General features: G+C 42.4%; 2 protein-coding genes and 2 long non-coding RNA genes across 5 annotated transcripts in view; 3 read left to right on the forward strand and 1 right to left on the reverse strand.

The window, feature by feature from the left end:
* Window positions 1-7,765: 7,765 nt before the first annotated feature.
* LOC106562250 (ammonium transporter Rh type C) lies at window positions 7,766-13,898 on the forward strand. The gene is made up of 11 exons (XM_014127014.2): window positions 7,766-8,079; window positions 8,881-9,073; window positions 9,993-10,143; window positions 10,336-10,483; window positions 10,670-10,836; window positions 11,000-11,137; window positions 11,401-11,537; window positions 11,851-11,975; window positions 12,123-12,196; window positions 12,446-12,531; window positions 12,771-13,898. Exons 1-11 carry the CDS (start codon window positions 7,854-7,856, stop codon window positions 12,808-12,810), a joined length of 1,485 nt encoding a protein of 494 aa, XP_013982489.1. The 5' UTR covers window positions 7,766-7,853; the 3' UTR covers window positions 12,811-13,898.
* Window positions 13,899-23,468: 9,570 nt separating this feature from the next.
* On the forward strand, window positions 23,469-39,524 carry LOC123725240 (leucine-rich repeat extensin-like protein 5). The gene is made up of 5 exons (XM_045690371.1): window positions 23,469-23,559; window positions 25,855-26,002; window positions 26,388-26,625; window positions 34,866-35,936; window positions 38,544-39,524. The coding sequence occupies exons 1-5, from the start codon at window positions 23,469-23,471 to the stop codon at window positions 39,522-39,524; spliced, it is 2,529 nt and encodes an 842-aa protein (XP_045546327.1).
* An 18,580-nt stretch (window positions 39,525-58,104) lies between these two features.
* Window positions 58,105-72,089, reverse strand: part of LOC106562251 (uncharacterized) — a 16,362-nt gene continuing 2,377 nt past the window's right edge. The window contains exons 2-5 of one of the 2 annotated variants that reach the window (XR_006757525.1): window positions 71,956-72,089; window positions 69,885-69,973; window positions 68,198-68,540; window positions 58,105-59,279 (exon numbers count right to left, since the gene is read on the reverse strand). The exon at window positions 71,956-72,089 is cut by the window's right edge and continues 89 nt beyond it. This is a non-coding gene — a long non-coding RNA (uncharacterized lncRNA). Of the gene's footprint in view, window positions 59,280-68,197; window positions 68,541-69,884; window positions 70,175-71,955 lie in introns of those variants that run through there. The other variant, XR_006757524.1, reaches the window with a different exon arrangement.
* LOC123725139 (uncharacterized) lies at window positions 66,082-70,076 on the forward strand. Its single transcript, XR_006757526.1, has 2 exons — window positions 66,082-66,301; window positions 69,553-70,076. It is a non-coding gene; the product is annotated as an uncharacterized lncRNA (long non-coding RNA).

A 72,089-nucleotide genomic window follows, 5' to 3' on the forward strand; every position in this document is an offset into this window, starting at 1 on the left:
ACTGACTAGGTATCCCCTTTCCCTTCCCTTCACATCTCCGATGTTGTGTCATTCATATTCACTCTCTCTCCTTCACATCTATAGCCTGGTCCCAGATCGGTGCTATCATTCCAACTCCTTGTCACGGAAAACAATGAAAGACATGATAATTCAATAAGTATTTGGTAAGAGAGCAAAAATAGACTGGCTAAGTTTAAGAAGAGAGGGCCCTGTTGCTTTACACTGTACATTTTCTCATATCCTCAGACCTCATGTGGTTTTACACCCTTCAGTGGTGTCAGAGATGGTTAATAGTCGCTCTGGATAGGAGCGTCTGCTAAATGATGTAAATGTAATGTAAATGTATTGCAGCATTGGCAGGCAAACCACATTCACTGTTTTGGGCAGAGAGGTCTAACAAAGAAAAACTCAGAAATTGCCTGAAGTATCTGTGGTGCGCTGTTCTGTGGCTCACCTGCCTATTGATTGGCAGTTCTTCATGAGATCTTATGGTACATCACTGGTGGAATGTATCAGCGCTGCGACAATGACAGTTGAGGACACCACACCATGTAATAGATAGCCTTGTAGGAATGTAGCTTTGAAGATAACGATCTGAGTGCCTCCATAATATCCCTCGGTCACATTCTTTCACTGATTAGTTTTGTTTGTGAAACGTTTGTATAACTCACCTTGGCCCAACTGAATGGTTGGTCTTCTGGAGCTACTGGAGGCTATGTCTGACATTCACTCAAACCTTTAATTAAAACAATCACTGAAAAAACCTGAACTGTCTGAAAGGCATTGCCCTGGTTTAGTCTGTCTCTAATGGTTCATTCTTTGAAGGCTGTTCAGGCTCATAACAACGAGGAGGTGAGACCCAGTCATACATTTCTTTTTGAATAAGGTTGTTGTATTATTCCGAACCATCAGAAAACTCCTTATTAGACAACCTATTAGATATGCAAGGCACTTTTGTCCTCGTACAATTCATTTATTTTGTTTACAGACAACTTAGGCCTACTCATCCAACATATCTTGTTGAAGTTATATCCCGTAGTTGAAGCCTCAGTGCCAGTCGGGTTGTGCTATCATGCCAATGCCAATGTTGGCTTGATAATGACAGCAGTGAAGTTTGCATTGGCAAGAGCACAAACAGAGATGGGACCAGGCTACCATAGTTGAACACTGAAGATACCATTGTAAAGAGACACCTCAAACCTAATCTGAAATGCAATAAGCAAAATAAAAAATGTATACCACTCTTATTGTTGCTACTACAGTACAATTGACAATCATTATAGCATTCTTATCATTGCATTTCCTGTTGATTACAGTACAACATCAATTTATGCTTACCCAGCAGTTTTTTATGCTTATGTCACTAAGATCTTGTACAGTACAAATACCATGAGTTTGTCCATAAATTCCCTCTGATTATCAACTGTCAAAAACTACAGTAGATGTTAGAATAGCAAAAGAAACGCTCCAGGGCCTTGATCATAGTTAAGATAAGAGTCATCAGCGAGACACCAACTAAGACAGCAACCAACATCATGCTGTGTGTGTCCGTCACGCGTGTTCTTATCAGGCCCCATGTGCACGCGTCGCCTGCATACCTAGAAAACACATGCAATTAGGAGGATCTTCTCTTCTAGTATAGGTGCACAGGTCCTTATTGATACAGAGTTCACTAAGGGTTCAATAATACTGTGTTTCATCATATATTCAGTAGTTGGCCTATGTGGTTAGCTACTGGTGACTTTAGAAGTAGAGTTTGGTAGGGGCTCAATCAAGGCAAATTTTAAATCAAAATCATACCTAAAGTTTGGGCTCTACTGAAAACCACATCAGGGGTCTCCAAGGTAAGCGAAACAACATTGATCCATGTCAAGGTCCAGGTGAGAGTAATTTTGTTTACTGAACATTTGTTTCAGGATTAGATTACTTGAATTTCTAATTCTCACACTCCTCTCTTCTCTCCCTACCCTGAACAAAACTTTCAGATTCCAGATTCCATTTAATTGAAAAGCCATTTCATTCAATATACTTTGTTCAAAATATATATTTAGTAGTAAGATTATGTTACCCCACATTATACTGCCAGTTTCCTCTTAGTGCTCTGACTATGTACATATAATCCAGACTGATACAGGCCTGCTGTTCAAGGAAGTCAGTGTGGCACATGGAGTTACCGGATGCCCTTATAGCCTCAGATACACCTCATTACCACTTTGGGCAGATGACTGGACAGATATTACTCTATGTGTGTCTATTTAAATTGATACAGACATAAACAAAACATTTGGTATGTTATCCTGCAGGCCTGTGTTGTATGCCAGAAATGCCCCTGTTGCATGCAGTGTTTATTTAAGATCAATCCACACATCACCATCAAAACTAGTAGCACACTATCAACCCAAACATCACCATCACCAGGACAAACAAGCCTCTATGTAGGCTGTAAATGATTATATTTTCTATTGCACTGACCTTAAATTCTATCAATAATGCACCAACTAAGTTGCAAGCTATGGGTAGAAGATTTGGTACTGCAATTTGCATAGCCTTGGTACTCATCTCAACATTATTAGGCTACATGAATTATGTCTGCTCAAATAGATTAAGGAAGACAGACATTGTTAAATAGGTACACACATGTTAAACAAAAATGATCATTTGTTTGTCCAAACATAAATATTTAAATACATGTTAATTAATTCATTACAGACAGCGGATAGGGTAATATCCCCCAAAGATGCAAATACAGTTCATGGTCACTCAAAGCAGCCAAAGCTGAGGTTGCTGATCCATCAGCTGCTTTCTTAAATAAACACTGCAGGTAGAAGGGGAATTTATTGCATACAACACAGTGCTGTGGGATAACATACCAAATGTGTGGTTTATGTCTGGTGTTCAACCTTCCTAAGTTCTCCCATGTCACCCTGCTCCTCCGCACAGTCCACTGGCTTCCAGTCGAAGCTTGTATCATCATCAAGACCCCGGTGCTTGCTTACGGAGCTGCAAGGGGAACTGCCCCTCCTTACCTTCAGGCTATGCTCAAACCCTACGTCCCAACCCAAGCACTTCGTTCAGCCACCCCTGGTCTCTTAGCCCTCCCACCTCTAAGGGAGGGCAGCTCCCGCAGCCCACTCAAAGCTCTTCTCTGTCCTGACACCCCAATGGTGGAACAAGCTTCCCCCTAAAGATAGGACAGCGTTCCCTGCCCCTCTTCCGAAAACCTCTGAAACCCTACCTCTTTGAAGAATATCTTAAATAACTCTCATGTACCATCTAAACCGCTGTAAAATATATTTTTCATCACCAAAAATATTGTATTTTCAGCTGTTTGAAGCTGGTGTACAAAACCGCAAGTAAAAGATGCAAAATCGAAACTTATGCACGGGAAGCATATAAATAGTGCACATGGAACAGATCTATCACTTCTTAGACTTGCTTTCAATGCGATTTACAGATCTATAACTCACATTTCTATGAGAATTTGGTCGGATCGCCCAAAAAGTTACATATTGCAACTTTAAATGTTGTATATATCTGTCTTTTGACTACAAAAAATGTCAACCATGACCTACAGTATTTGTAGTTTCCCTGACCTTCTCTAATGCAGAATGTTGTTTGTGATGAATACTGTTATATAATAGTGGTCATACAATATCATATGAATTATAGGAAGTACAGTACCAGTCAAAAGTTTGGACACACCTACTCATTTCAGGGTTTTTCTTTATTTGTACTATTTTCTAAATTATAGAATAATAGTGGAGACATGAAAACTATGAAATAACACATATGGAATCATGTAGTAACAAAAAGTGTTAAACAAATAAAAATCTATTTTATATTTGAGATTCTTCAAAGTAGCCACCCTTTGCCTTGCTGACAGCTTTGCACACTCTTGGCATTCTCTTGACCATCTCCACCTGGAATGCTTTTCCAACAGTCTTGAAGGAGTTCCCACATATGCTTAGCACTTGTTGGCTGCTTTTCCTTCACTCTGCGGTCCAACTCATCCCAAACCATCTCAATTTGGTTGATGTCGGGTGATTGTGGAGGCCAGGTCATCTGATGCAGTACTCCATCACTCTCTTTCTTGGTCAAATAGCCCTTACACAGCCTGGAGGCATGTTGGGTCATTGTCCTGTTGAAAAACAAACAATAGTTCCACTGAGCACAAAACTGATGGGATGGCGAATCGCTGCAGAATGCTGTGGTAGCCATGCTGGTTAAGTGCGCCTTGAATTCTAAATAAATCACAGACAGTGTCACCAGCAAAGCACCCCCACACCATCACACCTCCTCCTCCTCCATGCTTCGCCGTGGGAACCACACATGCGGAGATCCTCCGTTCACCTACTCTGCATCTCACAAAGACATGGCGGTTGGAACTTTGGACTCATCAGACCAAAGGACAGATTTCCACTGGTTGAATGTCCATTGCTCGTGTTTCTTAGTCCAAGCAAGTCTCTTCTTCTTATTGATATCCTTTAGTAGTGGTTTCTTTGCAGCAATTCGACCATGAAGGCCTGATTCACGCAGTCTCCTCTGAACAGTTGATGTTGAGATGTGTCTGTTACTTGAACTCAATTTCTGAGGCTGGTAACTTTATACCCCAGAAGTTAATGGGTATCTGTAGGACGAATGTACAGTTGAAGTCGGAAGTTAGGATGGAGTCATTCAAACTCGTTTTTCAACCACTCCACAAATTTCTTGTTAACAAACTAAAGTTTTGGCAAGTCGGTTAGGACATCTACTTTGTGCATGACGGAAGTCATTTTTCCAACAATTGTTTACAGACAGATTATTTCACTTATAATTCACTGTATCACAATTCCAGTGGGTCAGAAGTTTATATACACTAGGTTGACTGTGCCTTTAAAGAGCTTGGAAAATTCCAGAAAATTATGTTATGGCTTTAGAAGGTTCTGATAGGCTAATTGACAACATTTGAGTCAATTGGAGGTGTACCTGTGGATGTATTTCAAGGCCTACCTTCAAACTCAGTGCCTCTTTGCTTGACATCATGGGAAAATCTAAAGAAATCAGTCAAGACCTCAGAAAAGAATTGCAGGTCTGGTTCATCCTTGGGAGCAATTTCCAAATGCCTGAAGGTACCACGTTCATCTGTACAAACAATAGTATGCAAGTATAAACACCATGAGACCACGCAGCCGTCATACCACTCAGGAAGGAGATGCGTTCTGTCTCCTAGAGATGAACGTACTTTGGTGCGAAAAGTGCAAATCAATCCCAGAACAACAGCAAAGGACCTTGTGAAGATGCTGGAGGAAACAGGTACAAAAGTATCTATATCCACAGTTAAACGAGTCCTATGTCGACATAACCTGAAAGGCCACTCAGCAAGGAAGAAGCCACTGCTCCAAAACCGCCATAAAAAAGCCAGACTACGGTTTGCAACTGCACATGGGGACAAAGATCGTACTTTTTGGAGATATGTCCTCTGGTCTGATGAAACAAATATAGAACTGTTTGGCTATAATGACCATCGTTATGTTTGGAGGAAAAAGGGGGAGGCTTGCAAGCCGAAGAACACCATCCCAACCGTGAAGACAAGTTGGGTGACATACAGACATACACCACGGAGTGATTGACCAAACATGAGTAAACACAGTCACAAAGCCCAATTATCTTATGTTAACAATCACTCAAGCCCCTTGAAAGAAATGCTAAGTAACATGACCTGGCAAGAGATGAACAATGGCTGCACCATTAGATATTTAAAGCACTGTCCGTCTGTCACCTCAAACACTGAAGGAGGGACTGGTGCACTTCACAAAATAGATGGCATCATGAGGAAAGTAAATTATGTGGACATATTGAAGCAACATCTCAAGACATCAGTCAGGAAGTTAAAACTTGGTCGCAAATGGTCTTCCAAATAAACAATGACATCAAGCATACTTCCAAAGTTGTGGCAAAATGGCTTAAGGTCAACAAAGTCAAGGTATTGGAGTGGCCATCACAAAGCCTTGACTTCAATCCTATAGAAAATGTGTGGGCAGAACTCTAAAAGCGTGTGTGAGCAAGGAGGCCTTCAAACCTGACTCAGTTACACCAGTTCTGTCAGGAGGAATGGGCCAAAATTCACCCAACTTATTGTGGGAAGCTTGTGGAAGGCTACCTGAAACGTTTGACCCAAGTTAAACAATTTAAAGGCAATGCTACCAAATACTAATTGAGTGTATGTAAACTTCTGACCCACTGAGAATGTGATGAAAGAAATAAATGCTGAAATAAATCATCTCTCTCTCTACTATTATTCTGACATTTCACATTCTTAAAATAAAGTGGTGATTCTAACTGACCTAAGACAGGGAATGTTCACTAGGATTAAATGTCAGGAATTGTGAAAACTGAGTTTAAATGTATTTGGCTAAGGTGTATGTAAACTTCTGACTTCAGCTGTATATGGTTGGTTCAGGAGGAGCCAGGGGGCTTTGGGAGGTGCTGAGTAGAGGAGAGTCAATCACATGATTGCGGTCACTGATAATGGTGGACAGCTGTGGATTAGTGAGGAAGGGGGTCGAGGTCAGGTCAGGTCACATTAAGGGAGAAGGAACAGTTTATTGCCCACATCACTTAACGTCCTGCCTAGTAATAAAGAGGGAAGGAGACTCCTCCCAAATTGGGGTATATATACTACCACTGGTGGAAATATGTTTTTGTCTTATGCAGCTGTATGACCCAACGGGTGAATAAACTTGGTTTACACAAACTTGGCCTTCCCTGTAGCTCAGTTGGTAGAGCATGGTGTTTGCAACGCATGGTGTTTGCAATGCCAGGGTTGTGGGTTCGACTCCCACGGGGGGCCAGTACAAAAAAAAAATGTTTAAAAAAATGTATGAAATGAAAATGAAATGTATGCATTCACTACTGTAAGTCGCTCTGGATAAGAGTGTCTGCTAAATGACTAAAATGTAAGCTTTACTAATCGTCCTTGAGTTTTACTCGGTTCATTTAGAACCTAACACCATAATATGGACTTGGTCTTTTACCAAATAGGGCTATCTTCTGTATACCACCCCTACCTTGTCACAACACAACTGATTGGCTCAAACACATTAAGATGGAAAGAAATTCCACAAATTACATTTTAACAAGGCACACCTGTTAATTGAAATGCATTCCAGGGGAGTGTGCAGAGCTGTCAAAGGCAAAGGATGGCTACTTTGAAGAATCTCAAATATAAAATATATTTTGATTTGTTTAACACTTTTTTGGCTACTAGAATTTACATATGTTCCATATGTGTTATTTCATAGTTTTGATGTCTTCGCTATTATACTACAATGGAGAAATAGTAAAAATAAAGAAAAACCCTGGAATGAGTATCTGTGTCCAAACTTTTGACTGGTACTGTGTATCATCATATGTCTTACCCGGTTGTACAGTACAATAGCATACAAATTGGATGACTTAACTTATCATACATCTTGGAGGATGTATAGTATTATACTTCTTTCTCTGAGACCAGGTTGCTCGTTGCCCAGTAACAACAAAGGAGATCTCCTCTAAAAACATAAAATGGCAACCAAATTTCTTTTTTCGGGTTTTCCTCTAACCCCTCCAATGAAACATGTTGTTTGGGACAAACAATCAAATGCACGGGACTCTCTGCTGCCTCGTGCCAGATGTCGTCTATCAAGGTGCCAGAGGGCAGGAGGGGGGAGGGAGGGTTTGGCGCTGGGTAGGGCAACAGCTGGCTCACACTGAGGACACACCTCTGTTTTGTCCTATATATACCTGTAGTGATACAGCCTGTAGTTTCAGGGTCACAGACACACTCAGAGCAGGTTAAAGAGCATCACTGTCTCAGTTCTTACTCAGCCACCACCATGGGGAATTGCAGCCAGGGATGCAAAGACTGTTTCTGTCGGCCAAAGAACACCAACATCCGTCTTACACTGCCGGTAGTCTGCTTCGTCTGGCAGATCGCCATGATCATCCTCTTCGGAGTCTTCATCCGCTACGACGAGGAGTCGGACACACACTGGGTAGAGACCAAGGCCCATGACAACATCACCAGCGACATAGAGAATGACTTCTACTTCAGATACCCCAGTAAGTAGATTCCTAATCACTGGACTGCCTGGTGCATCCTTTAGGTTGACAATATACAGTAAATATATGATTCATGGTTTCATCTTAATTGAAATGATAAAGAATCAGGTTATTAATAAGATGCATGCTTGCTGTTTGATCAGATGACAACCTTTGATCTCTAGGATGTTTGACAATTTCCCCTGTGAAATCCCCTGGACAACGATCTCAGTCTCAGTTATTTTTAAAGCATCTATTCATTAATGGACTAATGCAGTAGCAGTCCAAATTTGCCTCTCTAACTTGGGTAAAAACTACGTATCCTCTTTACCACATGTTGGTCAGTGCTTATTTCCAATTTGTCTGATTCTATCTTGGTTTATACCAGCTTGTGATAATGCATCTTTTCTTATAGCCAGGCTGAATGAGTGACAAGTTAAGTTTGCTCGTGATGTTATGTGGCATCTGTTTCCTCTTGTAATATGATGTGTTTTGATTTGTCAGGGATTATATCCTACCTGTAGCTCTGGCATGTAAACTGATAGGGTGTGTATCCTAAATGTGCTAATCTGATGATGACATATCCAGTTGAACATGTCGAGTTAACAGCTTTAAAACTTCGACCAAATGGTACAGAACATCAGGACTCATTTGTATCAAAACTATGCAACTACTGAGTTCCCCTTGCATTGGATGCAATAACATGTTGCATTAACTATTAGGATTTATTTCACACTTTGAATAATTATGTCGCTCTCCCCCTTTCTCTTTATCCATCTCTCTCTATCTCACTCTTTCTCCTTCTAACCCTCCTCTCTCCAGGCTTCCAGGATGTCCATGTGATGATCTTTGTGGGTTTCGGGTTCCTCATGACTTTCTTGAAGAGGTACAGCTTCGGTGCGGTCGGCTTCAACTTCCTCATTGCCTCCTTCGGCCTGCAGTGGGCTCTGCTCATGCAAGGCTGGTTCCACTCTCTAGATCCCCAGACAGGAAAGATCTTCATCGGTGTTGAAAGGTATGCAACCGCACTGATATGCATCTATGAGGCTGCAATTTGTTCAGTAATTAGAGTGAGAACTGATGAGGTATGCACACGCATAGGAGAGGGGAGGCGGCTTAATCAGTGAGTTGCTACTGAGACAATGGCAGAATGGTTATACCATAGACTCTCTTAGGGTTAAGCAAGCTGTCACCATGGGTTAAGCAGTGATGGGTTAAACCAGGTACGGGCAACTGGCAGCCCATGGCCATCATATTATTCTTTTTTAAACTGGGGGGGACTCAGTCGGGGTCCCAACTTACTATTGAGAGTTAGAATAATAGAATAAACTAGTGCAATTTCAAAATGTGGTTGTGCATCAGCAGTCACTCGATTAGCCCATGTCAGCTACATTTTTTAGGTTGGTGAGTTAGTCTAGCGGCCAGCTATCTAGCATGATCGTATTACCGACCGGTGTGTGGCCCATCGATGCAACTATTTGCCTCCACCCCATGGCAAAATGTGTAGAATTGCTGCTAACTTGCTTAAGAACTGCAACATTTTCTCTATGTCCCATGCCAAAATGTGCTGTATTGCAGGAAATGTATTTTAAACTGTAAATGTTTTCTCTTCGCTGTCAAAGTTGCCCCTCCCTGGGTTCAACTGATGGATGGGTTCTTGTTCTGAGAATCTCAATAACAAGAGGTGGGGAGGTTGTAACCATTTAGGTTGACTTCATCACAAATATCATTATGTTTGAGACTTATCTCCTGTGGTATTCATCTTGAAGGGCAGACTATAGCTGAGAGAAAGACATGAAGGAGGATTACATGAAGGAGGATTACTTACTGATCTTGTCATTCAGGTTTTACTACTGTATACATGACTGACTCTCTCACACGACTCTCCAGTAATAATCTGTCTCCACCCACCCACCTGTGTCTTCTATCTGCAGTCTGATCAATGCTGACTTCTGTGTGGCGGGCTGTCTCATAGCCTACGGGGCAGTGCTGGGCAAAGTCAGCCCGGTCCAGCTGTTGGTTATGACCCTGTTTGGTGTCACTCTGTTCGCTGTGGAAGAGTACATCATTCTGAACTTACTTCATGTGAGTCCCATCAAGCACTCTCTGGGCGTACAACTATTAAATTAAACACACTGCATTAGCCATGGCTGGATTCATTTAATTCACCCTATAACCCGGATATAGTAACTTATTTATCTAACCTCAATGGCCTGCAGCCATGTAATCACATGGTTTGGTACACCTGGTAACAAATGACTGTTTCTGTCCCCACAGGCTAGGGATGCCGGGGGCTCCATGGTTATTCACACCTTTGGAGGTTATTATGGTCTGGCCATCTCTTGGGTCCTTTACCGACCTAATTTACACCAGAGCAAGCGTATGCAGGGCTCTGTGTACCACTCCGATACCTTCGCCATGATCGGTGAGTTAGTTGTCCATTGCATAAACATACGATTGGTTCTGATTTGCTCTGTGTGGGTTTCACTCGCTCTGGTGATGGTGACCTATCTTAGGTTTGTAGAAGTTTTCTGTCATGGAACTGTTCCTGTTCTGAAGTGTGTGTGATGATCGGTGTGTTTTAACTGTGTTGTCCCTTCTCTCTCCTCAGGCACACTGTTCCTGTGGATGTTCTGGCCCAGTTTCAACTCGGCCATTACTGACCATGGAGACGGTCAGCACAGGGCAGTCATCAACACATACCTGGGCCTGGCCTCCACTGTCCTCACCACAGTGGCCATCTCCAGCCTCTCTCAGAAGACTGGCAAGCTCGACATGGTAAGGAACCATCGCTATGTGTGTTTGTATGTGTGACATTCTCTGTAACTGTGTATTTGTGACACTAACTGATGACCTCTCAGTCTGCATAATCCTCCTCTGCGCTCATCTTGTCGACTGACAAGTTTGAGTGTCATGACTGGTGCTCTCTCTTGCTTAACAGGTGCATATCCAGAATTCCACCCTGGCTGGGGGTGTTGCCTTGGGGACAGCGGCTGAGTTTATGATCTCTCCCTACGGCGCTCTGATCGTGGGCTTCTTCTGCGGCATCATCTCTACCATGGGCTACATCTTCATTTCTGTGAGTCTCACCCCTGGCCACTCACAGCTTGAAGCTACAATGTCTTGTTTTGTAGGCTTAGTAGGTTCTGTCCAAAGAAAGTCATGACAACTCTTACAACTCTTATTTACTTCTTATGAATGATGTTGAGCCACACAAAAAAAAAAAGGTATAGCACTCTAAATGGCTGCCGAATCTTTATTGGGCAGATTCCTTTGCCATAAACGGTAGTACACTATTTGGGACTGTTTACGGGTGTTAAACTTTTCCCCGTCCCCTCCCAGCCCTTCTTGGAGAAGACACTGAAGATTCAGGACACGTGTGGAATACACAACCTGCACGCCATGCCTGGGGTGATTGGCGGGATAGTTGGAGCCATCACTGCTGCAGCTGCCAGCGAGTCAGTCTACGGAAAGCAGGGGTGAGCCAGGAGACCCGAGGGCCTAAGGCTACACAGCCAAACCACATGAACCTGAACATGTATCCTTGTTACCAGACAATCAGAACACATATTCCCCCACAACCTCTCATCAACCAATCATATAACAGTTACTGTATGTCACAGGACATATCTTAAATGATTAATGTTATTTTACACCAAACAATTTATGTCCGTTACAGTTTAGGCTGTAGTCTGACAGTTAGCTGGAAATATACAGAGTCATTAGAAGACTCAACATAAAGCCTAAATATGGGACACAATCTGATTCTGTACATTGTTCTTTTCCGTCCAGGTTGATCAACACGTTTGACTTCACTGGAGACTTTAAGGACAGAACCGTGTTAACTCAGGGTGGATACCAGGCCGCTGGCATGTGTGTGTCCATCGTCTTCGGGGTTGTAGGCGGAGCTATAGTCGGTGAGTTTGGCCGCGACAGCCTAGCATCAGAGATAGAGAGGAGCCATGGGCATATAAAGGGTGACCTAGAGGTGACATGGGCGGTGTAGGGGGTGACGTACTTGAAGGAAAGGGACTGAAGTTAAACGCTATCTCCTCTGTTCACAGGTTCCATCCTGAAGTTACCCATTTGGGGTGATCCTGCTGATGAGAATTGCTTCGATGATGAGGTGTACTGGGAGGTAAGGGAACCAGCCACTCATCACCTGCTGTTCACAATACAACCACTGGGTGGTGCCAATGTCTTTGATTTAGTGTCACGTGACGACCTACAGACCACCTTTGAGATCTACATCTGAATTTTTATGACTAAATGGAGAAAAAAAGATCAACTATAGTAGTAAATACAACTATTGCATTACACTGACCACACTGAAGACATTTCACACAAGTAGGACAATAAAACCTAAATCACCTATGATTCTTCACAGCTCCCTGATGAAGAGGAGGAGCATCAGGAGAGCATCCCTCCCATTCTGGAGTACAACAACCACATGATCCACAAGCAGCAAGACCTGTAAGTCCATTCAGCATGCTCTGTTTGACCATATCACAAAAATCGTTAGTGATTTGTTGAAGATATAATCAAGGATTAGTTTTAAATACAGTACTTGTTTATAGATAATCCAATCTTTTCTCAAACCATTATGTTCTCTGTTTATTGTAATGACTAATCATTCCACAAGAGAGAGCAGTGTAGGGAAAAATGTGTGTTTTTCTTTCTAAGTCTGTGATGTTTTGCTCTTATCCTAATAGATCTGAGTCCAACTTCTCTGTGGAACACTGTGAAAGCTAAATACAGAGGTGTGAGGACACCACTACCCAAACATGTGCTGATGGACCACGGAATTACAACGGAAATCCAACAGACAACTGCACTCCCCCTAAATGAAGACACCAATACAAGGCACATTTAAAACATGCTTTCTTGCGTCTTATGTTAAGGTCATTACATACATTTGAAGCCATTAGATACTGTAGGTGCCTCCCCCCTCCCCCCACACCATTAGATCACATACACTTCCTAGATGGTTATGCACTGGCACGGAACACTCTGTCCTGAATTCTGGTCAAATACGAATCTATTGAAAGGACTTCAAAGATCTGCACTTAATCCACATTATGTATGTCCAACTATAACCTACTACACAAAATGGCCAATAGAGCTTTTCCTGAGCATTGGTATACTGTGTTTTTATTTATATATATATATATATATAATTATTATATATATTAAACAATCACACACTGTGAAATCTTTGACCACCACCACTGAATTGAATGAGGTTGAGGAAAGGATTTTTTATGAAATCACTTTGGACAATCCTCATTCTGTGGCCTTGTATGTTGTACATTTTCTTCCCATTTTCTTTTCAGAGAATTTTTTATTTTAATACAGCTGGTGTATATGTGAAGAGGACGGTAGTTTACTTTTAGTTAAAAGTGAATATTTTGTCTATTGTGCTCTGAAAAACCCCAAAATGGTTTTGCTCTATTTTCACAATGCAGGAGTACCCTTTGAGTCCCCAATGTAATCATTTTCTTTGGTTAAATACTTTAAATCGTTATCCCAAACAAAGAGTCAGTGATGAGTTGTAGAAGTACATTTAAACTTTACTTGAACGTTTTTGGTAACATAATGCATTTAAACAGCTTTTAAAGCTACGTTTATGCAAACACATTTTCATCTCTATTGATTGAATGTATCCCCTGCCTTCTGAGATGCTCTCTGTCTTCCACCTCTTCATTATGTTTTTACTGTACTGTTGTCTGAGTGACAGAAGTTATTTAGATGTTTTTATGTAAATCTTATTCTATACTCAAAATCATGTTTATTTAAATGTTGCTACTCATGTAACTTAACAAATAAAATGTGATGTTAGATATACTGTTTGCCTCTTCTCCTTGATAGCTCCACAGTCATGTAAGATGGATGTCAGGATGTGTGTATCTGATGTCATGCTCAGTGTGAATGAGAAGATACTGTACATAAGATGTACATACAGACCAGCATGATCAACATGTACTGTAACAGCTGGGACCTTTTGAACGTCCACCACTATGGTGAGGTAATGAAGGGCTAAAATCAAGTCAGCAATTTTGGAGAGGGGAAACGCTTTTCACTGTTACGTTTTCGCAGCAGGTTAGGAAAATTAGCGTAGCACGTTAGGAGACCGAGGTTAAGGTTAAGAAAAAGGATTGGGGTCAGAGTTAGCAAAAACTAACCTGCTACGAAAATCACTTTCTATGGAAGTGCCGTGAAAAGTGTCCCCCTTTTGGAGAGACTACTACTACGGGGCCTACACCATGTGACCATGTCTGTTTGAGGATGATGAATTGTTTGAAAGTCATGGTAAGTCTATTTCAAATCAGTAATATCATTGAAATTGATATTATGAATCCTGTAAATATTGACTAGGTGTAACACGATGGTTTGGGACAGACTACAGCTAAGGAGACTTTGAAAGGAGTTTTATGTAAGTTGCCTCTGAAATTGATCTAATGTCTGTATATTTGCAAGTTTAAATGTGACTAACTGGCATTTTCATGTATCTTCTACAGGCTTAATACAGCAGCTGTATTTTAACCTTGATAAAACAGTTTTTTAGTCTAAAGCCACTAACCCAAAAGTTTTACTATTTAATTGTATTGAGTACATTCTTCTCTGCCTGTTTTGAGTGCTCCAACTTGTTTAACAGGAATTGGTCATTTTTGGGATGTTTTTCTTGGGCTATCACTATATTGGTTAGGCTAGTGCTTCAGTGATAACTTAAAGGTGTGTTTGAAAAGTGTGTTGTGCTCAAGTGTTTTCCTCATAGAAGTGCTGTGAATCACTATTTTCAAGTCCAATTACTCTGAGCATGTCACAAGGTAGGGAGGGGTAGGCAGGAGGCAGTCTCAGGTTTAGAACTACTGAGTTTATTAAAGCACATATATATATATATATATATATATACACTGCTCAAAAAAATAAAGGGAACACTTAAACAACACATCCTAGATCTGAATGAAAGAAATAATCTTATTAAATACTTATTTCTTTACATAGTTGAATGTGCTGACAACAAAATCACACAAAAATAATCAATGGAAATCCAATTTATCAACCCATGGAGGTCTGGATTTGGAGTCACACTCAAAATTAAAGTGGAAAACCACACTACAGGCTGATCCAACTTTGATGTAATGTCCTTAAAACAGGTCAAAATGAGGCTCAGTAGTGTGTGTGGCCTCCACGTGCCTGTATGACCTCCCTACAACACCTGGGCATGCTCCTGATGAGGTGGCGGATGGTCTCCTGAGGGATCTCCTCCCAGACCTGGACTAAAGCATCCGCCAACTCCTGGACAGTCTGTGGTGCAACGTGGCGTTGGTGGATGGAGCGAGACATGATGTCCCAGATGTGCTCAATTGGATTCAGGTCTGGGGAACGGGCGGGCCAGTCCATAGCATCCATGCCTTCCTCTTGCAGGAACTGCTGACACACTCCAGCCACATGAGGTCTAGCATTGTCTTGCATTAGGAGGAACCCAGGGCCAACCGCACCAGCATATGGTCTCACAAAGGGTCTGAGGATGTCATCTTGGTACCTAATGGCAGTCAGGCTACCTCTGGCGAGCACATGGAGGGCTGTGCGGCCCCCCAAAGAAATGCCACCCCACACCATGACTGACCCACCGCCAAACTGGTCATGCTGGAGGATGTTGCAGGCAGCAGAACGTTCTCCACGGCGTCTCCAGACTCTGTCACATCTGTCACGTGCTCAGTGTGAACCTGCTTTCATCTGTGAAGAGCACAGGGTGCCAGTGGCGAATTTGCCAATCTTGGTGTTCTCTGGCAATTGCCAAACGTCCTGCACGGTGTTGGGCTGTAAGCCACCCCCACCTGTGGATGTCGGGCCCTCATACCACCCTCATGGAGTCTGTTTCTGACCGTTTGAGCAGACACATGCACATTTGTGGCCTGCTGGAGGTCATTTTGCAGGGCTCTGGCAGTGCTCCTCCTGCTCCTCCTTGCAGAAAGGCGGAGGTAGCGGTCCTGCTGCTGGGTTGTTGCCCTCCTATGGCCTCTTCCACGTCTCCTGATATACTGGCCTGTCTCCTGGTAGCGCCTCCATGCTCTGGACACTATGCTGACAGACACAGAAAACCTTCTTGCCACAGCTTGCATTGATGTGCCATCCTGGATGAGCTGCACTACCTGAGCCACTTGTGTGGGTTGTAGACTCCGTCTCATGCTACCACTAGAGTGAAAGCACCGCCAGCATTCAAAAGTGACCAAAACATCAGCCAGGAAGCATAGGAACTGAGAAGTGGTCTGTGGTCTCCACCTGCAGAACCACTCCTTTATTGGGGGTGTCTTGCTTATTGCCTATAATTTCCACCTGTTGTCTATTCCATTTGCACAACAGCATGTGAAATTTATTGTCAATCAGTGTTGCTTCCTAAGTGGACAGTTTGATTTCACAGAAGTGTGATTGACTTGGAGTTACATTGTGTTGTTTAAGTGTTCCCTTTATTTTTTTGAGCAGTATATATTCCTTGTTTTTGAAAGAAAAGCAAAAATTTTTGTCCATTAAAATAACATTGAATTGATCAGAAATACAGTGTACAGTCGTGTCCAAAAGTTTTGAGAATGACACAAATATTAATTTCCACAAAGTCTGCTGCCTCACTGTCTTTATATATCTTTGTCAGATGTTACTATGGAATACTGAAGTATAATTACAAGCATTTCATAAGTGTCAATGGCTTTTATTGACAATTACATGACGTTGATGCGAAGAGTCTATATTTGCAGTGTTGACCCTTCTTTTTCAAGACCTCTGCAATCCGCCCTGGCTTGCTGTCAATTAACTTCTGGGCCACATCCTGACTGATGGCAGCCCATTCTTGCATAATCAATGTTTAGAGTTTGTCATAATTTGTGGGTTTCTGTTTGTCCACCCGCCTCTTGAGGGTTAACCACAAGTTCTCAATGGGATTAAGGTCTGGGGAGTTTCCTGGCCCTGGACCCAAAATATCAATGTTTTGTTCCCCGAGCCACTTAGTTATCACTTTTGCCTTATGGCAAGGTGCTCCATCATGTTGGAAAAGGCATTGTTCATCACCAAACTGTTCCTGGATGGTTGGGAGAAGTTGCTCTCGGAGGATGTGTTGGTACCATTCTTTATTCATGGCTGTGTTCTTAGGTAAAATTGTGAGTGAGCCCACTCCCTTGGCTGAGAAGCAACCCCACACATGAATGGTCTCAGGATGCTTTACTGTTGGCATGGCACAGGACTGATGGTAGCGCTCACCTTGTCTTCTCTGGACAAGCTTTTTTCCCAAACAGTCGGAAAGGGGATTCATCAGAGAAAATGACTTTACCCCAGTCCTCAGCAGTCCAATCCCTGTACCTTTTGCAGAATATCAGTCTGTCCCTGATGTTTTTCCTGGAGAGAAGTGGCTTCTTTGCTGCCCTTCTTGACCCCAGGCCATCCTCCAAAAGTCTTTGCCTCACTGTGCGTGCAGATGCACTCACACCTGCCTGCTGCTTTTCCTGAGCAAGCTCTGTACTGGTGGTGCCCCGATCCCACAGCGGAACCAACTTTAGGAGACGTCCTGGCTCTTGTTGGACTTTCTTGGGCGCTCTGAAGCCTTCTTCACAACATTTGAACCACTCTCCTTGAAGTTCTTGATGATCCGATTAATGGTTGATTTAGGTGCAATCATACTGGCAGCAATATCCTTGCCTGTGAAGCCCTTTTTGTGCAAAGCAATGATGACGGCATGTGTTTCCTTGCAGGTAACCATGGTTGACAGAGGAAGAACAATGATTCCAAGCACCACCCTCCTTTTGAAGCTTCCAGTCTGTTATTCGAACTCAATCAGCATGACAGACTGATCTCCAGCCTTGTCCTCGTCAACACTCACACCTGTGTTAACGAGAGAATCACTGACATGATGTCAGCTGGTCCTTTTGTGGCTGGGCTGAAATGCAGTGGAAATGTTTTTTGGGGATTCAGTTCATTTGCATGGCAAAGAGGGAGTTTGCAATTAATTGTAATTCATCTGATCACTTTTCATAACATTCTGGAGTATATGCAAATTGCCATCATACAAACTGAGGCAGCAGACTTTGTGAAAATTAATATTTGTGTCATTCTCGAAACTTTTGCCCACGACTGTAGACATTTTTTATGTTGTAAATTACTATTGTAGCTGGAAACTGATGATTTTTCATGGGATATCTACATAGGCGTACAGAGGCCAATTATCAGCATCTATTACTTACTCACTGACTTTATTGTCCCCATGTGGACATTTTGTTGCGGTGTCATGTACACGTTTAAAGTGGCGTTTAAATACAAAACAAAATTGACAATACAACTTTCATAACAGTTACATACCAATACATTTTTTAAAAAAAGATTAGCCTGCTGGCCTTACTGAGTCGATAGGAACATTAACAGTATTTAAGAGGGATATCACACCTGGCACAAATGATTGTCTAGTTCTGGTTTTCCTGCTGAGGGGTGCCCTATACCTGCGCCCAGAGGAGAGTAGTTCAAAGTCCGAGGTACAGGGGGTGTGTTACGTCCTGACCAGTATAGGGGTTATTTGTTATTGTAGTTTGATCAGGATGTGGCAGGGGGTGTTTGTTTTATGTGGTTCAGGGTGTGTTTTGTGTATGTGTTTAGGTAGAGGGGTATTTGATTTATTAGTCCGGGGTTTGTTAGTCATTGTTCTATGTTAGTATATTTCTATGTTCTATCTAGTCTTTTGTATTTCTATGTTTAGTTTGTTGGGGTTGGACCTTCAATTGGAGGCAGCTGGTTATTGTTGCCTCTGATTGAGGGTCCTATAATTAGGAGTTTGTTTTTCATGGGTTTTTGTGGGAGATTGTTCTTGTTTAGCTGTTTGCATGACAAGACTGTCAAGTTCGTTTTGTTTACGTTTATTGTGTTTTCCTTCTTCACCAAATAAAAAAGAAGATGAGTGTACATTTTCCCGCTGCGTCTTGGTCTCTACCCTACGACAGGGTGGCTTGGGTCTAAAATGATTTAGTGAGCCTTGCGGAGGGTCTTGACCTGAAAGATCTCATCCAGGCCTGTCTGTTTGACTCCAAGTACCTTGCTTGCTGTGGTGATAATCCTTCTCAGCATATTTCTCTGGCTGACAGTGGCATTGCCAAACCAACAAACAATACAAAAAGTTAAAATACTCTCCAATGAAAGATTTGTAAAACAGAGTCAGTATAGTACAGTCTACATTAAAATATCCCAGCTTTTAGAGAAAAAACACACGCAAAACACCAGTCTCGACATCAACAGTGAAGTGGCGACTCCGGGATTCTGGCCTTCTAAGCAGAGTTCCTCGGTCCAATGTCTGTGTTCTTTTGTCCATCTTAATCTTTTCTTTTTATTGGCCAGTCTGAGATATGGCTTTTTCTTTGCAACTCTGCCTAGAAAGCCAGCATCCGGAGTCACCTCTCACTGTTGATGTTGAGACTGGTGTTTTGTGGGTACTATTTAATGATGTTGCCAGTTTAGGACTTGTGAGGTGTCTGTTTCTCAAACTAGACACTCTAATGCACTTGTCCTCTTGCTCAGTTGTGCACAGGGGCCTCCCACTCCTCTTTCTATTCTGGTTAGAGCCAGTTTGTGCTGTTCTGTGAAGGGAGTAGTACACAGTGTTGTACGAGATCTTCATTTTCTTGGCAATTTCTCGCATGGAATAGCCTTCATTTCTCAGAACAAGAATAGACTGACGAGTTTCAGAAGAAAGTCTTTGTTTCTGGCCATTTTGAGCCTGTAATTGAACCCACAAATTCTGATGCTCCACTACTCGGCCAGTTTTATTGCTTTTTTAACAGTTGTCAGCTGTGCTAACATAATTGCAAAATGGTTTTCTGATGATCAATTAGCCTTTTAAAATGATAAACTTTGATTAGCTAACACAACGTGCCATTGGAACACAGGAGTGATGGTTGCTGACAATGGGCCTTTGTACGCCTATGTAGATATTCCACTAAAAATCAGCCTTTTCCAGCTACAATAGTAGTTTACAACATTAACAATGTCTACACTGTCTTTCTGATCAGTTTGATGTTATTTTAATGGACAATTTTTTTTTGCTTTTCTTTAAAAAACAAGGACATTTCTAAGTGACCCCAAATTTTTTGAACGGTAGTGCGTATAGCAAAAAAAGAAAAGTCCCTTTTTCAGCACCCTGTCTTTCAAAGATAATTCGTAAAAATCCAAATAACTTCACAGATCTTCATTGTAAAGGGTTTAAATGCTGTTTCCCATGCTTATTCAGGGAACCATAAAAAAATTTATGAACATGCACCTGTGGAACGGTCGTTAAGACATTAACAGCTTACAGATGGTAGGCAATTAAGGTCACAGTTATGAAAACTTAGGACACTAAAGAGGCCTTTCTACTGACTCTGAAAAACACCAAAAGAAAGATGCAGGGTCCCTGGACATCTGCGTGAACGTGCCTTAGGCATGCTGCAAGGAGGCATGAGGACTGCCTATGTTGCCAGGTCAATAATGTCCGTACTGTGAGACGCCTAAGACAGCGCTACAGGGAGACAGGATGGACAGCTGATCGTCCTCACAGTGGCAGACCACGTGTAACAACACCTGCACAGGATCGGTACATCCGAACATCACACCTGTGGGACAGGTACAGGAACAACAACTGCCCGAGTTACACCAGGAACGCAAATCCCTCCATCAGTGCTCAGACTGTCCGCAATAGGCAGAGAGGAGCTGGACTGAGGGCTTGTATGCCTGTTGTAAGGCAGGTCCTCACAAGACATCATTGGCAACAATGTTGCCTATGGGCACAAACCCACCGTCGCTGGACCAGACAGGACTGGCAAAAAGTGCTCTTCACTGACGAGTCACGGTTTTGTCTCACCAGGAGTGATGGTTCGCGTTTATCGTCGAAAGAATGAGCGGGGAATGGGGTAATATCTCACAGCAAGAACTGGCAAATCTGGTGTAGTCAATGAGGAGGAGATGCACTGCAGTACTTAATGCAGCTGGTGGCCACACCAGATACTGATTGTTACTTTTGATTTTGACCCCCCTTTTTTCAGGGACACATTATTCAATTTCTGTTAGTCACATGTCTGTGGAACTTGTTCAGTTTATGTCTCAGTTGTTGAATCTTGTCATGTTCATACAAATATTTACACATAAACGCAGTTGACAGTGAGAGGACGTTTCTTTTTTTGCTGAGTTTATTTATACACACATACATATAAATAAAAGCGGGACGAAACCCAAAATGCTAAATAATAATAAAGTACTCAGGAAATAGTAGGAGAGATGTCTCTCAGGAAAACAAGCAACATTTACAATGACCAACAAAGACAAATAACAGAGGGAGTATATATACAGTGATAGAGTGGGGATTGGACCCAGGTGTGTGTAATGATGAGACAAGTTGATGATGACGAGACAGGTTGATGAGTGAAGGGCGCTTGCCATCAGCGGGTTCAGCAGCAGCTAGAAGACTGGCGACGCCGATCGCCTGAGCTGGACAGGAGGGGAAGCCAAAGCGAAGGCTGGTGTGACAGAGCATACCTACCAGGAAACAGCTTTGGACCTTTATTGTGTGATGCTATTGCTCCCATAGTTATCATAAAGCTTTTGCAATGTATGTAGGGTCCTCTGTCCTGTCTACAGTAAGTGAGATCTTAGACCAGCACCTTTGACCTCACCATGTGTTCAAATCTGAGCTAGTAAAAAAAAAAGAACCTGCTCTTGTGCCTTGAGCCACAGCCAATCAGAGGTACGTAGCAGGGTTCTCTGTCCTGTCTCACGAAGCACAACCCGATGTCATTGTGACCTAGCCTGGCCACTTCCTCCGGTCAAAGTTGGGAGTTGGAGGGCTTAGAGAGATCAATCCAGGGGCCCACATACCCAGAGACACTTGTTTAGCCTTATAGGGCAACATGTTAGAGGTTAAAGGTTAGATCAATCTCTGTCACACTCTGTGACGTGAAGAGCACCCCTCTGACTAACTGTCAGGGGCCTGGTGTTGGCCCCACCATCTGTTACTCTCAGTCAAGTCCCTCCCCTCATCTCTCACCCTGTGTTTTCTGTGAACAGGTATTATTTTAATGTATTGTTGTATATTTTAATGTGTATATGGATGTGTAGTTTAATGTGTATATTGTATTTTGATGTGTATTGTTGTGCTAAACAGGGCACATCTGGAAAAGAGACCTTGGTCTCAGCATTGACTCCCTGTCAAAATAAAGGTTAAATACGCCACTGATGTGGAATATGTCCTGTGTCTTCTGTCTGAGACTCTCTATGGTATGTTCATTACAGGTCTGACAGACTTGATTATCACCATCATTGTACCAAGTACCCCTGAATAACTCTTACTTTCACTCTCCCATACCCATACGCATTTCTACTTCAAGAGTATCTGCATCAGGTCAAAGAGGGGGGTTATTAGTATGACCATAAACACAGACAAAAAGCAAACCATGTTATTGCTCGCTGAGCATATGTGAGGGCGTGGTGGGTTAAGGAGAGGGTCTGAGCTGGCCTGATAGAGGTCTGTTGCCTGTCCATTTTGGTCATACCAGACTGGTCACCCTCAGGGCCAACCTTTCCAATCCCAGTATTCTCATGGTAATGAGGCCTAACAGAGATCCCGGTCACTGGACAGACCAGTCAATAGGGTTATTTCCTGATCCATCACCATGGCGTTTAATGAACTCTAAACACTCAGTGTGGACCCTAGCTTTGTGCCTGCCTGACAAACCAGCTGGTTTCATGAGTGAAGAGGTCACAATAAATTATGATTTATTTATTTAAGCTTAATTATGAGGTTAGTTAAGAGAAGTATCAGTTTGAACACAATAGTTTTCTGAATATTTTACAAGGGACACTTTCTTCACAATAGAAATGGTCTTCTACAGGAATGAGTGGCAAAATATACTGTATATATCTGCATTTGGAAAGAATTGGACAGTTTCCTCATAATGAATCTACTCTGGAGTAAGTTCAGTGAGCGCATGTCCCTAGGTTTGGCCCCTGATTCCTGAAGTGGCTTTATGAGGAATTCCTCACTTCTAATCCTGATGCGAGGAAAGTCAACCAGGGGAACCCTGACACTAAGGCAGTGTGCAGCAACTCCAGCCCAGGTTTAAGGGATTACATGGGATAAATTAGATGGACAGCAGGGGAGAGCAGGGAGGGTGGAGCAGCGATTTCCCTGATTCACATAGCTTTCCCATGAGGAGGCCGGAGGAGGGAAGAGGAAGGAGGGAGGAGGGATTGGAGCTTCAAACTGAGTGAGAGAGAACGCTAGACAGAAGAGGTAAAGAATGAGAATGAGGGGGAGAAAGTGAGAGGGAAATGGCTTCAAATATCTTCTTCTGGCTAATCAAACAAGGCTGTGGGAGTTTGAGGGGCCGACAGAGGGGGATGGAGGCGGGATGCAGAAGGCAGGAGGAGGAGGAGGCAGTGGGACTGTAACAGAGATGTCCCTGTTAATCCTGTGTTTGAAGAGTGCAGGCGGACAAGCAGGTGGGCAGACCCTCCTATAGTGCCCCCTGAAAGGACCCGGGGTGCTGGAGGAGAGTGGAGGGAGCTCCTCTCCTGGATCACATGACCCTGGGAGTGTGTGTGAAACCACTCTACCCACCATTGTCCCCCCTGGGGCCAGCCCCATGTGAAAGGCTGCAGAAAGCCTGTAATCAGATTAAAGGTTGCTAGGAAGAGGGGGGCCAGATTTTCGTGGAACGTGAAGGAGGGGTGGTCGCGCTCTAATCAATACCTGCCATTGAAGTGCAGGAGAGGGGCTAAATAACGCACCGGGTGGGCGTGGGGTACTGGGCCGCGGGGACAAATTGGCCTGTTGTTGGAGGGGGGATAACAGCTGGGCTGGGAGGAGTGGCACAATCAGTAAACTTGGAGTGTGGTAGAATGGGTGGGTGGGAAAGGGGGGACCGGGAGAACTCAAAAGGTGGCGGCCCTCTCCCCTCCCGCCCTGGTAATTATATCACTTTTGTGAGCTGATTGGAGCAGGCTGCAGGGTCCATCTGGGCTGATAGATCTCTATTCTCAGACTCACACTGGTCTCACCAACCCACCACTCAATGAACTATCAGGGGCTCCTCTGCTCTTAACAGGACTCATCATCATCAGGCTTCCTGAGAGGTCTGTCCCTGTCAGTCAGCCATCACACAACACCCCAGCTCACTAATGACAGACAATAGGCTCCTCTCTGCTTCCCTCCAGGTCCCAGGTGGAGCATTAATGAAGAAAGAACTTCAACTAGTTGCACCATTTCATTTGAACACTGAGGCTGTGGATGGTCTTTTGTGCTTAGGTGCTTGAATGGATGTGATGTGGAAGGAATGAATGTGAAAGAGGTTTCTGGTTGGGAAGGACACCCTCTTGAAACATTCGGGAAAGTGAGAAGCATCAGGGATGGAATATTACATAAAGGAAACTTCTCATCTCATTCTCATTTTCACACACAGAACTACGCCTATTGTAATATTTTTTTTATTTAACCTTTATTTAACCAGGTAAGTCAATTAAGAACAAATTCTTGTTTACAATGATGGCCTGGCAAGAGGCAAAGGCCTCCTGTGGGGACAGGGGATAAAAAAAAGGAAGTAGGACAAAATGGACAACACAGACAGAAGACACTGGCAACAGCACAAATACACCAGCAAACAAACAGTGGATGTGTGTGTGGTGTTTGTTAAGTAAAACAACATGCTTCCTTACATAATGAAACGCAAACTAATGACATCAGGTGACAATTAGAAACAACTGCTACCAGATCCTGGAGCTTTAGGTTGGCTTGGAGGGAATTCCAAGACCAGGGGAGTAATTTAAAGGACTTTTTCCATGCTCGGTTCTAATTTTCAGGACTGTTAGCATAAAACAACACAATTTGAGCTTCTTTTCATTTCAAGCTAGGAGAGAGGATAGATAAAATAGAACTTTTCCTAAAATGGCCTTCTAAATAAGAATGTACCAGTGTTTGAACCTGAGTGTTGCTAGTGATGTCCACCCCACAACACAATAGAGATCACATCATTGGTGACAAACGAAGGGCACCACATGAAAGAATACAGTTTACTATAGAATACTACAGTACTTACTATAGAATTCTGTAGTAAACTGTAGTAATCTGTAGAATACTATACTACGCAATGTAGTATTCCTCAATCATGTGTCACGCCCTGAACTTAGAGATCCTTTTAATTCTCTATTTGGTTAGGTCAAGGTGTGACAAGGGTGGGCAATCTATGTTTTCTATTTCTTTGTTGGCTGGGTATGGTTCCCAATCAGAGGCAGCTGTCTATTGTTGTCTCTGATTGGGGATCATACTTAGGCAGCTTAGGCAGATCTTGTTTTGGTACTGTGCTGTTTAGCCCTACTAAACGTTACGTTTCGTTAGATTTTTTTTCCGGTGTTCATTTAATAAAGTAAGATGTACGCCTACCACGCTGCACCTTGGTCCGACCATTCTCAAACAACGAGCGTAACAGAAGATCCCGCCACAAACAGACCAAGCAGCGTGGCCAGGAGGAGCAGACATCCTGGACATGGGAGGATAACTTGGACGGTAAGGGATCCTGGACGTGGGAGGAGATCCATGCCGGAAAGGATCGCCTTCCATGGGAGCAGACGGACGCAGTGAGGGAGGAACAACGACGACACCGGGGTTCGCAACCACGAGGGAAGCCCGAGAGGCAGTCCACCCCAAAAATATTTTTTGCACACGGGGTGGTTGGCAGAGCCAGGGTTTGAACCAGAGCCAACTCCCGTGATATGCACGGTGTCTCCAGTGCGCATCCACAGCCCGGTGCATTCTGTTCCAGCTCCCCTCACTTGCCGTGCGAAAGTGGGCATCTGTCCAGGACGGGTGGTGCCGGCTCAGCGCGCCTGGTCTCCAGTGCGCCTCCTCGGTCCAGTACATCCTGCACCAGCTCTACGCGCTGTATCTCCGGTGCGCCTTCACAGCCCAGTGCGTCCTGTGCCAGCACCTCGCACCTCGCACTCCTGGACAAAGGTGGTCCTTTGTCCAGGACGCGTTGTGCCAGCTCTACGCTCCAGGCCTCCAGTGATGATCCATGGCCCGGAGCCTCCAGTGATGATCCATGGCCCGGAGCCTCCAGTGATGATCCATGGCCCGGAGCCTCCTGTGACGATCCATGGCCCGGAGCCTCCTGTGACGATCCATGGCCCGGAGCCTCCTGTGACGATCCATGGCCCGGAGCCTCCTGTGACGATCCATGGCCCGGAGCCTCCAGTGACGATCCATGGTCCGGAGCCTCCAGTGACGATCCGTGGCCCGGAGCCTCCAGTGACGATCCGTGGCCCGGAGCCTCCAGTGACAGTCTACTGTCCGGAGCCTCCACCAACGGTCGGCAGTCCGGAGCATCCAGCGACAGTCGGCAGTCCGGAGCATCCAGCAACGGTCGGCAGCCCGGAGCCTCCAGCGACGGTTCCCAGTCGAGAGCCTTCTGCAGCGATCTACGGTCCGGAGTCCCCGGCGATGATCCACGGTTCGATTCCTCCAGCGATGATTCACGGTCCGGAGCTTCCGGCGACGATCCCCGCACCACTGAAGTTGGCGGAGCCACGAGCGGAGCGGAGTCTGCGTCCCGCACCGGAGCCACCACCGAGGGTAGATGCCCACCCGGACCCTCCCCTATAGGTTCAGGTTTGCGGCCGGAGTCCGTACCTTTGCGGGGGGGTACTGTCACGCCCTGACCTTAGAGATCCTTTTAATTCTCTAATTGGTTAGGTCAGGGTGTGACTAGGGTGGGTAATCTATGTTTTCTATTTCTTTGTTGGCCAGGTATGGTTCCCAATCAGAGGCAGCTGTCTATTGTTGTCTCTGATTGGGGATCATACTTAGGCAGCTTTTTCCCACCTGTAGTTTGTGGGATCTTGTTTTGGTACTGTGCTGTTTAGCCCTGCTAAACGTTACGTTTCGTTTGTATTTTTTTTTTTCGGTGTTCATTTAATAAAGTAAGATGTACGCCTACCACGCTGCACCTTGGTCCGACCATTCTTACAACGACGAGCGTAACATCATGTGTATACTTACTATAGAATGTTGGAGTATACTATAGAATAAATAGTATAATAGTAAATACTGCATTAAACAACAGACCACAAAAACACTACATTAAATTATACAGTAATGTCTGCAAAAACACAACAGTAATTACTATAGTAAACTCAGCAAAAAAAGAAACGTCCTCTCACTGTCAAATGTGTTTACTTTCAGCAAACTTAACATGTGTAAATATTTGTATGAACATAACAAGATTCAACAACTGAGACATAAACTGAATAAGTTCCACAGACATGTGACTAACAGAAATTGAATAATGTGTCCCTGAACAAAGGGGGGGGGGGGGTCAAAATCAAAAGTAACACCCAGTATCTGGTGTGGCCACCAGCTGCATTAAGTACTGCAGCGTATCTCCTCCTCATGGACTGCACCAGATTTGCCAGTTCTTACTGTGAGATATTACCCCACTCTTCCACCAAGGCACCTGCAAGTTCCCGGACATTTCTGGGAGGAATGGCCCTAGCTCTCACCCTCTGATCCAACAGGTCCCAGACGTGATCCGGGCTCTTCGCTGGCCATGGCAGAACACTGACATTCCTGTCTTGCAGGAAATCACGCACAAAACGAGCAGTACGGCTGGTGGCATTGTCATGCTGGAGGGTCATGTCAGGATGAGCCTGCAGGAAGGCTACCACATGAGGGAGGAGGATGTCTTCCCTGTAACACACAGCGTTGAGATTGCCTGCAATGACAACAAGCTCAGTCTGATGATGCTGTGACACACCACCCGAGACCATGACGGACCCTCCACCTCCAAATCGATCCCGCTCCAGAGTACAGGCCTCGGTGTAACGCTTATTCCTTTGACGATAAACGCGAATCCGACCATCACCCCTGGTGAGACAAAACCGTGACTCGTCAGTGAAGAGCACTTTTTGCCAGTGCTGTCTGGTCCAGTGACGGTGGGTTTGTGCCCATAGGCGACGTTGTTGCCGGTGATGTCTGGTGAGGACCTGCCTTAAAACAGGCCTACAAGCCCTCAGTCCAGCCTCTCTCTCCCTATTGCGGACAGTCTGAGCACTGATGGAGGGATTGTGGTGTAACTCGGGCAGTTGTTGTTGCCATCCTGTATCTGTCCCGCAGGTGTGATGTTCGGATGTACCGAACTTGTGCAGGTGTTGTTTCACGTGGTCTGCCACTGCGAGGACGATCAGCTGTCTGTTTTGTCTCCCTGTAGCTCTGTCTTAGGCATCTCACAGTACGGACATTGCAATTTATTGTCCTGGCCACATCTGCAGTCCTCATGCCTCCTTGCAGCATACCTAAGGCACACTCACACAGATGAGCAGGGACTATGTGCATCTTTCTTTTGGTGTTTTTCAGGGTGAGTAGAAAGGCCTCTTTAGTGTCCTAAGTTTTCATAACTGTGACCTTAATTGCCTACTGTCTGTAAGCTGTTAGTGTCTTAATGACCATTCCACAGGTGCATGTTCATGAATTGTTTATGGGGTTTTTTACCTTTATTTAACTAGGCAAGTCAGTTAAGAACAAATTCTTATTTTCAATGACGGCCTAGGAACAGTGGGTTAACTGCCATGTTCAGCAGCAGAATGACAGATTTTTACCTTGTCAGCTCGAGGATTCAATCTCATTTGTACTAAGTTTTCATTAATTATCTAAAGGAATGACCTTAAGAGTATCAAACAACTCCTTGCATAAACATTAATATTGCGCAAAACAAATTGTGACCAAGATATTTATTGACTAGTCTAGGAACAGTGGCTTAACTGCCTGTTCAGGGGCAGAATGACAGATTTGTACCTTGTCAGCTCGGGGATTTGAACTTGCAACTAGTTCAACGCTCTAACCACTAGGCTACCCTGCCGCCCCGTTCATTGAACAAGCATGGGAAACAGTTTTTAAACCCTTTACAATGAAGATCTGTGACGTTATTGGGATTTTTACGAATTATCTTTGAAAGACAGGGTCCTGAAAAAGGGACTTTTCTTTTTTTGCTGAGTTTATATACTGCAGTATTTATTATTTGCATATACACTGCCCATTCCCCTCCCCATATCCCAATTTGTGCCACCCATAAGTGAGAAAACTACATGCCAAGTATAGACCATATATTGTGTTCCCTAGAGGTTATCCTCTACAGGATTGATGTCCTGACCTCAGGACGGTTGAGCTAAAGTAGGCTAATGTGATTAGCATGAGGTTGTAAGAAACAAAAAAAACATCCCAGGACATAGATTTATCTGACATGGGCAGAAAGCTTAAATTCTTGTTCATCTAACTGCACTTCCAATTTACAGTACCTATTACAGTGAAAGAATACCATGCCATTGTTTGAGGAGAGTGTACAGTTATGAACATGAAAAATGTATGAATAAACCAATTAGGCAGTCTTGATACATCATTTTGAATAGATATGCAATAGTTCGTTGGATCAGTCTAAAGGTTTTCACATACTCTGCTGCCATCTAGTGGCTAAAGTTTAAATTGCGCCTGGGCTAAAATAATTCATTATGGCCTTTATCTTTCATTTCAAAGATGATGGCACAAAAAAAGAATCTTTGTATTAACTTTTACCAGATCTAATGTGTTATATTCTCCTACATTAATATCACATTTCCATAAGCTTCAAAGTGTTTCCTTTCAAATGGTATCAAGAATATGCATATCCTTGCTTCAGGTCCTGAGCTACAGGCAGTTAGATTTGGGTATGTCATTTTAGGCGAAAATTGAAAAAAAGGAGCGGATCCTTAAGAGGTTTTGATTAAAGAAAAGAGCAGAAGCTCTGAATTATCTGCTCAGACCTCTGACCAACCAACCAACCAACACTACAGGTCATGGAAAATTTGCTCTTTGAGAATTTTGTCCCACAGATTTACTCAAGGACAAAGCCCCCACTTATATCACAAAGATAAAAAAAATATATCGTAAATACTACAGTCCGCAAAACACTACAGTAATTACTATAGTATATTACAGTTTTTTTTGCTACAGTATTTATACTATAGTAAACTGTGAATAGTACAATATACTACAGTCATGTCTGCAACACTACAGCAAATATTTCAATAAAGTCTGCAAAAACACTCAGTGAATACCATAGTATTCATACCATAGTTGTCACGCCCTGATCTGTTTCACCTGTCTTTGTGATTGTCTCCACCCACCTCCAACTGTCACCCGTTTTCCCCATTAGTCCCTGGGTACTTATTCCGGTGTTCTCTGTTGGTCTGTTGCCAGTTCGTCTTGTTTTGTCAAGTCAACCAGCTTGTTTCTCCGTGCTCCTGCCTTTTCTTATCTCTCTATTGCTAGTCCTCACAGTTTTGACACTTGCCTGCCTTGACTCTGAACCCACCTGCCTGACCATACTGCCTGCCCTGACCTCGAGCCTGCCTGCCACTCTGTACCTCCTGGACTCTGACCTTGTTTATGATCTTTTGCCTGTCCATGACCATTCTCTTGCCTGCCCCTTGGACTTTAATAAATATCAGCTTGTCACCAAAAACACTCACAAACTTTTACAGATGCACAATCGAGAGCATCCTGTCGGGCTGTATCACAACCGTAAGGCTCTCCAGAGGGTAGTGAGGTCTGCACAACGCATCACCGGGGGCAAACTACCTGCCCTCCAGGACACCTACACCACCCGATGTCACAGGAGGCCAAAAAGATCAAGGACAACAACCACCCGAGCCACTGCCTGTTCACCCCGCTACCATCCAGAAGGCGAGGTCAGTATAGGTGCATCAATGCGGGGACCGAGAGACTGAAAAACAGCTTCTATCTCAAGGCCATCAGACTGTTAAACAGCCATCACTAACATTGAGTGGCTGCTGCCAACATACTGACTCATCTCTAGCCACTTTAATAATGAAAAAATTGATGTAATAAATGTATCACTAGCCACTTTAAATAATGCCACTTTATATAATGTTTACATACCCTACATTACTCATCCTATATGTGTAACGCTCGTCGTAAGAAGGAGAAGTGGACCAAAGCGCAGCGTGGTAAGTGTTCATGATAATTTATTTCAAGACACACTCAAACAAAATTACAAACGGCGAAAAAACAAAAGCGCACAGTTCTGTTAGGCTCAGAATGCTAAACAGAAAACAACCTCCCACAAACACAGGTGGAAAACAGGCTGCCTAAGTATGATTCCCAATCAGAGACAACGATAGACAGCTGCCTCTGATTGGGAACCACACTTGGCCCAAAGAAACAGAAAACATACATATCCCCACCCTAGTCACACCCTGACCTAACCAAACATAGAGAATAATAAGGATCTCTACGGTCAGGGCGTGACAATATGTATATACTGTACTATACTGTATAGATACCATCTACTGCATCTTGCCTATGCTGTTCGGCCATCGCTCATTCATATATTTTTATGTACATATTCTTATTCATTCCTTTACACTTGTGTGTATAAGGTAGTTGTTGTGAAATTGTTAGGTTAGATTACTTGTTAGATAATACTGCATGGTCGGAACTAGAAGCGCAAGCATTTCACTACACTCGCATTAACATCTGCTAACCATGTGTATGTGACAAATACTATTTGATTTGATTTGATTTGAATGATGTTAAAAGCTGTTTGAGCTTTTTCAAAAGCCAAAGTCAAACGGCTGCCATTTGAATAGAGAACAGTGTCATCTGCATAAAAATGTACATCAGCTGTCTCAATATGTCTCCAAATGTTGTTGATCTAGATAATAAACAACAGCGGACCTAAAATTGATCCTTTAGGCATACTTGAGCACAGCTCTACGGTGTCCGACTTACAACCATCTGCCTTAACACACTGGGTTCTATTTGACAGGTAGTTCACAAATTACTCCAGAGCCTGAGAAATCCCAATACACATTAAGCTCTGAACCAAGACAGTATGGTCCACAGTGTCAAATGCCTTTGACAAGTCTATGAATGCAGATACACAATGCAGCTTCTTATCCAGGGCACAGTGAACATCATTCAGAACCTTCAAAGTTGCTGTGACAGTGCTGTGGCTAGACCTGAAACCTAATTGCATATCACTGAAAACATTGTTTTCCCCGAGGTAGGCCTTAAACTGCTTAATGACTAGGGATTCCAATACATTTGCCAGAACAGACAATTTAGATATGGGCTGATACTTATTCAATAGAGTGGGATCACCTCCTTTCTAAAGAGGTGGGACAAATGCTGATTTCCACAACTTGCGGATTTCATTACATTCTAGGGTGAGACTAAAGATGTATGTTAAAAGAGGAGCAGTTATGTCTGCAGCTAATTGTAGTATGTGGGGGTCTAGATCATCAAGGTCAGGGGATTTTTTGGCATCAATTGCTTTCAGGGCTGTAATTACCTCTGAGACAGAGAAAGATGAGAAGGAGAACCTGGTGAGGGAGTGTCATGTAATATAGTCATATATCACTTTTCTATGTCAGGTGACATAACTGGATGTGTGTTGATTTTATCTATCAAGTTCTTTCAGGTCACTGAGAAAAGGATACTGCTACCTGAGACTGTTGTAGTCGAAGACTGGTTCTTTCCTACTCTGTGAGAGAGGTAGATTCTAGAGACCATGTTTTTTTTTGACAGAGGTGGACGCTTATGTCGATGGAGAAGTGCCCTACAATACCTCCACGTTTCCATCACCAATCGTCACCTCCTCACAGATAGAACACTGTAAAACATTTGTTTTGCCATCTGACATTAGTCCATCTGTTGGGGTCAAAGGGGGTGTTCTTGGGAGGGGATGACTCTGTAGAGGAGTCACTGAGGAGGGAGAACCAGAGAAACATCAATTCATAGATGGACTGGGCTTTGATTAGGACACAAAAGCAGCAGGATCAGTGATGGTGTGAAAGGGGTGGCGAGCGGGGCTGGATTAAAAGGATCCAATTAGTTGCTCCACCTGCATCAGGCCACCAATTAGAGTGAGAGTAGGCTGGTGGGGAAACGTCTCATAGTGCCGTCTAATCAAGAGGTGATCATTAGCCTTTTATAAATCAATAGCTTGGTTTGATTGGCAGGTCGAATCAGAGAGCGAATAGGAGATGGAAAGGGTATAATGTGAGTGGAAGTTCTGTGTAGCTGCTACAATGCTCATTGTTGTGCTCATCATGAACCCAACAGTAAGTTGAAATGCATATAATATGTTGTGATTATTGCTGGCAGCATCTCTGGTATCTGAAATCCCTCCCTTGGCGATGCTGCTGGATAATTAACTACAAGTCAGGACTGTAAGTCTCGACCAGGGGTAGGCAATCCTGGTCCTGTTTTTGATTTAACCAACCTGGAAGACCAGGTGTGTTGAATTTAGTCAATCACTGAACTGATCAATTAGCTCTGTTGGTCTGGTATGGTGCCTAGTTGGGACAGAATCCTGCAGTACCTGTCTCTCCAGGAACACCCCTGGTCTAGACAGTGTAAACCAAGTTTTGTAGCTGGGTTCACTCGTTAGTTGGTATGTTCTCACATCGGTAGGATGACTCACCCCGCTAGGCTGTATTTTCTTACTGTCACTCAGTTGTTTTATTGCACACCAATGCCCTCGGAGCATAAACTAGATATGTGGCCATTCAGGACTTAAAGGTTCATTCAAAATGCAAGCAGAACATTACAGACATTCCTTTGTTTATTTAGTTTTCTTAGTTGCTAATCATTTTCTGGAATTGGAGGTGGAGAAATAGCTGGAGGACATTAAGTCAAAGGGTAAAACAGGCAGACAATTTTCTTTTAAATATTGTTAGACAGTATACTAATGGCAGACCATTGACTATTAAATAAAGTTATTATATTTCTGGTCCTGAGAATAAGTTAAGATGTGATAGTGATTGCAAAATGGTATTCTAAAACAGAGATGAAAATAAAACTTCCGTAAAGCAGTTGTTAGAGCAGCCTGGGTGCTCATCGCCACGCCCAGAGCGGTCTCTGAGTGGGGCCCATGTCCTTTCTTGCGTCAGGGTGCTGCTGGAAGAATAGAGTTACTGATATGACAGGGTTTAGGCCCTTAATACAGGCCTACTGACCTGCCCCAGCCCTGATAGGGTCTAATGGATCAGAATAAACTGATTGACAGCCTTCTATAAAGGCCCAGTGCAGTCAAATATGTGATTTTTCCTGTGTTTTATATATATTTACACACTATGAGGTTGGAATTATACTGTGAAATTGCAAAACTATTATAATGCCCTTTTAGTGTAAGAGCTGTTTAAAAAGATCACATGAAATTTCAACCTGTTTTGGTGGGATGGAGTTTTGGCCTGCCAGGCAATATCACCAGGCGGTATAAGTTAATAGACCAAAAACAAAGAGAGTTTCAAACCTCTCTGCCAATAACAGCAAGTTTTCAGGTTAAATATCCCTCCCATTAGGCTCATCCAATTAATCCCCTCACTCAAACCTCTCCCAGACAGTCCTAGCAAAATTCTTGCTTGAGAAATTGCTCTTTGCCAAGAAGCTATTTTTGTTTCTTTTTGACAATTTTAATTGTAAACAATCACAGTAAAGTACTTAATTGCTACCCATAAATTATTTGATATTGAGATTAAAACGGCTACATTGGACCTTTAATCAATCCCTCTGTTAACAGACAGGAGAACAGGATCCTCCTTCGCTGACCCGCGAAAAAAGGATGGCTACCTGACAGAGTGAAGGAAAAGAGAAAGAAAGAGAAAGAAAGAGGGAAATACAACAGGCACCTAAATTTAACCCAACATCATAAAAAAGGAAGCACAAAGGAAGTACATAGGACAACTACACCTCTCCACAGTCCTTCTGCTCCACCATCTACACCTCTCCACTGCCCTTCTGTTCCACCATCTACACCTCTCCACGGCCCTTCTGTTCCATCTACACCTCTCCACAGTCCTTCTGTTCCACCATCTACACCTCTCCACGGCCCTTCTGTTCCACCATCTACACCTCTCCACGGCCCTTCTGTTCCACCATCTACACCTCTCCACAGCCCTTCTGTTCCACCATCTACACCTCTCCACAGCCCTTCTGTTCCACCATCTACACCTCTCCACAGCCCTTCTGTTCCACCATCTACACCTCTCCACAGCCCTTCTGTTCCACCATCTACACCTCTCCACAGCCCTTCTGTTCCACCATCTACACCTCTCCACAGCCCTTCTGTTCCACCATCTACACCTCTCCACAGTCCTTCTGTTCCACCATCTACACCTCTCCACGGCCCTTCTGTTCCATCTACACCTCTCCACAGCCCTTCTGTTCCACATCTACACCTCTCCACAGCCCTTCTGTTCCATGCTCTACACCTCTCCACAGCCCTTCTGTTCCACCATCTACACCTCTCCACGGCCCTTCTGTTCCATCTACACCTCTCCACAGCCCTTCTGTTCCACCATCTACACCTCTCCACAGCCCTTCTGTTCCATGTTCCACCATCTACACCTCTCCACAGTCCTTCTGTTCCATCTACACCTCTCCACGGCCCTTTTGTTCCATCTACACCTCTCCACGGCCCTTCTGTTCCATCTACACCTCTCCACAGCCCTTCTGTTCCACCATCTACACCTCTCCACGGCCCTTCTGTTCCATCTACACCTCTCCACGGCCCTTCTGTTCCATCTACACCTCTCCACGGCCCTTCTGTTCCATCTACACCTCTCCACGGCCCTTCTGTTCCACCATCTACACCTCTCCACGGCCTTCTGTTCCACAATCTACACCTCTCCACGGCCTTCTGTTCCACCATCTACACCTCTCCACAGCCCTTCTGTTCCACCATCTACACCTATCCACGGCCTTCTGTTCCACCATCTACACCTCTCCACGGCCCTTCTGTTCCACCATCTACACCTCTCCACGCCCTTCTGTTCCACCATCTACACCTCTCCACAGCCCTTCTGTTCCACCATCTACACCTCTCCCAAAAAAAAAAGTTATTTTTCAACAATGCTTTTATTGATTGTAAAAATGATTCTAAAAAGGTATGGAATACAGTTAAGGGTTTACTTGGTACATCTATCTCATCATGCTGTCACGGTTGTTGTCGGTGAATGAGGACCAAAACGCAGCAGGTACGTGAATGCTCATCTTGATTTTTAATTACTCTCAAAAATGAACATACAAAATAACAAAACACGAAAAACGAACACTCGACAAATAAACAGTCTGGTAAGGCACAAGGCTATACACAGAATAATCACCCACAAATCACACACACAAACACACCCTAATATATGGGACTCTCAATCAAAGGCAGATAGACAACACCTGCCTTCAACTGAGAGTCCCAACCCCAATTAACCAAACATAGACATACACTCACTAGACTCCACATAGAACTACCTAGACATAAACCAAAACCCGAAAATACTAAATCAAACACCCTTTACACAAACACACCACCCCGAACCACATAAAACAAATACCCCCTGCCACGCCCTGACCAAACTACAAAACAATTAACCTTATATACTGGCCAGGACGTGACACATGCCCATCTAGTGTGGAGGTTGACGGGAGAATAATAACAAAACCAGTTGATATTGCCAATCATTTTGCAGATTTTTTCACAAAGAAAGTTAATTTACTGAGCAACAATGTAAACATACATTCTACCAAACAAGCTATTGTCCAATGGATTGATGATCATATTATGAGCAACAAGATCTGCTCTTTTAGTCTGCAAACGGTGTCAGTGGAGGAGGTGTTAAACCTATTGAAGTCATTACCTGATGGGAAATCTACAGGTTATGATCTTATGGACAATTTTTTGCTTCGCTGTGCTGCTCCCCAGATTGCAGTTCCACTGAGATACATATTTAATTGGTCACTGGAAAAGGGGATGTTTGCAAATGTATGGAAGCATGCTAAACTTTGTCCTATTCCAAAAGACTGCAAACAACCCGCTACTCCTGCCAATAGTCGACCAATTAGTCTACTCCCTACACTCAGTAAGATATTGGAGGGTATTGTGAGTAGACAAATATGGGAGTACATGGAAAATAATGATTTGATTACAGCCAATCGGCATGCTTATCGCAAAAATCATTCCACTACCACTGCACTGGTTGACATGACTGACCAGTGGCTCAATGCTATGGATAATGGCAAGTTTGTGGGGGTACTATTTTTAGATTTCAGTGCAGCATTTGATTTAGTGGATCATGAGATAATTTTGACAAAATTAATGCATTATGGTTTTAAGGAGGTAGCATTGAATTGGGTACAGTCATATCTAACTGACAGGAAACAGTCCACTTATATCAATGGTTCATTTTCTTCCCCTCATGCTTTAAACTGTGGAATACCGCAGGGCAGCTGCCTTGGGCCACTTCTTTATTTAATATATACCAACGACCTTTCCTATGCCCTAGCTGAAACTCAAGCTACTATATTTGCAGATGATACTACAATTTATGCAGCAGGACAATCGGTCCAACAGGTACAGCAAGCTTTACAAGGAGATTTGGAGAATATTAGGGAGTGGGTTTGCCAGAATAAACTTGTTTTAAACACCAAGAAAACCAAAGTTATGTTGGTCTGTTCCATTAGGAAAAGGCCAAAACAGCATGGGATACAATTAAGTATGGGTTGAGTACAAATTGAAGAAGTGGCAGAAACCAAACTATTAGGAGTGCAGCTAGACAACTGCTTATCATGGTCATCTCAAATAACTAATCTATGTAAAAAAAATATTAAAACAGCATGCATAATCAGAAGGATAGCTAAATATTTACCAGGAAAAATTCTTAAGCAAATAACACAAGCTTTAATTGAGAGTCAAGTGAACTACTGTTCTGTGGTCTGGGGAAATGCATCATCAAGTGAAGTTAGGAGGCTGCAGATTGCACAGAACAAAGCAGCAAGGATTGTTTTACGGTGGAGATATGGTTTTTCTGTTGCAGTCATACGCAATGTTCTTGGTTGGTCATCAATCGACAAGATAATTGAAAAAAACATGCTTATTTTATTTCATAATATACATCATTTAAAACGGCCAAGTTCTATTCACAACGGTAATCAGTTGGTAAGAGACAGACATTCCGTAAATACTAGGAATAGATTGTCCACCATCTATGCGTTACCCAGACAGAAAAGAGAAATAGGCAAAAGAACATTTCGATTTAGAGCAATAAAGAAATGGAATAAATTAACTGAGCAAATCAGAAACCTTTCAATATATAAATTTAAACATTATTTTAAAACAATTTAAATATAATACACAGAAATGTTGTGGGATTACAGTAGATGAAGAATTCATATTTTTTAGATTGATTACTTATTGGTTTATTACGTTAGTATATTATGTATGTTTGTAATAGTGTGTTATATGTGAAATTGTGTTCGTGTATATAAATTGTATTTTAATATTTAAGGACTCTTGGAAGATTCGTCCAAATGGGGACTAAAAGAGATCCAAATCAAATCAAATCAATCCACGGCCTTCTGTTCCACCATCTACACCTCTCCACAGCCCTTCTGTTCCACCATCTACACCTCTCCACGGCCCTTCTGTTCCACCATCTACACCTCTCCACGGCCTTCTGTTCCACCATCTACACCTCTCCACAGCCCTTCTGTTCCATCTACACCTCTCCACAGCCCTTCTGTTCCACCATCTACACCTCTCCACGGCCCTTCTGTTCCACCATCTACACCTCTCCACGGCCTTCTGTTCCACCATCTACACCTCTCCACGGCCTTCTGTTCCACCATCTACACCTCTCCACGGCCTTCTGTTCCACCATCTACACCTCTCCACGGCCTTCTGTTCCACCATCTACACCTCTCCACGGCCTTCTGTTCCACCATCTACACCTCTCCACGGCCCTTCTGTTCCACCATCTACACCTCTCCACAGCCCTTCTGTTCCACCATCTACACCTCTCCACGGCCCTTCTGTTCCACCATCTACACCTCTCCACGGCCCTTCTGTTCCATCTACACCTCTCCACGGCCCTTCTGTTCCATCTACACCTCTCCACGGCCCTTCTGTTCCATCTACACCTCTCCACGGCCCTTCTGTTCCACCATCTACACCTCTCCACGGCCCTTCTGTTCCACCATCTACACCTCTCCACGGCCCTTCTGTTCCACCATCTACACCTCTCCACGGCCCTTCTGTTCCACTCTACACCTCTCCACGGCCCTTCTGTTCCATCTACACCTCTCCACGGCCCTTCTGTTCCATCTACACCTCTCCACGGCCCTTCTGTTCCATCTACACCTCTCCACGGCCCTTCTGTTCCATCTACACCTCTCCACGGCCCTTCTGTTCCACCATCTACACCTCTCCACGGCCCTTCTGTTCCACCATCTACACCTCTCCACGGCCCTTCTGTTCCATCTACACCTCTCCACGGCCCTTCTGTTCCATCTACACCTCTCCACGGCCCTTCTGTTCCACCATCTACACCTCTCCACGGCCCTTCTGTTCCACCATCTACACCTTTGAGAAGGGATTGACTTTTTGGTTTATTTGCCTAAACGCCAGTCACATCGGCGAGCTCTCAAATTAATCTCTCTCCGGTAGGACAAATCTGTGCCTTTAGCATTCGAGCAAGTGGCTCTCGAGTAACTTTTCCTATATTCCTGTTCCTTCCTCGTTCTACATTCCCGCTCTTTTCCTTCATATGCAAAGGAGAGCCTGTGCTCCAACACCCCAGCCCGTCATCATCCTTCTGTACCAGTGGCCTGCCGCTCACTGCAGTTGTTTTAGAGTCTCTGTCAGACCTCCACCGCAAAGAACAACCATTAGTCATGATCTTATCCTCCAAGTATCTGCCCCTTTCTTTTCTTCCTTTCCAAGTTTCTACCTCTCTCCATTCTCTGTGTGGCAAGTGACAGAGAGAGGGAGGGGTCTCCTCTCTGAACCATCAGATGAACTTCACACTGGATAAATAAAGAGGCGTTTTCAGTCGGTCACAGAGAATTCCCTCTCTCTACTGCAGGGCCCCGTTGCTAAGGTGCAAAGCCTTTTCATTGCTCAGCTCCTGTTGCTAGGGATGGCGCCTCTCTCTCACTTGAGGCTGGTTGCTAGGCAAGGCAGAGAGCTAGAGAGTGCACGCGGCCCAGTCTGGCGGTATTGTTCTGCCTGGCGAGACATCTCTGTCCAACGGAAGCCGTGATTGACACGTCCCTGCCTGCCTCACGTTGGCCTTGTCCCTCTGATGGACCCTGTGCCTGCTGGGTGGCACACGCGCGCACACACACACACATAATCACACACACACTCACACAGTCTTGTGAATGAGTCGGTCTGATTGAAGGCAGGTCTGACTCCTCACGGCAGTGAAAGCACTGCACACATTCCTCCACACCCAGGGGAGGGACACAGTAATTGTCGCTGGCCCCGATGGTCATCCATTCAGGCTCTGGACTCGTTTCGTTACTGCAGTTGAATTTGAGTCATCTTTTTGCAAGTGTGTTTGGTTTTCTATGAAGGATGTGTGATAAAGCTAAATTTAAGTAAACTGATTGCAGTCAGTGCTATTTCCAATCCTATTTCCAAAACTATTATCCTGGTTCTCAGAACACACTTTGTCCAATACAGCACTGGTATGCCCTCACACAGACATTCCCATGCAAGTAAATCAAGGAGCTGAGAGTGACATGTCTATGTGTGGTCAGACTGTCCCATGGTGACTGGTGGGGAGATGAAACAGAGAGGCCGAGTGGCTGCCCATTGTGTCCCTGTAGGGTTTGGCAGCCCAGAAGTGGCCCCAAGTGGCCCCATTTGCCACACATGCATATTTATGCCCACATGCAGATGTATGCAGATTGAGGGCTGTGGGAGGCTGTAGATGTGTCTGTGTCTGGCTCTGCAGTGAGAGAGACAAGGGAGAAAGCAGGGGACTGACCTTGCTGTCACAGGGCTTCAACTGAGGATGGGGGGCTGACTACCCCTCTCTCTAGCCCTGTCTGGGTGAGACCACCCCAGGCATTGCCCCAGCCTAAGCCCCAGCCCCAGCTACAGAGCACAGCACATCACATCGCATCACATGAGAAAAGACACAAATGGAACGTAAACATAGCTCCTGTTTGGCTGTTGGTCTTGGTGTTAAACATGGGGAAATGTACAAATCAACACCTCCAAGTTATGTCACATGAGCTTTTTTCCTCTTGTTTTGGGAAATCCTGAGTTGTTGTTTTATTGTCCAATTCTGATTGGTTTAGGACCTTCTGTGTGAATTGTCCTTAACTAAGCCCTTCCGCTATGGCCTCTTGCAGTGTTGTTTTGATCTTAGGTGAATGACAGAGCTTCTTCGAAGGTGTCACCATGCATACTGTCAGACTGGCGATGGAAATGCTGTAAACCAACTGAAATGTTATTAATATTTTACATTCCTGTTGTACTTACAGTACCAGTCAAAGGTTTGGACACACCTACTCATTCAGGGGTTTTCCTTATTTTTACTATTTTTTACATTGTAGAATAATAGTGAAGACATCAAAACTATTAAATAACACATATGGAATCATATAGTAACCAAAAAAGTGTTAAACAAATAAAAATCTATTTTATATTTGAGATTCTTCAAAGTAGCCACCCTTTGCCTTGATGACAGCTTTGCACACTCTTGGCATTCTCTCAACCACCTACACCTGGAATGCTTTTTCAACATGTCTTGAAAGAGTTCCAACATATGCTGAGCACTTGTTGGCTGCTTTTCCTTCACTCTGCTGTCCAACTCATCCCAAACCATCTGAATTGGATTGAGGTTGGTTGATTGTGGAGGCCAGGTCATCTGATGCAGCACTCCATCACTCTCCTTCTTGGTCAAATAACCCTTACACAGCCTGGAGGTGTGTTGGGTCATTGTCCTGTTGAAAAACAAATGATAGTCCCACTAAGTGCAATGCAGATGGGATGGCGTATTGCTGCAGAATGCTGTGGTAGCCATCCCCCACACATCACACCTCCTCCTCCAGCCTTCACGGTGGAAACCACACATGCGGAGATCATCCATTCACCTACTCTGCGTCTCACAAAGACACGGTGGTTGGAACCAAAAATCTCATCAGACCAAAGGAAAGATTTACATCAGTTTAAAGTCCACTGCTCGTGTTTCTTGGCCCAATCAAGCCTCTTCATCTTACTGGTGTCCTTTAGTAGTGGTTTCCTTGCAACAATTCGACCATGAAGGCCTGATTCACACAGTCTCCTCTAAACAGTTGATGTTGAGATGTGTCTGTTACTTGATCTCTGAGGCTGGTAACTCTAATGAACTGATCCTCTGCAGCAGAGGTAACTCTGGGTCTTCCTTTCATGTGGCGGTCCTCATGAGAGCCAGTTTCATTATAGTGCTTGATGTTTTTTGCGCCTGCACTTGAAGAAACTTTAAAAGTTTGAGAAATGTTCCGTATTGACTGACCTTCATGTCTTAAAGTAATGATGGACTACCGTTTCTCTTTGTTTATTTGATCTGTTCTTGCCATAATATGGACTTGGTCTTTTACCAAATAGGGCTATCTTCTGTATACCAACCCTACCTTATCACAACACAATCGATTGGCTGAAACGCATTAAGAAGGAAAGAAATTCCACAAATAAACTTTTATGAAGGCACACCTGTTAATTGAAATGCATTCCAGGTGACTACCTCATGAAGCTGGCTGAGAGAATTCCAAGAGTGTGCTGTCATCAAGGCAAAAAGATCTCAAATATAATATTTGTTTAACACTTTTTTGGTTACTACATGATTCCATATGTGTTATTTCATCGTTTTGATGTCTTCACTTTTATTCTACAATGTAGAAAAAATACAAAATAAAGAAAAACCCTTGAATGAGTTAGTGTGTCCAAACTTTTGACTTGTACTGTATATGTTTTCAAAGTAGAAAATAATAGAAACAAACTTCAGGAGAAAACCTATAGTAAATCTTGCCCATTGGGAGTCAGGTCCATCACATTACTTTTATAACATGAAGGCAATACTGGGCACACTTTACCCTTACTACTTTGATGCGTTATGATGCATCACACTGTCCTGTGTGGCTGTGGTGAGAGGAGGCTGCTGCTGCTGATGCACAGAGAGGCAGACAGGGGGCAGCCGACTCATACAGCACAGGACAAGTGCAGTGGAGGAAGAGATGGAGAGGGAAGGAAGGACAGACTCACAGAGAGGGAGGGAGGGAGTGAGAGAGCATGGGACAGGGAGGGAGGGGTGTATTCTCTGGGGACGGCTGTGTGTTTGGGTGAAAGGCGACAGCGTGTGTATTGTTGGAGCCCCTGACTCGCCACCCTGGAGAGCCCCCTGTTCCCACGGTCCGCTCGGCAAACAAACGCATCCCACCCCCCTCCCCATCTTCCCCCTGTCCAACCCTCGCACTCTGAGGTGATGTCATTAATTACCATCAAAATGAGTGTGACAGCAACCGAGTGTGCATGCGACTGCCTGTGTGTGTGTGTGTGTGTGTGTGTGTGTGTGTGTGTGTGTGTGTGTGTGTGTGTGTGGGGGGGGGATGAGAAAAAATAGACCATTGTCTGCTCAAATAAAGAAATCTCCACTGAACCATTGTTAACAAGCAAGGCAGAAAAATGGACCAAAATATAGAGTTATGTGAGTGAGAGCTGGCCTGTCACATCATGTCAGAGCCTCACAAAACCTGATCTCCACACACTGCCCTGCCTGACCACTGAGAGACACTGTGCCCCGTGACTGTGGGAGACTGTGTGTACTCCTGATGTAACTCAGAGTTTTCCCTCCAATGTCTCGAAAGAGAGGGAGTGATCTTATTTTTTTATGAACGGCCGTGTGTGTGTGTTTGTGCGTGTGAGTGTGTGTGTGTGACAGAGACACTGTATTTGTGTGTGTGCTTGTACGCATTTGTTTCTTCATAATGTGAATATTGGCAGGTGTATGAACACGGTCTGAACATACAGTAATAATACAGCTGCCTTGCCATTAGCCTCTTTCTCTGTGCTATGATCTCTACTCATTACCATATATACAGTATACAAAGTAGGAGAGAAATGCTTTGTGAAAATGGATGGAGTATATGTCCTGTTTCCCTTCCTTCAGAAAAAACCTAACCTATATTGGACATCTCTGGTGGCTTAAATGCGGCAGTGTTCTAGAATGTGTGCGACGTCACGTAACCCAAACCTTTGCGAGTTCTTTTAATCACATTGTGTTGTTTAGCCGAGGAGGCCACACTAAACAGCCTGCCCTCCCTTTTTGTGCCATGAGCAGGGGAACCAGATTATTGTTGATCAAATTTGCAGCCACATGAACGCATGGGAGTCCACCTCATCAAAGTCCGCGCAGATAATTGCTACCATTTGATCTCCACTCTCTCTAAAGACTTTCAGTGTTAATTAGGAGCTCTGATTGGGGCAGAATGAGGCGAGAAATGAGGGGAATGTTTGTGCTTTGTTGTCCAGCACAAAGCTCTCTTCTCTGGGTTTACCCTGCTCTGCTGGGCTGAGGTGGACAGAGGTCCTAGACCCTGAGTGGCTCCTTGTTTCCAGGACCAGGCCCATCTCTGTTTCTGGGAGAATGCTGCTCATCTGCCCCTCATCCTCCAAGCTCATCAAGGCATCCCAATAAGCTGAAACAATAAGCTGCATTGAGGGGAAGAGATGGACAAATGAAGGCCCTTTCCTCTGATTGCTAGTGTTGGGGCCACAGGAAACATCTTCACAGGCCCCTTGTTGTTAAACTCATCATGGCAGCCAGGCATGCTACCTTTGGATCCTTTGGATGGGATCCGGATATTTTAATTGGGTTTTATATGCTTTTGTGTGTGTGTGTGTGTGTGTGTGTGTGTGTGTGTGTGTGTGTGTGTGTGTGTGTGTGTTTGTGCGTGTCTGCTTGTGTGTACGTGCTGGAGACTGTGGTGTGTGTGTGTGTGTGTGTGTGTGTGTGTGTGTGTGTGTGTGTGTGTGTGTGTGTGTGTGTGTGTGTGTGTGTGTGTGTGTGTGTGTGTGTGTGTGTGTGTGTGTGTGCGTGCACCAAAGATAAGGAGCATAAATTAGCATGTGTATGTGCATGCCGACTTGCATTAAAGTATGTGTAATAATCAACACACCAAAAAAATCGAACATTAATATCACTTTTAAGTTCAAGATACAGTACATACGTAATGTATTGGCATGGGACTGAGTCAATGGAAAAGCATCCAATTTGTGGAAAATTTTACCACTTACAAAATCGAGGTTTGCCAATTAATCAGAACATTTCATGGAGATCAGAATGCTGAGTTGAATTCTCTTTCCTACACCAGGGCCAGTATCCACAAAGCATCTCAGAGTAGGAGTGCTGATCTGGAGTCGGTTTTGCTTTTTAGATCAAAATGAATAATATTATATGGACAGATCCTAGATCAGCACTTATACTCTGAGACGCTTTGTAGATATGGACCAAGATCTTACTTTTCATAGTGTGAAAATAAATCTCAAGGCACTGTTTCAACTAATGTTAAACGTCTTGCGATTACAGTTATATACTGTACCAGTCAAAAGTTTGGACACACCTACTTATTTCAGGGTTTTTCTTTATTTTTACTATTTTCTACATTGTAGAATAATAGGGAAGACATCAAAACTATGAAATACCACATATGGAGTCATGTACTGTAGTAACCAAAAAAGTGTTAAACAAATCAAAATATAGTTTATGTTTTAGAATCTTCAAAGTAGCCACCATTTGCCATGATGACAGATTTGCATACTCTTGGCATTCTCTCAACCAGCTTTACCTGGAATGCTATTCCAACTTGAAGGAGTTCCCACATATGCTGAGCACGTGTTGGCTGCTTTTCCGTCACTCTGCGGTCCAACTCATCCCAAACCATCTCAATTGTGTTGAGATTGGGTGATTGTGGAGGCCAGGTCATCTGATGCAGCACTCCACCACTCTCCTTGGTCAAACTACCCTTACACAGCCTGGAGGTGTGTTAGGTCATTGTCCTGTTGAAAAACAAATGGTAGTCCCACTAAGCGCAAACCAGATGGGATGGCTTATCGTTGCAGAATGCTGTGGTAGCCATGCTGGTTAAGTGTGGCTTGAATTCTAAATAAATCACTGACAGTGTCACTAGCAAAGCACCCCCACACCATCACACCTCCTCCATGCTTCACAGTGGGAACTACACATGCAGAGATCATCCGTTCACCTATCCTGCGTCTCAATAAGACATAGCGGTTGGCACCAAACCTTTCTAATTTGGACTCATCAGACCAAAGGAAAGATTTCCGCTGGTCAAATGTCTATTGCTCATCTTTCTTGGCCCAAGCAAGTCTCTTCTTCTTATTGGTATCCTTTAGTAGTGGTTTCTTTGCAGCAATTCGACCATGAAAGCCTGAATCACACAGACTCCTCTGATCAGTTGATGCTGAGATGTGTCTGTTACTTGAGCTGTGAAGCATTTATTTGGGTTGCAATTTCTGAGGCTGGTAACTCTAATGACCTTATCCTCTTATTCCTTTCCTGTGGCGATCCTCATGAGAGCCAGTTTCATCATAGCGCTTGATGGTTTTTGCGACTGCACTTAAAGAAAATTTCACAGTTCTAGATTGATAGACCTTCATGTCTTAAAGTAATGATGGACTGTCATTTCTCTTTGCTTATTTGAGCTGTTCTTGCCATAATATTGACTTGGTCTTTTACCAAATAGGGCTATTTTCTGTATACCACCCCTACCTTGTGAAAACTGATACCTCAAACGCTTTAAGAAGGAAAGGAAATTTAACAAGGCACACCTGTTAATTGAAATGCATTCCAGGTGACTACCTCATGAAGCTGGTTGAGAGAATGCCAAGAGTGCAAAAGCTGTCATCAAGGCAAAGGGTGGCTACTTAGAAGAAGAAACATGTATTTTTATTTGTTTAACACTTTTTTGGTTACTACATGATTCCATATGTGTAATTTCATAGTTTTGGTGTCTTCACTATTATTCTGCAATGTAGAAAATAGTAAAAATAAAGAAAAAACCTTGAATGAGTAGGTGTGTCCAAATTTTTGAATGGTACTATATATACTTTGTTTGTTTTGTCAGCAAAGCAACTTTTCTCTAGCACACTAGTGATATCACTGTGAGAGATTTGATTTGGTTAAAACAAATGAGGAACAGAATTTGTTGGGAAAATATGGATAGTGTGTGGTATTTATTCATCCTTCATTTAGCAAGGTACTGTAGGTCACTGACAGTAAAATTACTATTTACAATAACGACATGGTGGTGTTGTACAGTTCAAAGGGAAACATAGCATGTTGTTACCTCATAGTCCAATTGAGATATATGAATAGATTTAATATCAAATCAAATCAAATTTTATTTGTCACATGCGCCAAATACAAATACTTACCGTGAAATGCTTACTTACAAGCCCTTAATCAACAATGCAGTTTTAAGAAAATAGAGTTAAGAAAGTATTTACTAAATAAAATTTTAAAAATAACAATAATGAGGTGTGTGTGGGGTTGTTAAGGAGCCTTTTTTATACCTAGAATAGACTGGATATGTGATAGTTCTCCATACAAGAGGTATAGTTACAGTACAGTTGACATGCTTAGTTCCACAGTGCAAGGCTGAGACAGAGGCCCGCATTACCAGCAGATGGTGCCAACGTGGCATAGACTGGCACAGTGAAGCCTGGCGGCGATAGGGGCATCTGATCTTCACCCACTGGGTTTACCATGCAGCCTCTGTTCTCTGTGTGAAACACAATACCTTATATAGTCATCTATATTACACTTACATTACAAGTACATTACACTTACATTGACTTTCTGTAGGCACGGGTGTGTATGTGGGGGGTAGGCCTGGAAAAATCAGGTTTGTAATGTGCTCTAGTGTTTAATGGCCCATATAGTTAACAGTGTACAGGCACATATAGATTGTACATACATTATTGAATTCATGTTCATTTGGAAATGATCACAATATTTGTAAGTTGTTTTGAGCAGCAGACATGAAATGGATTTGGAATGGCACTTTGCACAAGTTGATGCTGAGGCATTACAAGCTGCTATAATGAATATGTTTGTATATTGTTGCAATCATTTGAAAAGGGCAAGAGTTTACAGAAAATTGATACCACATTGGAGCTCCAGAGAGATTTCAACATAACAATGCCATTACAATAGAGTGAAAGACATGACATAAACAGGTAACATACAGAATATTTTTTTTTCTCAAGAGAAATGGCAATGTCTTGTTTGAGTTGTGGTTGACATGTGGAATCATGTATGTTTGACTGAGATGTGATGAATAAAAAAAAAATGCATCACTTCACTTGGACATAACCCACACATAGGCTTAACTGGCCAGTCACCAAGATGGCAGTGAGTGGGCAACATTATTGAGTCCTTCCCACTACACAGGAACTGTATCAATCACTCAGAGAGACCCAAACGGAAGAGCTTAGCACATTTCTCCCTCTTTCTTTTCTGCTTTTCACAATAAACAAAAGGGGGATAGAACCAGAACCAGTGCACAGATCCAGGTCTGTAGTAGGGCCGGCAGTAATGGTGGTGTTGGTCTTGGCTAGTTCCCCCATGGTCTGTTCTGTCTCCATTAACATTCTGAGACTGTGCCACTCGGAGCACCAGGCTCTGAAAGAGAGCGCTTAGACTCTCTCTCTCTCATACTAGGAGACAGCTAGGACAATAACTCTACTGTGTGACTTCCTACTTTCTATATATTCAAACTCCCCCCTACAAATATACACACTGCTCCACCACCATGAATGGACCCCACTGTTAACTAACCCTACAATGAGTGGCCATGATTAAATATAGGCCTCTGTTATTTTTGATCATTTATTGGGCTTAATGAATGTGACGTGTTCAATGTCCATTCTAGAGCAGAGTCTCGCGTTCAGATGACATAATACACATAAGTCGATCATCTAAATACACTTTCATGGAGAAGTCAAAACGCAGGACAAAACCTCAACTGAGGTTCAAACGGAATTTCCATCCCCTTCCGGGCCTACTTACTAATGAGCATTGATTACAGGATGCCACTAGATGCCGCACTCTTAGCAGCTCCTTTTCCCTTATGGGATGTAATACAGTAATTCCACTTAGGACAGTCATGATAAAATAGCCTAAAACATAGTCCCTGTTGTTTTAGAAAATGGTATAGAAGAAAAGCTACATTTATTTGGATGTATTTCAGTGTCTTAAAAAATACCCTTTGAGGAAAAAAAGATTATATAAATAAAATACATAAAATGTTGCTTTTATAAGGACCACACGTTTTCTAGAAATGGATATATGCCACTTAATAGATCGAAATAATAGTGGAGATTTAGTTGAACTAGGTATATTTAATACAAACACATTATGAAAATAATCTCAATAGTCTATTTATTGAAAACATCTGAAAGGATGCTTACAATAAAAAATCACGAGGAGAAGTCAAATATTATTTACCATAAGTACAATATAGCCTTTAAAACGTATAGGCTACTATTAATACGAAGGCAATCAGCACACATTTATAAATGCTTACAAACACCATATAAGTTGTAATATAGCCTATTAGGCTACAGTGGCATGCAAATATGCCTAGAAAAAAATCCATTCATAGAACATTTTGAAAAATAGAGAAACAATTGTTACAGTAATTATGATATTATGATAGTGTGGTTTATAACACTGCCTCTCCTAAGAGGCACGCCTGGATGACAATTAGACGATTAAAAATAATTATACAACTCTGAAGAGGAAAGTTGAATATAATTTACACTCGTCTAAAATATAATTTTAAATATTTTTGAAGAACTATCCCTATAAATCTCAAATAGAAAATTGGCCTATAAAATATTATAAATTACGTTCTGATGAGATCAAAGCTGTAACTGAGATATAACAGAGAAATACATAATGATTGACCTATAAAACCATATTTCCTGCTATGATGCTATGTCAATCCCTTTTGTTTCAAAGGGGCTGACATGAACAGTTGAAGTCACTTTTATCCGCAGCATAATTTGCAAGAAATGTGCTTGATCAAAATATTTTATTGCCAGTTCGTTTGCCGAGGACTTTGTACAAGAGGACTTAAAACTATACCATTGAAAAGCTGTAAGCATCGTAGTCGCATATCAAATGCATCACACAGTTAAAATAATGGCTTAATTTTTCCATGGACCAGATCAGGTAGGCTAGAGACTACTGTAGCTGGCAACCACACCCCTGAAGTATGGTCAGCACATTATATTGGAAACGTATTCAAAAGGTATTTCAATTTAGTAACTTTATTTTAGTGTTTTAAGAAGTTCTGCAACTACAACTGCTACAATAACACATGCATAAAATGATAAATAAGATAGAGTTTATACCATGACATTTCTGATCCCACAACTAGAAACACAAACTATGAAGCTCTGAAACGTATCGAAATGTGTCAATGCTGAAACAATAAGCAACCCTCTCTGGACCGGAGCCTAATTAAAACGAGCCAAGAATAGAGACACAATTTCGACGCCATCTATTCAGACGTTTAAATCATGATTTTCTATAATAGCTCAAACTTTAAAGCTCTTTATCAGATATCGTTGGTCTTCATAGCATTGTATTGGAAACAGTTGAGTTTATCATATTGACACAGTTGAGTTAATTTAATTTGGAGATTAGAGTATTTCTCTGTCCGCCACGGGCTCTGTGAGTTAGTCCGCTCAACATGCCCTGCTTAGCCTACCGATTTGCTCTGTTTTCTAAACACTATTCATTAAGCCTACAATATGTGGCCTCTATAAGCGGATATATTTTCACCTGATCTGTAGGCTATTTATTATCGAGCATACCAAGGTTTTCTAATGCATGCATAAAGCTATAGACCTAATACAGCAGTGTGCATTAATGTGCTGGTTATTAATTGCCCAACAAAAAAGTTCCAAATACATTAGATATCTTATCGAATGTAGCCTTCAGTAGGCCTACTGGAGCACCTGGGAATAAGTTAAGGGTATGGGACGTTATTCATCCCATACCTGGACTCAAAAATCTATTTAACTACATTGATGAGAAGCACTTATTTTACAACACGATAACATCTATTGTTAACAGGGCTGTGCCCACGAAGAATTCAAACATCATTCAAACATGAAATTAGAGAGCACTAGTACTGCTCTTCCACTTTAGGTCTACACCGTACATTAGTGCCACTCTGCGCTCGTTTGTCAGAGTAGGACTGCTTGGCACCATGTATGAGGCCGATTGCATGTTACTACCACCACGACGAAGGGCACATTCAGAAAACACTTACAAGCTATGTATCATCTATGGAGTGATCGAATTCGTCGTTGTTTCTCGCGTGCAATATATGGGTCGCTCTCCTTGGTCTTTAAACTTTTCAGTTTTTGTTGAAAAGTGTTTCATGTCTTGAGTCTAATCGGGCCAACATCGTGCTTTAAGGAGTTAAATATGTTTCTGCTTTCGCTGTAACTAGGTCTATAGTTAGAGAAATGGTGGTTGTTAGAAAACAGTGGTAATTACTTAGCCACGACATGCCACGACATGCTCATACATGCGTGTAGTCACATTGTTCAGCACCTTGTACCCTGGACAGCGCCCAACTAGATTTGCTCTGCATAGCAGGTCGCTTTCTCTCTCTCTGTTCAAAATTATACTGAACGTTATTTTATATAGCTTATCACACATATATCATGCAAGTACAATATGTAGCAAATGATCTAGTTAGACAAGTGAGATGTTATTGCTGATAAAAATACAGTTGTATTTTTCTCAGCATCTTGAGAACAGAAACAGTGGCCTATACTAGTAATAAGAAGGGAATACTAAATGGACGAGCATGCGTCATAAAACAACAGAATAAAATACTTTGTGGAGGTGTTAATGGCAGCTATTTTATAAATGACTTTATGCTGTTGTACTGATCAAAATGCTAGTTGGGAGCATAATGGCCATGTGTCTATCCCTCTTGACAAAGAGAAGGCTTTTAAACCTGGACACTTGCCAAACGTCACACCTTCCCGCCTGCCCAGGGTGCATTAACAGTATAGCTGGCAGTGGTGAAGGAGTAATTATGTTTAATTATGTTTAACACTATGTAGTTAACGCTGTAGCAGCGGCAGTGAGCGCATTTATAAAATGAAATTACATAAAATAACTTGTATTTTAATAAAGCTATTTAAAGATGAATTGATTTTGGGCGGAAACAGGGCAGTGTCATATCCGGATGAAATCATGTTTCATATCTAATGTAGGCCTATTCCATCTCAGCGACACGTACTCTGTCATAACATTAACCTACAGGATGTGGCCAAAGTTGAACTCAATTCCCAATGAAGTATGAACACATGTCCAACTCTATTTAGGCTGATTTAGTTTATTGTTTTAAGACATTCTGATATGGGGCACATTTTTGCTATGCTTCCCATGAGCACTTCATGTTCGTGACTGATATATGACTGGCTGACACTATTGGCTATAATACACACGAGCACCCTATCAATAATGATTTTTTGAGATATTTCTCGAGAATATGATTTAATAGAAAATGAAAAGGTTATCTTTTAAAAGTATTTTATAGGCTACACGTGCATCATTTGCTACTTTGCCAAAGGTCATTGCCAAAGTTCAAATAGGGCCAGTCCTTCAGCAACTTCAAACAAGGCGCTCTCCTTTCAGCTCTATACTACACAGAGCTACGTGCATCAAAAGTCATTGCCGAGATGCGTGCCTTCGTTCAGATTCTCGGTCCACTACCACAAAACCCTGTGTTTAATTGGACTACAAACAGCTGCAGACTGTAGAAATGCATCCTCTCTCCTGAGGAGGTCGCTTTTGCTCCTCTCCACTGAAATGCTCATGTGGGTTTAGGATGCTTGCGTCGTTACTTCTGTCATAAAGATGCTGTTTGTACTTTCATGTTGAGACAGAGATATTGTTCCTACTGAATGGGATTGTAATACTGTTTTCAAAGAGTGAATAAAAATATAGATGAAATTGTCAAAAATGTCTCTTTCTCTCTCACTCCCGCGCACACACACACACACACACACACACACACACACACACACACACATACACACACACGAACGGAGGAAGGAGGGAGGGCGGGAGAGAGGGAGAGACGTGTATTGCTCAGTCACTCCCCAGTTGTTCATTATGCTTGAGATTTTCAGGCATTTTGTCATCTTTTCATTTGCATTAACATGAACACTGATATAAAACAATCGTATGTGTAAAAGTCTAGTTATACAATCTCTCAGTTATTCAATTACATTTGTACAGTTTGGGACTGTTCAGCAGGTTTAGTAACCAATAATACTGACAACGAGGAGGATCATCATTGAGAAAGACATTTAAATGCCTCTTCATCTACTATCTATTAGGCCTATCTCCAGCATTAAATGACCCTGCCCTTCCTCCTCTTCCTCTTCCTCTCACATCGTATTATTATGCATCCTCAGTGCACAACTCAATGAGGTGTGTGTGTGTGTATGTGTGTGTACTTTCGGAGAGAGATAGGCATGAGTGTGTGTGTGTGTGCCAGTGGGCCATAATTTGCAACATATGTAAATAGTGTAGATTTATATCCAAGACAAGGTCATTCTCTGACATGGTTCTTCATGCCAGAGTACAGTATCTTGCCTCAGTGAGGTTTCCTCTTTTTGTTGTCTTGATCTGAAAAGACTGAATAGTTCAGAAAACCGTTCTAATTATATGGAAGCACAGCTTATTTAGGTGATGAAAAGGGACTTGTAGTGTCATAGCAGCCCCTTAAATTTGCCAAATAAGGAGCGGTAATGATGAGGTGAGAAGGAGTGAATGCCTAAAACAAACTATAGAGAAGCTCCACTAAAGCAGCCAGGGGCTTAAGATATATTAAATTACCATGATTAGGACTTTAGGCATGGTTCAAGCCTGTTTGAGAGGCTGGGGAGCCTGAAAGTGGTGCTATTCATGTCTGGGGAGCAGGGTCAATAGGTCGGTGAAGTTCACAGGACCTGTTTCTATTCTTATGCTAACACAGAATACAGGCCATAATGCTCACTGGCTTGGAAGATATAAATGATTGGGCAATAATCCACGGCCCTCCGTTGCAGGGGGAGCTGGTCTATAGCTAATTGCGCTCTGCCTGCTCTCCATTCAGGAGACGGCCATAATGATGTCTCTGAAAGACTGGCCGTTTTCTCTGCTCTCCTCTTTTCCCACTTACAGTTAGAGAGGTACACGATTGTGTTTTGATATCAGTGCACGGGGGCTCAGGCGTTTCTGAGTGCTAGTCTTGTACAGGAGGCTCTTGGTTGTATTGAGTGTATGGCTGCATACAGTGAGATGCTGTGTTCTGTTGACAATGACTGCTTACAGTCCATTCTGAAGTTGGCTAGATGTTTTTCCCTCCACATCTCATAATGATAGCCACAGAAAATGTGTCTATTTTACAGTCCCATAAAGCGTTTTAAGGATAATACATTTTTGCCTAGTTTAGTCACCTCCCTACTCCCCAGGACAGTTTAGTTGTTCCTCCATCCAAGAACGCCTCTTGGAGTGTAGCAATGTAAATAGATGAAATTATGATGAAGAGTATTTTGTTTATTTACATATCGTTACACGGAACATAAAAGGTTGTTTTGTTCTCCTACGGAAAGCCTGAAGATTCATTTCTCAGTGATGGTAAGTATGAGGACCCTCAATGCCTCCCGCTACAATAGGCCCTATCTATCTCCTTATGACAAGCAGAAAATCTGAGAAGAATAAATTAATGAATACAAATGATCGTGGAGTGCCATGTGACAGAACACCTGCAGTCAAGTTCCTGTGGCTGAGACAGAGTCTAGTCGGCTCGTCTGGGAGCCAGGGCTGTTTCACAAGCATTTTTCACATTCACACAACTAGTCGAGTTTAGGCTGGGCTGGGAGCATCATGGGAGTGGCTTCAGTTTACACTGTACACATACAGAATGTATTTACATTATCATACACGTTTCACCCCAAGCAAGAGTAGTGAGGATTCTGTAAGAGATGGGATATCTAAAGTCCTGTGAAATGAATTGTACTTTTAGTCAGGGATAAATGGTTTCTTTTGATAGTTAAAAACCCTTAAAATGCAAGGAAAATGGTGTATATTATAGGAATTCTAAGTCTATTGTGCATTGAAAAACTGCAAGGTCAAGGTTACCGAGTATGGTTTTGAATATACTGTAATAAAAAAACGTATATGTAATCCTTTATTACCTAATAGGGGATATGGTTATAAGCATATTTCAGTGTCTGTAATCAAACGATCACACTTTCAGTGTCACTGTGAAAGAAATTCATGTCAGCTCCTGTCAATGGAGTTCATTCCATTGGCCATTGGGGAATAGACGGACAAGCCACTTAAACTGCGGTCATGCCCTCTGACCCCTGCCTGCTCTAGAGGGCCCTGGGGAGACACTTAATAGCACTGACATCTAGGATTCTAACAGGTCCCTCTCTGAATCACATTCCAAGCATCGAAACCCCATCATCCCATCATCCCATCATCAAACTCCTATTTTCTATACACTGTATTGTTATATTGCATTGATGAAAGCTACATTTGACATCATTCCTGAATATGAAGTGCAACCATTTTTTTAAGTACCTGCATTTCAACATAGCATTGCCCATTAGTGCCCCATGAACTGTCCGGTATCATAGAAGGAAATGTAGAATTTAGGATAAAACTCTTTACATAAAAATACATATTATGAAAGGTTGAATTGATTTATAATAGATGGGTAGTTATAGATTCACTGGATAAATTGTATGGGAAGAAATAGAGAAGTACAAGGAATAACAATGTTAATTTGATAAACTATCTGCAAACTTTGTTAATTGTCTAAACTACGTAAACACTTCATAAATATAAAAGTATTTATAAACCTTTTAAAACAGTTCTTTGTTTTCTTACTTGCCTATTATCTATTCCAAGTTTAGGGAATTACAATGTCTTAAAACACCCCAGGTTTGTTGTGAACAGGACATTAATTAACATGTTGATAAGCACGTGTCACGTTATTGGTCTTTTCCGGGTCAAGCTGTCCCTTTAAAAGGACAGGTCATAACCCTCTCTGGCTGGCGACTTGGACATGGGATTGTCAGCAATATAGACTCACACTCAGCTTACTGCTTGATCCCCTCCTGATACTAAAACACAATAAAGTGCACTTTTATGATCATTTCTGTCATTGTGTTTACATTTCACCAAATTACATTCAAAGTGTCTCCTGAATGCTGTGGCTATTTGGGATAGCAAAATGTTTGCATTTTGGCAGAAAGTAATACAGATTTACCGACAAAAGAACGTGCAATAAACAATATTCTATTTGAACCATAACCTTTGTTTGACCGTATGTAAAGCAATACATAAGCTTTTTATTGTAGGCTATTGTATCTGCAATTAAAGAAGTTAACTCAACTGACTAGAATGTAAAGCTAGTATAGTGTTCACGTATAGGGTATCTGAAGCACTAATACATGGAGGCAAAATGTTACAAGTACGTATTCTTTTGAGATGTTCTACTGTAGGCACTCTAGAAATCTAAGCTAATTAACGATTAATAAAGATGTATCGACATTCTATTCTTATACCGTTAATTTGTATAGGCTAGATTTGAATGTTTCATTAAAAAGGTGTCAGAGATAGGTGGCCCATGACATCAAGCTAAGTTGCCAGCCTATCTATGGGCAAACTAAAACGACTTCAGTTGGAATGGTCGGAAAGAAAATATAACTTTTGATAACCGTATTGGACCTATTTTGAATCAGAAATCCCTTGAGGTATTTTGGCATCAACTAAACGTTCGATTGGAGTGTGTTTCTGGTCAATCTATTTCCAAATGTCAGTGACCTATGCAAATGATTCCCAACGTGGACCCGACTAATAATGCAGAGAAGACATAGCAGTAAATTAGTTGTCAGATACATGATCTGCTTTACAGACTGGTTAAGCAGTACACAAAATGTAATAATTATCTGCTTACCTTAATCACAGGCATTATGAAAGCAATAATTCGTGATGTTTTTAAAATCTAAAATTCAGATGTAGGCCTAGCCTATTAATTCGGGTAAAATGTATTTGATTTTCGGATTCTTTTTTCTGCGGTCAATCCACGATGAAGCATCTTTGAGGGGAAAGACGAGTTGCTGGTTTTGAGTCGACGAGTCTGTGCTATCCAGTCTGAAGTCAAATGGCGAGTGATTGGCGATACTCTATCGAATTTAAAGAGCAATTAAATGTTCAAAACAACAACGCCTTCTGAGGGAGAGGGAGTTAGCTCAAGGAGAGAAACTTCTGCAGGGGCATGTCTGTATCGCTACTTCTGCATCGCTGTGTCTCAATCGGCTCTCTCAACTTCTAAACTCACTGTTTCTCTTTTTTGATTCACGTCTATTTTCTTTGCATGTTATTATGCCTTTGCACTTTAGATTTCGTCCAATCCATTAGCATGACTTCATTTCTCTCAGCGCGTGCCTTATTAGGTTTCTGCAGAATCATTTTAGGATATGTTCAATGTTTCTCAACAATTACGTGTCATCTGTCACTCATAATGCATATGCAAAAAATGTATATGAAGCAGTTACCGATCAAAGACCAACAAACCTGAGAGCTTAGAAGGCTACTTGGTAGGCTACTTTTCATTTATTTTAGGCTACTTCAGAAGACTTAATGAGGACGATCTGTTTGTGTCTAAACGGTTGTAGGCCTGTATTCACATTTCAAAATAAGGTGATTAGTTGCATAATATTCACACTCATCTGGTAAATAGAAGATCCACCATCAGCTTTCTATTGTTGTGTGCTTTCCAAGGTGCTGATACACATACTGTCTTTAAGAGCAACACACTGTAGTTCTCAGTCTGTGTCTCTAGGCTGCGTTTAGACAGGCAGCCCAATTCTGATCTGTTTTTCACATATTAGTCTTTTAACCAATCAGATAATCTCTGAAAAAGATCTGATGTGAAATGATCCGATGTGATTGGTTAAAAAAAATCAGAATTGGGCTGCCTGTCTAAATGCAGACATATAAACTTCAATATCAATCATTTCTGTATTTCCAATAAAAAACACTTGAATCTTTTAGACATCTGTTGAATTATTTATTCTGTATACACATTCAATTCAACAGCACAGAAGTCATGACAAGTCAGAACTCAATTACAAAAACATGCTTTGCATGATGTTAGTGTACAAGTATGTGTCCCTTTCTTTACTGCAGGTATGTACTGTCTATCTCTCTGAATAAGGATAATAGTAATAATCAGGCAATGAGACGGCTATTAATCTGACTGCTTCAATAATGTATCCAACACATTTCATGTTGAACATTCCCTGATCACTATGAACACATGCAGATAATATTTGTAATAGGAAAAATGCAGCATTTGATGGATATACAGTAAATGGATGGAATCTTCACCAAACAATGTCTTTCTTTTCACTGTGACAGTCAAACATTAAACAACATTTGCAATACAGCCAGAGGGTGAGTCATTCACATTTATTTGCATAGAGTAGTCAGTTCTATTCATAAAGTAACTAATTGCACATGACAGAGGATAGACATCCAGAGAGCTTCTCTTGTAAACAGCCCACACATTAGGGCACTGTAGTGCTTCTCTGAAGCCCAGTACACTCCAGAGTACTCTACAGAGTACAATAGGGACCAAACCACACACACACACACACACACACACACACACACACACACACACACACACACACACACACACACACACACACACACACACACACACACACACACACACACACACACGTCCTTAAATTAAGGAATGAACACAAGTTGATCACATCCCTTTTGATTTAACATCATACACACATTGTTTTACATTTTGCTGTAATGTTAAAAATGATGTTGAAACTATACACTCACTCTCAGCTGGGGAACATTGATTACCCAAGTGCAATATATCTGCAGATAATCCATGTGCAACTCCTGCAAGCAATGTCTTCAAATAACTCCAAACATTGTCCTTACAGTAAATCTATCCAAACATTAACTTTAGGGGGGATTCTTCAGTGCCCTCATTTCTCAGTGTTTGACTGGAGAGGATGCCAATGAGGAAGGCCTTGCATGACATCCTGGGATCTGATATGCTATTCCCATTGGTGCTTCTAGACCGACTGCCAGGGCCCAGGGCCCAGGACTCAGGGCCCAGGACTCAGGGCCCAGGACTCAGGGCCAAGGGCTCAGGGCTGGTGGAAGAGGCTTCCTCTGGAGGTTGTCAACACCAGCAGGACCTGGAGGCACAGAGATCAAAAACAACATGTAAGTCACCCATGTCACATTGCTTAACACAGGAACCCAGAACACAGCGCATTGGCTAACTGTAAACAGTGACCAGTATTGTTTTAGGTCACAGTAAGATGGAGGGATGACAATGATCTTGGCCTTGATGCTTGATGCTTGATGCTTGATGGAATCTAGTCTGGGAGCAGGGAATATGTCAGTCAGTGACTGATTGGTTAAAAAATAAATGTGGATGTACAGTCTTCCATCTATTTCTACATTAGATTATTCAAAACACATTAACACCAGTTTCGGTACTTGGAGTACGCCAATAGAAATGTTATGAAATAAGGATAATTGTGTTACAGTATGTGCAAAGCAATTCCAGAGTGGACAGAAACAGGAAAGGACAGATTTTACCAATACAAAGAATCATTGTGAATTCATGTGGGATATTGAAGTTTTCTGATAACTGTGTTTATTGCTTCATCCTTAACTGTCATCAGCTTAACAACTAAGACAAATCTAGCAGCCTCTCATCAAGTTTTGAATATACACAGGGGCAGTCTACCCGCACCATTACCAATTTCACCAAATTATATATAGAGAGGTTTCTGGACAATTTAATCCCACTGGGGGACTTGGCCAGACCCTTTCTCTGTCCATTTTTCACCCTCTCCCTTATTCAAGCCCCCTCTTTTTTCTCTTCCTCCACAATGCAGGATCTCTCCCTCTTTCTTTTTTATGTTCTCTCATATATTTTTTTCTCTGTGGCTCTCCCCCCCCTCCAAACCCTCAGACAGCATGCAGCTTATGCAAATCATCAGCCTTTTATGCTCAATACTCGTCCTCAGTCCTGAATGAGACCTCAACAAAACACACACACACACACTCAGGTTCATTTAAAATGTCCAAATACACATAGCCCCCAGTGTTCCCACTCAAAGTCTTTAGCGCCATTCCAGGCCATTTGTATTCGAAAGCCCCAACCTGACTGGATGAGCTCCCAGTTAGTAGGGTAGGTAGAGGCAGACAGATGACAGGGTCCTGCTTCTACTGTCCCAGAGAGGGAGGGAGGGATGCATAGGAGAGAAAGATGGGATGGGAGAAAGATGGAGGGAGAGTGAAAGAGACAGGGAGGTAAGGAGTGAGTGATGGAGGGAGGGAGAGAGGGGAGACTGATGAATATAAAATGTTCTCTGTGTCGCTGTGTTCCCAGGCTCTGGGCTGTGTGCTAGGGGACAGGAGGGGGACGGGAGGGGGACAAGAGGGGACCAGAGTGGGGGGACAGGGTGCCTTTGCCCAGCTGTAAGGGGGACCTAAGGGACTACTCACACACTTTCTGACAGGCTGTCCCTTTCACCAGCACATAGCTGGGCCCGCCAGGCCTGCTACCATAACAACGCTGCAGCCCCTCTGTCATAGCAACGCCACGGAAACACCACGGAACACTGGGCTCCTCCAGCCTGCCTTGGACACGACCATCAGGGGAGAGGATGGGAGGGGGTGTTGACAAAAGTAGATGAAGAAGTACTGAATGTGAATCAGAGTCTAGACATTCCCACCGCTGTGAACTTGAACTTGACAGACAGCCTGAAATGTTCACAGGCCGTGTGAGTGATGGGCAGATAGAGAGATACAAGCAGTACAATGGAGGTGCAGACTATCTAGTGATACATTTCCTTAACCTTTTTCTAAATGATCCCACAATAAATTGATACAAAATGCCTTGCTAACATTTATGATGAAGTGGTCATTAAAACTTGTTTGGTTGACCAATTGGTTGCCCGCATTTGGTGAATACACCATAGCCTTTAGCTAGGGCTGTTATGGCCGCTGTCTCCATACTAATGCCTGTAAGCTGAGGCAGGCCCATGTCTGGGGTCCAGGCTGTTTATGGCCACTGGGCCATGGGAAGAAAAGAGATGTGAAAGGTCCCCTGTTGCCGTTACAAAGCTGAGAACAACCCTTGGTGGGATAATCGCGTTTATCCCCAGATTAAGACGAGATCGCAGCTGAGGTATCCTCACAGGGGGAGAGGAGAGGGAGTGTAAAACATACAATCTTTAGACAAAGCTCAGAGCAGGGTGTGTGATTTAGTCCCTTTTATGGACAGGTTATAACATTGAATGTGATGGAAGATTACTTAAATGTGTTTGTCTACATGGGTCTGAACCCACCAGTCAGTTGCTAATTCTGCCTGGATCATGATGAAAAAAACGGTCTAGATTCATTGGTTGTGTTTAGCAGGGGGGGTCTTGATAAAATCCACAAGGCTTCAGCTACAGTCAGTCACAGTACAATGTGGGATTTGGGAACCACAGCTTTAGGTGTTCAGTGGAAGTGTTACAGAAGCATTCACAGCCATCATTCTATTCTTATTGTTAACCCATCCTCTAACAGCCCACTTGACCTCATGAGAAATGGTAGAATAGAGCTACGGTAACACTCTGAAAAGAAAGAACTCATTTTCTAGTCATAACCCAAGTATGATCGGTATCTTGCATTTGATTCAGATTGAGCTCCTTAGTGGGATAATACAAGGTGGTTCCAGACAGCTCTCAGACCCCTGTTCACCCTGTCTATTAATATGCCAGCTGCAGCCTCTGCCACATGGAAACACAGACAGACACACAGAGGCAGACAGTACAGTCCCTCCCCCAACACACACACTGACTGTCCACACACACATATAAACACACAAAAGTGTTAATAAGTGCATAAAAACACACAGATACTATGCACACACACACACACACACACACACACACACACACACACACACACACACACACACACACACACACACACACACACACACACACACACACACACACACACACACACACACACACACACACACATCCTCCCCACCACGTTACATTCTGAATGGATAAGCCTGTTAACGCTCAAACATCATTTCTCTCTCATTACAACTGTTTCAAACGTGATATTTAAGTGAGCTCTTCTGTGCTATCCCTCTCACATTCTCTGTCATTACTTTTGTTTACCTCTCATTCCATTGTTCCTGCATACATTATCACCTATTATCATTGTCTGAATGCCGTGCTGTGAAATACTGTTGTCTGCCCCTTGGTAAAAAAAAACTTCTCTCCCTCCTTTCTCTCTCATTTTCCCTCTGGCTGCCTCCTTTTACAGGGTAATATATTGTGATTGTCGTTTAATTAATAGCCTGTCTGTGGCAGAAGGGGAATCGGGAACACAGTCTTCCACCCAGCTCAAATGTAACAGAACATTCTCAATGCCAATTTGTTCATCCATACTAACAAATTTATGCTTTTTTAAATCCTAAGATTCTGTAAAGATTTTACATCTGTGAATTATTGAGAATTGTTCTCCCATAAACAACCATTAATATGCTGGCTGTTATAGACACAAGGTAGTTGAAGCAGGGGGACAGTAACCCCCAGCGTACTCAGTGAGTTAAGATACGTTTAGGTTTTCCAACATTGTAACTATGAATTATATTTTAAACACATGCCTCTGATTATCCTTTAAGTTATTATTTTAACAGTGCAACATCATTTAAAAAATAGCTAATTTAGGGCTTTAAACTAATTTGATAATTTGTGCAAACACACACACACACACACACACACACACACACACACACACACTGAGACACACTGAGACACATTTACTAACACACACAGACATAAATACATAGAAAAACGGGGGGAGAGGGGCTGCTTTTCTAGGGGGCACTCTCATGGTTTTGGCGCTAATGCAGGCATCTGGCAGTGTCTGGTCTGGAGCGTCTTTCCCACCCCATTACCCCCTGTGTCTCCTGCAGCACCCACCCACACAATGGTGGGAAAGAGGGGTGGTGGACCTCCGTCAAGAGCTCTCCTCACAAAGCAGTCATTGTGGAGGGGAGCCAGGAGCAGAATGATAATGTGGACTCCATCTACTGTTTACCAACAGGCAGACTAGCTACAGACAGACAGCTGCAGTACACAGTACACTACACCGACCTGCAGCCCTGCAGCCCTGCAGCCCAGGCTCAAAGATCACAGCTCTCTGTTGCTCTCTGCTCTGTTCCCCAGTGCCAGGGGCTAAAAGAAACATTTAACAGGAATCTGTATGGTTGTTTTGTACGTGTGTGTGTGTGTGTGTGTGTGTGTGTGTGTGTGTGTGTGTGTGTGTGTGTGTGTGTGTGTGTGTGTGTGTGTGTGTGTGTGTGTGTGCGCATGTGTGTGCCTGCATGCATGTGTGTCTTTCTGTTCACGTGTGCATTTCAGACTTCCATGTCTATGGGCACCCTACAATGTGGAATTAGTCACATTGCGGAAAGATAGCATTGTCCCATGCTCTTATAGAACACATTTAAATCCAGCCAGGTCACTCGTGATACAAGTTAATATTAGACTTCCATCCATGTCTGAGGACATCGGGAGATGATGTGGAAACCGGCCACCAGAGGCAACAGTGAGTGCTTTTACAGTCAAATAGGTTTGGGTTTTGCTAGGGTGTTGTGGACAGGATGGAGGATGGGCTTAACGTTGCATGTTCTAATTCAGCGATAGAAAGATGTTTTTGAGATTTTTGTTTTAAACCTATCCCAAACCTTAAACCTTAACTTAATAATTCGGAGTTAACGCCTAACCTTAAGATTTTGGAGTTACAGTAGTGCCTAAACTTAACCCTAACCTTAAAAATGTGGAGCTAATGCCTAAACTTAACCTTAAACACTTGGAAATGTGAGGTTTGAGAAACATGGATGAACGTCTAATTCTGACGTGAGACTGTGAGAGCTAGTTGTTCAAATCAACGTATTTTGGTTCACACAGCCAATGTCTAATGAAAACGTGCATCTACTCGGCACATGTGCATGCAGAATGCAACATCAGCAGTCATTACAGTAAAAACATCTGCCTTAACCTGGTGCTGTCCTAGGTCCTGAATTAGATTCCAATGCTACTGCATTCACTGACAAACCACTGATTACATACTGTACCACTGGCTCCCACCACATCACCACCAAATAATTCACTGTGTCCAGCGTTAACAATCAGGGTTAAAGAGAATGGGGAGATATGCATGTAGACTACTGTAACAGCAATAGTCTTCTTCATTAACGGGGAACTAGGCCATATGAAATCAATCCACCCAATGAAAACAAAGAGATCAGTCATGTTTACAGATTTCATAACCTTTAAACCTGTCAACCAGGAGGATTATAGACAGAGCATTCTCTATATCACCCCCCAATTAGTAGTAAGAATCATCCATATACAAGTCCACTGTCTCTGAGTAAATGGGACATGAAGCATCAGGATCAAAATACGTCTATTTTAGTCCCACAGTCAGTCTGAAACGGAACAGTCTTTTTATATGCATTCATGTGTTGAAAGTAGAATATTCAGTATATGAGAATTTTATGACAGATATATGGTGGAAAATTATCACTGTAAGAACTTTCTCTCACATGAATGCAAAATGACTCACATCCGTGCTCTGTGAGAATAGTTGCTATGGCACCTAATCCACATAGTGGAAATTATTAATTAATTGATACAAGCCAGATGTGATAGTATTCAAACACAGGAATAGACTTAACAAATTATATTCAATGTCATAGGCACACACACACACACACACACACACACACACACACACACACACACACACACACACACACACACACACACACTTATCATCATATTTACATCAAATGCTATTCATTATGAGATTCCCTACAACTGATCGTAGGTTTAATTTACACATTGTGTGTAGAGCTAGTCCTTTGCTTCTTCCAGTAAGCTTCTTTATATCTGCCCATCCCTGTATTCTACACAGTGACACATCTGCGATGGAGGCCTTGAGAATATGCAAATCAGGTATGAGGAGGCCCCTCCCCCCCGTGGAGAGACTGCTAGTCTAATTAAAGCTTGCTTGGGCATTAAAGGCACAGTTGTCCTTTGTTGTATTAAAGGCATAGTGGATTTCCTTCATCATAATAAAGGCACATTTTTTTCTTTGTTATGTTAAAGCTACAGTAATCTTTGATTGTAGTAAAATACATAGTGGTTAATCATTTATCATCCCATGATGAATACATGCGAGTATGGGTAGGCTAGGCTACTGTAGATCTTTCATCCAATGCATGTAAGATGTATAATCACTCAACAAGCATTGTGATCTTATTTTTTGTGTACAAACAATTAAGCATACATTTTTGGGGATATGAATTAATGTTGCTCCAAATGAATGCTATTTCCCTACATGATTTAGTGGGGTATTATCCCTAAATCAAAATCTCATAGAAACATAATATAACATATTAGGTGGTACGTGTCTATAGACCTATTTTTTTTGTAATTAAATGAAATCATAGTTTAACAATTGACATTATATTTAACATATATGAGGCATTAGTCTATATGTATTATAAGTCACTCTCTCTTTGTATCTGGTGTGGTTTTGTATGGCTGCCATAAAGGCTTCATAAAAAGATACCCCACTGTAAGGGATGATCTACACTGGCTTTTACATTTCATTAGTTACAGTAAAGGGACTTCAGGATTTAAGGGATATTCGGTTAAACTGGATATTTTTACATTTGGCAAAAATGTATCCCACATCTTCCACTTTGCTGTCGCGTGTCTCGTGCAGCTAAACCCCACGCGCATACAAGGCTGCAGCCCGCGCCTCTAATGTGCTGCTGTGCCTTTAAAGAGGGCTCTCTCCTCGTTTCTATGCAATTATGTTAATATACAGAGCTTGTCTGGTGCTCTTCATTAACCGCTGCAGTTGCATCATTGTTTCCTTTATTTGTTATCTCTGTAAAGCCAATGATTCAGCAACAGGCTATATTTTGGTGTTTTCTTCCTTACAAATATGTGGTCTTTAATAGTGATGGATGAAGTAGGCCGTATGTAAAGTATTTTTTATAAATATTAGCGTTTATTTGTGGTTTTCTATTGCAAATGATCCTATCTCAAGGTCGTGCTTTGCATCGGGTTTGTGTTGGACATCGGTTTCTAAATAGGCAGACAAGGTCCTACCTTCAGTGAGTATGCGAATAATTCCTTGTTCAGAAGAATATGATTATTTATTTTCGATATCAAATATTTTCAGTACATTGTGAGATTACATACATTTAATATTGCATTGCAGTCTGTGTAATATTAGACTTTGTGAAATGCAGTTTAACGTTATATCAACCACATAACCTACATTAGGTAGCCTACCCTTTTTTCATTTATCATGCCATATTCATATTCCTAGCTTGTTAACATAATTGTCCAGCTAATTGTCTCAACGTGTAATTTCTAAGTTGCATAGCAACAGCAGTCTGTGCAATGAAAGCAATGACCTGCTCTGATCATTAGAATCATTTCATCCAGTACTGTGACCAAGAGACATATTTTCAGTTCAAGGTGAGGTGCCTATACGGTAAACTTCAATACCTATGTCCTCTCAAACTACTATAGAAACATCTATAGTGTATAAAAATATATTGTATAGAAATACATTTGCCCTGTTATATTGACTGATAATTTAAAGCTATGAAAAAATCCTACTGCAATTATAGTCTTCACCATAACCCAGATGATAATATAAACAGAACATGTCGTACAGTACACCATCCAACATGACTGGTAGGCCTAGCCTACAGTACTGTCAATCGTGTTTCCCTCTCTATGATAAACACACAGATACAATCATAGTTGCTGTTGTCTTATTTTGTGAATATGCACATTTTTTATGACAGATGTAAATAAATAAAAAAGTGCTGATAATAAGGATATATAAACTGTAGTTAATCTCTGTTATACATAAAGACAACATCTGAAATGACTGAAACTAATTTGGGCTAAATGAGTCACCCCCTGTGCACATTTGTTCTTTTTTTGAATAGTTTTTAGCTTAATATCAAGTAGACAAAGTGACCAAGAGTGGAAGTAAACAATGAGGTGCAATGATGGAAAATGAAAAGGCCTATCACTTTGTATTATGTAATTCCATGTGCAACGTAAGCAATATCCAGATCTTTGAGATTACAGTATATACAGGAACAATTGTAGCTCGAAGACATCTGGTAGGGTGCATATGAATGTGCAAATGATGTACAATAGTCGTGAAACACAGAAGATGTACGTAGGTATTAGACACATTATAGTATGAGGTATGAATGCATACACCATAGACGTATCGCGAGTGAGACAGAAGTTGTAAGCTAAGTATGAGAAAGCAGTGGGTTTAGATGTGAGACACATATGTAAGATGTATGTATGAGACAAACAGCGGTTTGAGATGTGAGGGTTGATTGTAGGTTTGAGACAGATTGAAGGTGTAATGACTAAAGAAAGAGTGAGCTAGCTCTGCTCTGTGGCTGAAGGCCACAAGGACGTCATCATCATCTCACATGACCAGATTTATGTAACCTGAGAGTGCAAGGATTGTGTGTGTGTGTGTGTGTGTGTGTGTGTGTGTGTGTGTGTGTGTGTGTGTGTGTGTGTGTGTGTGTGTGTGTGTGTGTGTGTGTGTGTGTGTGTGTGAGAGAGAGAGAGAGAGAAAGATATATGTTCAAAATTAGGATTATTTAAGAGATAAATATTTATTCATATGGAAATACGTCTATTTAATGTGGTGTATTGTAAAAAAAAAAGATAACTGCTTGTTTGTTGCCATGTGTGCTGAACGCACATGACAATCAAACATTCATACAAGGCTATTGTCAGTTCGTTAATGCAATGCCTCGTTAACATCTAAACAGTAATGGATGGGGCTGCTTTTTCTCTAGCCTACAAGCGTTCATTTATTTAATATCTCCTAAGCCCTGCCACACTCGTTAGCCAGTTCAGACTGGAGAGGGTAAGATGAGGGCTGACAGAGGCTAGCCTACTGATGAGGGGACTGATGGATAAAAGCCTGATAGAACCAATGGTGCAGCCAGCCCTACCTCATGCCAACACAGCCATTTTAGGAGCAGCAGCAAGACTCTCCATCAAGATGGCTTCCGTAGCTCAGCCCCAGTCAGTCACACAGAGTCCTCTGGCTGCCTGCGAGGGGGGCCGCTCTAACTGGCAGCTCCTTTGTCCCCGTTGGCACAGGGTGGAGGCATCTCGCCCGTCCTTTTCTCCGGGGGCACAGATGGCACCAAAGGCTTCCGGTGATGGAGATTTAAGGGAAGAGGGACAAGGGGGTTGGCCTTTTTCTTCCCCTCCTGCTTTTTCCTTTTTTTGTGACGACTGTGCCACTTTCCCCTCGCTCAATCCAGACCTGGTGTGAATGGCTGGCAGTCACTGTGGAGGAAATAAAGCACAAAACAGACCCCCTTTTATCACTGCCATGGCAACTACCACATAATCTGTCTTTAGGGAAATAAAAGGACAGAAACTGTAATTCCTTTGTATCCGACACAGTCACACCACTACAAGGTACTAGACTCTGGGTGAAGCTTTTGATAGTAATCCTAATAGAGTACAGTCTGGTTATTTGACTCAAGCAATGGTGTACAGTAGGCTGTATGGCATATATTGCACTGGCTTTGTGCTACCCATAGTGGCTGCAATGTTGCTTTAGTGTGTATGTGAGCCGGCTGTCGTTTCAGACCGTGGGAGAGGATCAGTGTATTAGAGACAATAGAGAACGAGCCGCTCTCAACATCATTAATTAATTAAAGGGGTTGCCAGCTCGTCAGAGAGTGGTTAGATGCCGGGGAGAAAAAACATTACCCGCCAGCCACCCTAGATCTTGCCAGCAAAAAATGCTTTGTTGTGGTGCGTTGTCCCGTTTAGCATATGGTCTGATGCAAAGAGCGCACTAGTTCATCAGTACTTATTTATTTCACAAAAAAAGATTCATGAGTAAATTGATGTAAAAGACACTCGTAATACTAATTTCTATTTTAGCGTTCTAATCTATGCCTTCGTGAATAAAAGGAGGAAATATAGTTTCAGGCTGTAAGATGTACTCAGAAGAGCAATCTGATTGGTACTGTGGCAAGTCAAATGAATTTAGCGTCCATAAAGGAGGTTATTCTATGATTAGCCTATAAAAGCAGAGAATGAGAGGGAGTGGGAGATGGAGACTGTAGTTCCTCCATCTTCAGGGAGAATGCATTTTTGAAGATCAGTGAGGAACGTGGGTGGTGGGTGGGTGCCTGGTCGGGAAAACAAAACCCAGATGAGATGAAACAGGCAGACAGCCTCTTTGTAAACAGAATGGATTCAGAGGAAAGAAGTGGATGAAGCAGATGCTGAAGTTTCAGCGTTTTCCCTCCTTTACTCCTCTGCTCTTTCCTTCTTTCTGTAGTACAAAGCTGAAGGCAGCAGCGTCAGAACCTGACGACTACAGGGAGCAGGCTCAGATCTGGGTCACACTGCCACCAGCACAAACCAGGAACATACTGGAGCTTTTACCCATCTTCATCTCCACCAAGGCTCCCATGGAGGCATAGAGAAACATGAAGCCAAGAGGCACAGAGCTGCATCCGAGCACCTGTCATTCACACCCCCATTGGTTCATGTTCATGTTCTGTTTTCAACCTCTCTCTCATATTCTCTCCTCTCATCATGCCTCTCTAGATCTGCCATTGGGTGTTACTCTACCATATAATATGCACATGTACTGTATACCTTTCTTACCATATAGTAGACAGCGTGTGCTGTTCACACTGCAGAGTTTCTGTGTGTATCTCAGGCAGCCACTGCAGTGACAAGGGCACTGGATCAACCTTTGACAATAACAAAGACATTTCCAAATACAATACAATGCAATAGTGAAAAAAAAGCAAAAACACATCCATTAAAACAATACGCTTGAATTCTCATCACTAACATTCAGCGACAATTAATTTGATCATTGTCGGGTTATAGAATAGTCATGCCAAGGGTTCTTCTACAACATTCAAAGGACACGTTTATATGGATTAGGCCTAGAGAAGAATTGAGTGGTGAGATAGGTGTGGTTGAATTAGATAATGTCTCCATTCTTCTTTGTTGGGACTTGTATGGACCAGAGCCTGCATTACAGTTAATGATGAGGAGATTCAGATAGGCAGGCTGGAGGTGGTGGACACAAGGCTTTTGTTTTGAGTATAGTAGAGGTACAATCAGAATGCAGTTAGTGAAGAAAGGTGAAGGGTACAATAAATAATAATAGATGGATATTTTAAACATATATTGAGATTGATTAGAATATGAAGTGTTCAAATCAAGTGAGTTAATAGTAGTTGTTCATTTCCATCATCAACAACTAGCCTACTTTCAGTATTAAAAGACCTGAGGAGGAATGTAGATATCGGGCTACACTTGGGTAATGTAAAGGCCTACACTTGGGTAATGTAAAGCTCACAATAGACGTCAAGAGGATGCGGTTTTGGTTAAGGACGAGATTATCAGAGTAGCGACTTGTAGGCCCTACGTCACTGTGTTGACCAGTGGAAATTCTAAATTGTCTGGTGACACACTAGAATGGAGAGATCCGTCCGGTCGTGGGAAAAGCTCGCTTGGACGTTTCACAAATCCACCGTATAGCCTCCTTTACTGAATCAAACCAATTAGCCAGGAGCGCGCTCCAGCCATTGAGCGCCACTGTAGGCTCTGAGAGGAGTTGTTGGTTGAATGAAAATCCATCCCCGGATTTGGTTCTCCAAGAGAAGCTATAGAAGTTGCCTTTTGAGGGACAGCTATAGCACCGTGAAGGGCCAGGCAGAAAGTCCAAATTGAGACACTTGAATAATTTGGGCCGATTAGGTGTGCACACAATGCGTCAAAGTATTGTGTGACTCACATGGGAGGTATAACGCATTTCAAATCTACAAAAACCATGAATATCTTAAGTGTTCTTCCTTTCTAGGTAACACGACTCAATGTGAGAACACAACTACATTTTTCTATTTTTGAAATGATGTGTTTATGTAATGACATGGATCGCTTGACTTAATATCGACTGAAAGATATCATTAGCCTACGCTTTTTCAGAATTTCAGTGCAAGGGCTAGGTAAAGCCTACATAGCTCATCTTAATCAGGACCGTCTTTTTCATAGGCGTTGGTCTACAGTAGGCCTAAATACGTCATAAAGGCTAATATCGGCCATTTTCTGGAAAATTAAAACGTTTCCACATTTTTAAGAATGAAATCAATATGAGCTACAAATCTTAATCCATTTCATTAAACCATAATTCCATATGTGTTTGCGTGTACGTAAACCTGATTTATGCAGTGAGAACTATAAGGAATACAGCATCAACTATGGATACTTTGATGCAACAAAGCTTTATTCATATTCAGGCCTGAATACCAATTGTTACAGTTCACTCATGTGACTGGATAAAGTTATGTATTCCTCTGACTGGAAAAAAAGCCTTTTTATGAAGTATTTTTCGTTTTAGAAGATGTTTTAGGCAAAAACACTCCATATGCTTTGCGTGATGGAATAAATAAATATATAAAGATCATTCAAGCTCCAAGCATACTAAACAAAACTGGGACAAATATACACTTCAATTCACAGCATGATTGTAGAAAATTTTGACTTTTCATTTAAAGGCATGCTATAAAGATGATCCTACTTATATTTTGAGAATATCTTCTCTAAATTAAATATGAAAACGTATTAAAAATAATTTCGGGTTGTAGCAGGTTTTGAGGAATTCAGAAGTGTTTCAACAGATGTTTATAATAAGTGATTAGGGGAAATTGTTATAACTTACCGGAAAGGCACTGAGGTATTGGCCTGTAATTGCATATCAATTATGTTATGTGTCTTTACTCCCAGACACCATTTATTCCTGTCCGAGTCGCAGGTTTGGAGGACATTCCTACTTTCGGTTAGCTAGCTTTATGA

This window comes from Salmo salar, chromosome ssa11 (assembly GCF_905237065.1).
Source record: "Salmo salar chromosome ssa11, Ssal_v3.1, whole genome shotgun sequence".
Taxonomy (NCBI): domain Eukaryota; kingdom Metazoa; phylum Chordata; class Actinopteri; order Salmoniformes; family Salmonidae; genus Salmo; species Salmo salar.

Coding starts and splice junctions, on each gene's coding strand:
- LOC106562250 (XM_014127014.2), top strand. CDS start 7,854: ATGGGGAATTGCAGCCAGGGATGCAAAGACTGTTTCTGTCGGCCAAAG. Junction 9,074..9,992: donor ATCTTCATCGGTGTTGAAAG/GTATGCAACCGC, acceptor TTCTATCTGCAG/TCTGATCAATGCTGACTTCT. Junction 10,144..10,335: donor TCATTCTGAACTTACTTCAT/GTGAGTCCCATC, acceptor CTGTCCCCACAG/GCTAGGGATGCCGGGGGCTC.
- LOC123725240 (XM_045690371.1), top strand. CDS start 23,469: ATGCAGAAGGCAGGAGGAGGAGGAGGCAGTGGGACTGTAACAGAGATG. Junction 23,560..25,854: donor GAGTGCAGGCGGACAAGCAG/GTGGGCAGACCC, acceptor GCGCATCCACAG/CCCGGTGCATTCTGTTCCAG. Junction 26,003..26,387: donor CTCTACGCGCTGTATCTCCG/GTGCGCCTTCAC, acceptor CGGAGCCTCCAG/TGACAGTCTACTGTCCGGAG.